The 72,089-nt window shown below is 43.6% G+C and overlaps 1 protein-coding gene across 1 annotated transcript; it reads left to right on the forward strand.

Moving 5' to 3' along the window:
• Positions 1-7,012: 7,012 nt before the first annotated feature.
• On the forward strand, positions 7,013-56,655 carry LOC147615552 (uncharacterized). The gene is made up of 4 exons (XM_086779668.1): positions 7,013-7,247; positions 7,351-7,770; positions 54,685-55,707; positions 55,836-56,655. Exons 2-4 carry the CDS (start codon positions 7,511-7,513, stop codon positions 56,377-56,379), a joined length of 1,827 nt encoding a protein of 608 aa, XP_086635794.1. The 5' UTR covers positions 7,013-7,247; positions 7,351-7,510; the 3' UTR covers positions 56,380-56,655.
• Positions 56,656-72,089: the final 15,434 nt, after the last annotated feature.

Consider the following 72,089-nt stretch of genomic DNA (forward strand, 5'->3'; position numbering starts at 1 on the left):
GTGGTCCTCCTTCGTCCACACTTTCTTGTCACAGAACTTAAACATGGTGTCTAGAGATTTCCACACCTTGGCTTTCCGTGTTCTTGCTTGACCATTGTCTGCATGGTCTACTACTGCATTGTGAACGCACTTCCATTTGTTGTATTTTACGATCTGCACTGATCGTCTCTTCTTCTCTACGACCTTCTGGTGTTGGTTCAAATATAAACCTTCTTGCTTTAACACCCCCAATGGAAGGTTTCTTAGGTACATTCTTCCCATCCTTAGACCTTTTTTCATCTTGTTCAATTTTTGAATGTCCACCATGCAAACCAATGTCTGATAGAACTTTCTCTCGTGCTTTGATGGATATAACCTTTGCTGTATTGGGCTGCAGAGTCCATGTAAAACATATGTATAAAAACAAGAGTTTTTCATCAATGATTCTGCAAAGAGCATGCATTGTACAAATATGGACACTTGACAATGGAATATCGAGAATTGGCTTGAAGTTTGGGTCTTTCAAGTGCCTATCCGGTGCCTTCTTCCAATACCTCTTATTAAACACCTTTGCAATGCACATGCAATATAAGTAGGGACTTTTTGAATTGGCACCCTTTGACACATTGTGCATACATTTCAGAGTTTTAAGATCACCCGCCATATGCCACTTCACCTTATATTGTCCCATGCCTTTCACATTCAAGATTTTGCCATTTCTCTACTGGCGTTGATGATCTCGGGTATCGATGTCTTATGAAAGACCCAATGCAGAACATCAAAATTCTCTGATTCTACCTGCAATACATAAGAAACATAGGAATGCAACACCCATTAGTGTTTTTTATATGTATTTCTTTTTTCACAAACATATCCAAGTCTAATAAAATTTACCTCAAACAATCCCAAAGACTTTTCAGATTGAACACTAAACCATCTAGGATCATCTTTTAAAATAGATGTATTAAGTGCCTTGTTCATCAGTGTGATGGTAACCCTTTCTAACTTTCTCTCCTTCACAATTTGACACTCATCAAGATTTCGCACAAATTTGGGACACCATCACATTCTTCAGGAGTAACTTCAAACAATTGAACAACATATGATTGTAAGGCCTCCAAGTCATAGAAAATATTATTGTATCTATTGTAGACATCTACAACCTGCACATCGAGCTTAAACATGAATATGAACCTCGAAGTAACAAAAATAAACCTAATACTTTATGTACTGCTTCTAAAGAAATGTTGAGGATAAAAGGGAAGAAAAACATAGATTTATGGATTGATGGGAGGTCATATCCAAAAGACCCTTTTACAAACTCCACACTCCCATTTAGGAATATGATATCTCTGCTTTAAAACTTTGTTGGAGATGGCTATAATGGGCTCCTAGGATATACACATCTTTTGGAAGCAACAAGAAATGTTCTTAAATTAGAAAGAGATTTATTTGAGAAGGAGAACATTCATTTGAAGAAAACCATGGAGCATTGTGTGCAGAAGTTATTAAGCAATAAGGAAACCATTTTAGGGCTTGAAAAACAAATGTTTGAATTAAGACATAAGCAGACCTCATTAGGTCTCCATAGATGAAAAAAAAAACTAAGGGATATTGAGCAAATGAAACTAGGAGGTGGTGGTATCAAGAAGACAATACATGCAATCAAGTAAGCTCCTTTCTGTTAACTAGTTTATTGTTTCTATTGTGATATTTTATGAATAGCAATCATTATTGCATATGTTCATGTATATCAATTTCTGCATTTCAATATGATATCAGATCATTATTGCACCCTGATAAATAATCAACGACAAAACATTTTGGCGCACATTTAAGTCTTCTTTTAGATTGCCAGTATGCTGAAGCACTGATGAACGAGAAGAAATATAAGAAGGTCTCAGAAAAGCAAATAGACGACTTTTTCAAAGAGAATCAACTCAATCCACAGGACATCCAGGCAATACTTGATGAGGCTGGTATATCACACAGAGGGTCAGCCATTTATAAGACTTTACAAAAAAAGATGAAGGATTCTAGTATGAAAGGATCATTATTGCCAAATCTTTCTTTGGTAAAAAAAAATGCGTAAACAAGTAAACGAAGAGATACTGCAAGAACTGGGAACCCCATTTCATATTGAAGGCACTTATGCTGCACCAATTCTCTGTATTCCTCCTTGCTCTTGATCCCTCTGCCATCCTCTTGATCCTCTCTGTGTTCCTCCTTGCTCTTGATCAATAGAAAAATATGAATGGAAAGAGAGAGGTGCCAAAATAGTAAAAAGAAGTAAAGAGTCGAACTAATTTGCGAGAAAAACCTTGATTTTGAAGGTACCAGTACAAACTTTGATATGTAAAACCTTCAAAATTTGAGGTGAAGTTTCTTGCATAGGGAGGGAACTTGAAAACCTTCGAAATTTGAGGTGAAGTTTCTTGCAAGGAGGGAACTCGAACTATTTTTGGATGATCCTTGATTCAAATTTCAAGAAATATTCTATTTCGGCTTGTACGTAGAGATTTTGAGATATAAGCCAATAAACTTGGAGAATTGATCAATTCATTGTTCACGTAGTACATATAGTACAAAACGGATTGAAGACTTCAAGAACTAGCAATATTCTATCATTTTTATGTACATTTAAGAATAGAAATATATCTTTTATATCTCATGAAAATGCTAAGAGAAAATACGCCAAAATTAATTTCACCTTATTTTTTAGGCTTTTTGGATTATCTCTCTCTAAGCTTAGTTGGCACTTCTTAGAGGGCCAAAAGTTGAGTCCAAAATTCCCCTAATGCTCCATTAGAATGCCTTTCTGTTTGTTGCAAGCTGATTCTCAAGGTTTTGAATCCTTATCTGATTCCTCATCTCATTGTGGTTCTTTAGAAGCTGAGGCAGTATGCTAAATCAGGGTCATCATCGAATCAATGACATTGGTGACAATGACACATAACGTATCTACATTCCTTTACCTCCATGCCAAAGTAAGAATAGGATCTAGGAGTATGGTTTGCAGTGGATCTCTTGAATCCGGATAGGACCTAGCTTTGCATTAACCCCAATTGTGGTTTCCCATAATCATATGAATCAAGAATGGACCTAATCTTGAACTTCCAAAGAGTGTAATTTATCCCTTCCACCAACTACCCATCACCAAAAGGTGGAGGGTGGGCACGAGCGGCCATCTCTCCAAATCTGCATTTTAAATAACAAACTACCAAAAACTAGCTTTGCATAGAGCCTATGCTTTAGCAGCAGCACAAGCTGGATCAACACAATAAAAAGCATTGAATTGCAGAAAGAAGTGAAGAGTGAACAATATTATTACTTGTTGCAAAAACTTGATTGCAAACTGATGGCGTCTACCCACCCGTATACTGGAGGATAAGGAGCTTTGATGGTAATCTAGACAGACTTTGGATGGAGGATATCTTGCTTACAAGAGTGCTTGAACACAATAAACACACACACACACACACACACACACACACACACACACACACACACACACACACACACACACGCATGTGTGTGCTCACATATGCAATCACACAAATAGAGAGAAATTTTGTTCACAAGTTAGATTGAGAAAAAAAGTATTATGCCATAGTTTGGTGAGAGAGAGAGAGAGAGTTATATTAATGTCTATAGAAGGCCAATATGACTTTTATGAGAGCAAAAAGCATACATAACTACTATGTAGGTCTTACACAAAATCTCTCATTTGTAAAAAAAAGAAAACATCAAACTAAACCAAAAAAGAGGCTGAGTCCTAGGATTCCTACAACATCAGACTAAACCAGAAAGGAGGCTAAGATTCCTAGGATTCTTACACTAAGCCATGTTGAATAATGCAGCACATCTACAACATAGGAGATGTGTTCCCTGTTGTTAAGAGTCCTAGGATTCCTACACTAAGCCAAGTTGAATGATGCAGCACATCTACAACATAGGAGATGTGTTCCCCACCATGACTAAAAATCGATAAATTAATGTTTGGGTCAAAAATCTTGGATGAGGGATTTTCCATCATTAAAAAGCGACCCATTTGGCTTCTTGATGTGCTACCTGAACTTTCAATGCCTCTTTGCTTTAGGTGTGATGGGGTTAGCTCATCTTCAATCACTTTAAGTTTTTGGAGAAGGATGTCCACTTTAATTGAATTTAGTGTCAAAGGTGAGGGTTATGTGATTATTGCCAGTTGGGGTGCCATTTTGTTTATTAAAATCTGTTATCGTGGAATGATTCCACTTGATTGTTAGAGTTGCATGAAACATGTTGTTAAGGGTATGTAAATCTGTATACTCCCAACTTTGGGAAACCCGCTGTTTGAGGAAAGAAAATATCCTCGTGAGTCTGAACTAAACCATGACTATTATGAGGAGCCATAAGATATTGTGCCCAACTTTTATGTTATACAGGAAGCTACGCCAACACTCAGGTTTTAAACCTCTCTCCAATGGAAGGGGAGAGAAATGAATGAAACAACTTGGAGGGCCTCGTTATAGTGTTATCATTGTTAAGGACCTCATTGAGGAGTAGAGTGCCCACTCAAAATGGTTGCTCCTGCTCACTAGTAACAAGCTCCTCAACAAGCATTAATGGCTCTAACGTTCATCACTTGTATAAAGTGTGCAATTGACCATATCATTGAGGACTACCCATACAGGTCAAGCGAGAAAGCAACAACTTCCACCATCCTGCGCATTTGCAGTCATGAAACAAAACATATGCTAGCATCATACAAAGCTGCTCACTTCTATCTTCAACTTTCTTACTTGAAGATGCATGTTTCCTTGATGTAGCTTCCCACTTTTAATGTCATTCTACTTTTTATAGCACTCCTTTGTTATATGACCCGGTTTGCTACAATAATAGTACTCCATGCTATTTTCACTCAGTATCTTTGCTATCCCTCGGCCTCTATGGCTCCCTTACCTTAAAAGACAGATCCTTATATGCCTTTCATTTTATTTTCTTTAACATTAATAGCACAATTTCTTTCTAATACATTGAAAAAGGGATGGGCATGACCATGTAGAGGGGAAATCCCCCTTTCATGAACTTTGGGTGGTCATGATTTTGCTTAAATATGGATAGCTAACTTGTGTGCAAATACTATAAGTGTGAATGATAAAAGACTTGAGTGTGTCGTTGTTTAAAGCTCTCTAAAACCTTTGTGTGTAACTCTACAATCATGTAGGCATGAAAACAAAATGTACACTTTGTGTATGAAAAATTTAGAATGTTATGGGACCACCCCAGGGTTATATCTTGTAAGAGAATAGAAAGAGATAATTTTTTTTTTGGGACCAATCAAGGGGATGTATCTATACCTAGTTAAACCCTAAAGTCCTCAACCACTTCACTTCATTTGTTTCTTCTTCCCCATTTTTATTTTTTTAGCAAGTCTTTGTTTAGTACATGTAAGGTCACATGTGGATACAAACCAAGGTTGACTAAGACTAGCACATTGTTTAAGAAAGGTTGGAGGTTCACAAGGAAAAATATACATTTTGACATGTCCTTGTAAACCATCTTCTTTATTAAGTAGTATATAAGATGTTTAATTTTAAGGAAAAGGATCCATTTTGGCATCTCCTTAAAAGCTAGCTTGTAAGATGTCTAGGTAAATCCATTTTAAGCATAACTTGTATTGAAATATTGCATTATAAAATGTAGTAATGCAATAAAATGAAATATCGCATAACTTATATTATAATGAAATATTGCATTATAAAATGTCGCAATGTAATATAATACATAGTCAAAACAAATCACATATAAACAAGGATTAAGAAGACACAAATCTAGCAAAGGGACTCCTTTAGAGCCTTTTCACATGTGCACTGATTTTATTTGAACCCTGGCTGTAGTTGATGACCTACCTTATCAAGGTAGCATAATACCATTATGGTACCCAATGGCATGGACATATGAATGATTTCAAGATAGAGTTAGTGTGAGAATAGCCCATTACAAGTATTAAGGGAAATACTAAGGTTAAAATGCCCACAAATAAGTAAAAGAATGACAAGATGTATAACTTTCAAGGTGAAATGACAAAAGACTTTAGCACATACTTGAAAGCTCTCTAAAACCCTCGTGTGTAACTCCATAATAATGTAAGCATGTAAACAACGAAGACGTTCTTAAAAGAAAGGAAACAAATGGGGAATGTTGTGGGACCATCCAAGTGGATATATCTTGCAAGAGAAGAAAAAAAGGTGGAAGCTTTTGGGACAAATCAAGGGGATGGATCTTTACTTGGTTAAATCCTAGGCCTCAAGAACTTTACTTCAGTTGTTTCTTCTTCTCGTTTTTTGTTTTTCTAGCAACATCTTTGTTTACTTCACATAAAGTCACATGTGGATACAAACCAAGGTTGACCAAGGCATCTAGCATATTGTTTATGGAAGTTTGGAGGAAAAATATCAATTTCTACATCTCCTTGTAAAGCTCCACCTTTCTGAATTTGTTTTGGCATCTCCTTTGGGCTTCACTTAAACAATGTTTAAGATGTTTAATTTCAAGGAATATAGAGTTAGCTTGTAAGATGTTTAATTTCAAGGAATATAGAGTTAGCTTGTAAGATGTTTAAGTAAGTTCTTTTCAAGCATAACTTCTAATGAGATATTTGACTCTAAAAACAAATCCCATATAGTCAACCGGTATTAGGACACAAATCTAGCCGAGAAACCCTTCCCCTTTAGACTCCCACACCCAACATTTTTAGTTTAGCCTTGTCCGTGGTGGTTGACAAACTACACAACCCACATTAATATAGTTCTTCCTTATCATCACTGTAGTATAGTTTTTTATCATCACTGTAGTATAGTTTTTAGGGGCATGGGCTTGTAGATGATTGCAAGGTAAAGCTAGCATGGAAATAGTGGCTTAGAAGAATCAAGGAAACCTCCCTTGGTATGTGTAAAAGGATGTGGATGGATAGCATATTAATATAAATATATATATTTCAAAAAAAAAGAAGAATCAAGGATTAAAACATCCAGTAGTAGACAACTTTCAAGGTGGCCCGCATGACATGTTAACCATCCGCATCATATCTTATCAAGCTTTGCCCACAGATGAAAATCATTTCAATCATGGAATCCCTTTCTTTCTCTTTCGTGCACTGCAGAAAACTATATGGCGCCCATTGATCGCCTATCCTAGCCGTGGGTTTTGCATAGCTTAGCGCTTTGAGGTGCATGCAAAATCTATTGGCATCCTCTCTCTGCTTTCCACAGCAGGCAGGCAGGCAGGTCGGACATAAAACGCGCATCTTGTTTTTTTTTTCCTTGCAAAAACGATGATGGAAGGACACACAGATGCTAACTATGTTATGGATTTCCTCTCATGATGCAGTTTCCGAGCTCACCGAAAGGGGAAAGACAACGCGAAACAATGATAGAGCAAAGAGGGATTTCACCACATTTAGCGAGACGTTATCTAGTATGCAGATTTCTCTGCTGCAAGTAGTAGTAGGGTTTTATGTGATGCTAGGGATCGCGGGAGGAAAATTCCCATGGCCGAGGCTCTGAGAGCGGCTCGACTGCTGCTGCCTGCCGCCAAATCTTCCGCCAGATTTAGCAGTGCTGCGGGCGTTAGGGCATCGCTGGTAGCGTTTCCGGACCAATCCCTTCGGCAGGACCAATCCGTACGGCAGGTCGTACAACGCAACAGCGGCCTCGCTCGCTTCGCAAAAGCCGTACTGACGTACGTGGGAGTCGGCCTCTCCGTGGTGACCGCCAATCAACTCACTGGACCCTCCTCTCTGCTTGCCAAGTATGTTTGCTCTTCCTCTCTAAGTCTGCATCAAACTTTCTAGCCTTCATAAATTTATTGCCTCATGGCATGGAGGGCAAGATGCCCAGCCCACACTGGCTTCCGCGAGGAGATCTGGTGTGCCCTTTGATAAGGCAAGATTCCGTGGTAAGTTCATGAGTGGCCCGATCCCTGAATACGGTCAGATTTTGTATACCCATCTGATGAATGGGATGAATAGCAGGGCCAGAGTAATTGCCTACGTTTTTGATGAGTGGCTGGGGCAGCGCCAGATTGTGTATGTTTGATGACTGAGAAGAACAGCTGGGCAGATTGTGCATTTGATGATTGGAATGAATCATCAAATGGAATTTATGCCTGGATTGATTAAATGGGATGAATTTCTGTGGACAGGCAACTCAACTGGTCCAAGTAAAGATGTGCACTTGAACTTTGGCGGGGAAATTTTCTTTGCCTTACTGAAAAGAATGAGAGGACAGGGGGTGTCAAGTAGCTTGGTGGAAGTGGTTTACTTACTCATTAAAATAATGCAAAGAATCACAAACAACGGAATAAAATAGAAACATTCATATGCACATGAGACACTGCTCTGGGTTCCAATGGCCATGGTGATGCCTCCCTCTTCGAATTTATATGAAAATGGACAGTACAATGGCTGAGCACTGTGATACTTCACACGCTCTCACTTACTACCAAACCGGGAACAACTTGAGGAATTTCCGTTTGCTTCAGTCTAGTTCCGTCTGGTTCCTTCCATTGGGCTAATCCTGAAATTGCAGAATTGTGCTCTCTGTATTTCTTTCATTGATGAATATGGGAAGCAAGAATGAGATGTGACGGAGGTGAGTCTAGCACAGTGCACTACTTTTTTTAAGAGAAAGTTCCCCCCTTTCTGCTGGTCAGCCTGCTGTGGGGCCAGTCATGGACACAAGAAGCAAAACCAACAATATCGAGAAAATGTAACTGCTAGGTGGCTGTCAGCAGATTTTTGGATGAGGTGGATGGAATTCAGTAGATTTTTGGAGTGGGTAAACAAAATTCAAGAGATATCCAAATTAGGTGGCCTCATGCATGTCTTCTATTGTCATGTGCATCTGTTAATCCTGATGCTCATGGACATGATTATCCTCATGTCACATGCGCGGAAGCTTTGTGTCTTCTTTCAGCCCTAAACACCTTTCCATAGGAACACCTTGATGCAAAACGCAAAGTAGAGATGGAGAGAAGAGAGAGAAATAGCTGTATTTTCAGCATATTCATAATGTACAAAAAGGTACAGTCTTTGACAGCCGTAGGCATGCCTTAAAAAGGTGATCTTCACTCCACGAAGTCCTAGTCTAAGACCCAATCCCTAAAGGACTGAATGAAACAACAAGTGCTTGGCTGAGCCTTATATAGGCCTTGTGACATCCCCTTATGCTGGCTGACTGCTGTCGGTCAGCAACAAAAATACAAAAAATATTATGCGTGCTGCCGATGAGGCACGTTGACCTCTTAGCAACCTGCTGACCTGTTCTTGCATCCAAACTTCAAAGGATACCTTTTTGGTGTCTTCGAGTGCCTTGCTCAAGCCCTAATTCCTTTGTTTATTTGCTGCACTTCAGGGATTAGCTGTAGGATGAGCATGTCCATGTGTATGCACATGACATCCTCTTCTCCTTAACTTGATGACGGGATTCCAACTTTTGACCTTGGATGACTGTCATCATCCCTTTGAACCGTTTTCCTCAAAGCCTTTCCTGGTATGCCTTAAGTGGCATCCGACTCACAGGGCTGCCGTTCTCCTTGGGTCTTGGACTAGGACTTCATGGAGTCAAGATCACCTTTTTAAGGCATGCCTAGGGTTGCCAAAGACTGTACCTTTTTGTACATTAGGGGATGCAGCGTCATTTGGATGCATTGCACACGTTTGCACAGGACAGTGGATTGTCTATTAACCTTGGTAAAACCAAGGTGATGGTTGTCAAATCCCCACCGGATATCCTCCTCGAACGCTCCTGGTACGAGACTCAAAACCTGCAAACAAACAAACAACAACAAGGGGGTGCGGGCCTGACTCACCTCCTAACCATGACAGCTGCGGGCAAGCCCACAGTCTTGGCTGTCCCCACCGAGCCACGAGCTGAGCTGACTAGGTTGACGTACTGACCAATCTCCTCCTCGCGACGTCCCATACCGCCACGAAGCTACCCTCGCGGGCCTCGAGATTGCTGCCGGCCTCGGCTGCGTAAAGCAGGTGCACGTCTGCACTAGATCCAGGCTCCAAGACCATAGAGTTCTCACAAATCACGCGAGACTCTATATGACTAATGACTAACCTTGGCCACCCTTTTATAGGCTCTTGGCCGGTCATCGGGCGTCCACACTTAAGCGCCCGCCCGTCCATACTTGGGTGCCCGCCCGTTAGTCAACCTAACTCAGCTCGCCAAACAGCCTGCCTAGCTCCAAGCTTCCCCAAACCTCGAAGCTAGTCTTGTGTGCGTGCAGCACACGGTAGATACACACTGTGCACATGACATACTCCCCTTCCTCTAAGAGCTCACTCCTGTGCTCACTAAAAAGCCAGGGTAATCTCTCTGAAGAGTAGTCAATGTCACCCATGTAGCGTCCTCCTCAACACGATCCTTCCACTTGATCTTGTATTCCGTGATAAGCGTATTACGCAATCTTCTTTCACGAAATCCAAGAATCTTTTCAGGTTCGTGCGGAATAAATGTCATGTCCTCGACATCTATGATTTCTTGAGGAGTAACTAACTGGTCTGTTCCACCCAGTACTTCCTTAAGTCTATTGACATGAAATACAGGATGAACTTTTACATGAGAAGGCAAATCCAATTCATATGCAACTGAACCAATCCTTCGTGTAATACGAAATGGTCCACAGTATCTAGGGGATAATTTCGGAGATCAACCTGTCCGTAAAGTCTCGGAATCGTTCGGAACTCGCAAATACACCATCGTTCCTTCAGAGAACTCTTTGGGTGAACGATGTCTATTAGAATAAAATCTGTCTCGGTCTTGAGCACTTCTAATAGATTCCTTCGCAACTTGTAACATTTCCTGCATATCTTGCAAAAAATTACGTGCTGCATCATGCTGAAGTCCTGAGAATCCTACTGTACCAGGTGATCTAGGTTGAAAACCATACATAAGCATGAAAGGACTAAAACTTGTACTCGTATGCTTAGTACTGTTATATGCAAATTCTAACATAGGAAGATAATCCTCCCATGAACTCTGTCTTTTGGATACATATGCTCGAAGCATATTCTCCAAAATTTGATTCACTCTTTCAGTCTGGCCATCAGATTGAGGATGATCTGAGGAACTCAAATTCAAAGTTGTTTCCAACTTCTCAAAAACAAGTTTCCAAAAATCACTCGTAAACGTCCCTATCACTGACTATGTCCTGTGGTAATCCGTACAGTCTAAACAATTGCTCGATAAACTGCCGTGCTAATTGCGTAGTTATAATAGTCTTCCGGGTCGGTAAAAATCTAGCCATTTTTGTCAAGCGATCTACCACAACCCAAATAGAATCGTGGCCTTGATGTGTTCTTGGCAATCTGGTAATAAAATCCATGGAAATACTTTCCCATTTATTACCTGGGATTTGCAAAGGATGCAACAACCCAGCCTGTCTAAAGCGTTCAGCTTTATTTGCCTGACAAATTTGACACTTGAGAACATAATCTTCTACATACCCTTTCATCTTTGGCCAATAAAAAGTGTGTTTCACTAACGATAATGTCCTGTGTATCCCAGGGTGTCCAGCAGAAGGGGCGTCGTGACACTCCTTAAGAATCTTGGACCTAATGTCCGGGATCTGTGGTACACAAATTTTGTCATTACGGAATAGTAAACCATTCTGAATCATCCACTGGCCTCCCGCAGCTTGAATGGTAGACTGCTCTGTCATTGAGTCTTGGTCAATCAATGAGCTCCCGTCCTGGATCTTCTGCCAAAATGGACCAAAATAACTATCAGTCTTGCAAAGCCCTCGCAATGACTGAAATAAATCAGTAGAAATCCCGGTGAACAACAAAGTATTCACCTCTCTAATTCGACTAAGTGCATCTGCAACACTATTCATGGACCCTTTCCGATAACGGATCTCAAAATCAAAATCTTGCATTAATTCAGCCCAGTGAGCTTTCCTTCCTCTCAAATCATCCGCATCATACACATACTTGATCGACTGATGATCAGTCAATACCACAAACTTGGAGTCATATAAGTAATGTCAGCATTGCATGCTATATGGTGAGTAGCTCCACTATCAACCTGGATCTCCAATTTGGGGCATTGCTACCACCTTGGTTGTTTAGGCTGGTGGAGGTAGTGGGGTTGGAGGTGTTGCCTCTATTTTCCTTTGCTTTAAAAACACACTCATCATCAAAATGTCCAGGCATTTGGCAATAAGTGCAAAATCTATTCTTTTTGGGAATTTTTTGCCAGTGGGGAATGGGTGTTGAGGCAGGGTTTTTGGAATCAGTATTGTTGCCGGGAGGTTTGCCTTGATTTCTTGAGTTGCTGTTCCCTTTCCCTTATTGTCCTTTTTGAGTAGAGGTGGTATTGGACACAAGGGCCCCCTCTTGAGTGTAGGCAGAGGATGACTTCTTGGGATGAAATTGGTCATGTAACCGAGCGAAGTGCAAGAGTTGGCACTCACACTCATATAGGTTAGGCATAGGTTCTAAACTAATGGTCTGTGTGACAAAAGTAAAGAAACTAGGCGGCAACTTGTTTAGTAAAGTGATAACCTGGTCTTCCTGTGACTTGGCAGAACCAGTGGTGGCATACTTGGCGTTAAGGCAGTGGCATTTCTAGCTTCCCAATGGCTGATGACTTTAGGAGGTGCTAGGGAAGGGTGGGGTTTTGGTTCAAATCCCTTTACTAGGTTCCAGGAACCTTGGGAAGTAAAAACTTGTTCCATAAGATTAGCCTAGGTTGTATAATTAGACCTGTTGAAACGAGTCTTTTTTGTGAAAGCATTTTTGGACATAGAAACATGAAAGGAAGATGGTGGGGGAGTCCAGGATGGCTGGTGCCCATATCCAGAGTGTAAGGTTTGAGGAGGGAAATCAGAAAATCCACTAGGACTAGGCATAGGTGTAGGACCTGTCGAGGGTGCTCCATAAGATGGAATATAGGTTTGGGCACTCAGCATAGGTGGAATACCTTGTTGAGGCACAAATCTTGGAGAGGGCACATAATTAGGAAAAACACCAGTGCCAGAGATGGGTTGGTAAACCTCCTGATACCCCGGAATGTTGGGTGGCACCGCAGTGCCAGAGGGCATAGTGCTAAAAGATACCTGGGATGGGTAGAACCCATACGCAGGACCCAAAGGAGGTGCAAACGGTGATGACTACACGCCAACACTAGTAGGAAAAGATATGGGGAGGGTTTTGTGCTTGAAATTGAGCAGTATTCCATAACATATTAGGAGTAGGGACATAAAGTGAACCAGAGGATAAAACAATGTTACCTCCTTGAACACCAGAAGTCGGAGAGTGAATTATACTCCTAGACCCTCCTCTGTTTGGGTTCACAAAATGCCAGGGATCGAGGGTAGTTGATGGTACTGTTTGTTGAACCTGTGCTACAGAAGAAGATACCCAGGTAGAGTTAGGAACATACGTACTAAAAGGCACATACAAACTCGACGCTTTCACCGGCAGGGTTGATGATGATGGATCTCTGAACGACCAAGGAGGTACGTGCCCTTCCTGAGAAAAAGTCCCATACTGAAGTCCAGTTTGTCGGCTAGAATGAGAAGCAGGGCTCTCCAGTTGAGGCTGAATACCTGGGTCCAATACTAGCACACTAGTTGTGGGCATGTATCCTCCTCTGGAAGTAACGGCTGATGAGCTCGGAGAAGAAAAACCATATGCCAAGGGTGTAGAGGGTGAGTGGGAAAAATAGGCTGGTCGTCTCCCAATGAAAGACCTCGAACAGGGCTCTCCAGTGAACGAGTCGTCTCGTCCTCCGTGTGATTTATATCTGAATAAGGAGAGTCAATATCTGGTATGAAAGGCTGATCCTCCAGAATCGAGGGTAGAGGATCCATGCTGTGTGCTCTCAAGGTCTTCAATCCTTTTGCTCACGATAGCTCTGATACCATGTGAGGGCAAAAGAGACCAAAGGACCAAATATATGAAAGATCAGAGCAAATCCCACAGCATGCAATGGTGAAGCCCAGTATAGGAGCTCTATGTGAGACTCCGAACGAGCAGAGAAGGCTGCTGTCCCAAAACGCAGATAACGGTCCCGAAGTAAGCCTGATGTAAGCGCCAATATATGCCTGATGTAAGGCTGATGTGAGCTGAGATGTAAGCGCTGATGTAAGCACAGATGTAAGCGCTTATGTCCAGATGGCCGCTGATGTAAAAAACGCAGAAGTATGCTGAGGTGAAACGCAGATATATGCGGCCTGTGCCAGCAGCAGCAACTCGAGAGGAAAACGCTGATGATCACCGCTGACGTAGGCGACCAGTTCAGCAGCAGCAGAGAAAGGTTCCACCTGTCGTAGGCGGCCTGTACCAACAGCAGCAGCCGGAGCAGAACGCAGAGGTGCAGTCCTGAAGTAGGCGACCAATCCAGCAGCAGAGAGGAGTAAAAACGCTGAGGTGCAGTCCTGAAGTAGGCGACCAGCAGGGAAGTACTCGTGTTGGTGGAGATCATAAGGAGGCGCCTCATATTTATATGGAAAGGCAGGGTGCTGGTCGGCCAGCAGATAAAAAGTAAAGTGTAAATGAGTAAATAGCGCTTTTTGGGCTGGGTAAAATACCCTTTTGGGTATATTTTCACACAGAGAAGAGAGAGAGAGAACTGAGTTTTCCGTATATTCATAATGTACAAAAAGGGTACAATCTTGGCAAGCCCTATGCTGCCCATAAAAAGGTAGTAACACCTATCTAAATGTCATGTGCATGATCAATGCCATGGAGAATCCTCAGGTGCTGATCTAGAGGAGGCAGCCAGATAAAGACTATGAACCAGATAGGAGCACAAGAGGACAAAGGTGGATTCAGAGCAAGGCCTGGAGGGGCTTCTTGACCATGCGTTAGAAGCCAGGACAGGGGGTCGGCTGAACCAGCACTGGTCGGCTGAACCAGAGGAAGGCAGGAGCCGGCGCATGATGAGCCAAGGTGATATATCAGGTCGGGCAGCGCTGAGGATAATTTAGGGAATGAGGACTGGCCGACTAGTATTCGGCGAGTTGGCCAAGCATTAGAGAGGTTCTATAAAAGGGACCATGTGCTCATTATTAAAAGCATTCAATCCTCTAGGGATTGGGTCCCTAGGAGTCCCATAGGGGGACAGTTTTGGGTGTTGTTCACCTTTTAGATGAAGGCAGCCAAGGGCTGTGTAAGAGTACCTTTTTGTACTATATGAAATATACTGAATTCCCAGCACATCTCTCTCTCTCTCTCTCTCCTCTCTATATTTGCGTTTTGCATCAGATGGTTTTCCAGGAGTGTTTAGGGCTGAAAGAAGACTCCCAGAGCTTCCGCTCGTGACATTGGTATCAGAGCATCAAGCTTAGCAAAGCTAAACACTGATTCAGTCCCATATGATGGTGTACAGGTCCAAGGTACTGGAAAGTACACGGATACGAAGCCCAAGGCAAGGAACACAGAATCGGGAAGAGCTCCCAGGAGGTTTGTTGGTGGTGTTTCCCAGAGCCAGAGGGGATGGCAGTCCTGTGAGCCAGATAGGTTCTCGGGCAATGGTCCCAAGGGAGGATTACCCTCCAAGGGGTGATGTGAGAGTGCCAGACTCATTTCTCAGGAATGAAGACCAAGCCAGTGTTCAGAGTCAGGGCAGGAATGGATTGTGGACTAGATGGAAACAGATGCATAGAGCTTAGTCTGTGACAGAGTGGTTTGGAGAACGGGCCGGGCTTTCAGAGAAAAGAATTTGCCAGGGATGGATGGATGACAGAGGGACTTCGGGAAAAGAAGGGGATGATGACAATCATCCAAGAACAGGTTGGAATCCCGTCATCAAGTTTAGCAGAGGGGGATGTCATGTGCATGATCAATGCCATGGACAATCCTCAGGTGCTGATCCATAGGAGGCAGCCAGATAAAGACTGAGAACGAGATAGGAGCACAAGAGGACAAAGGTGGATTCAGAGCAAGGCCTGGAGGGGCTTCTTAACCATGCGTTAGAAGCCAGGCCGGGGGGTCGGCTGAACCAGCACTGGTCGGCTGAAGCAGAGGAAGGCAGGAGCCGGCGCATGATGAGCCAAGGTGATATCTCAGGTCGGGCAGGGCTGAGGATAATTTTGGGAATGAGGCCTGGCTGACGAGCAGTCGGCCAGTTGGCCAAGCATTAGAGAGGTCCTATAAAAGGGACCATGTGCTCATTATTAGAAGCATTCAATCCTCTAGGGATTGGGTCTCTAGGAGTCCCATAGGGGGACAGTTTTGGGTGTTGTTCACCTTTTAGATGAAGGCAGCCAAGGGCTATGTAAGAGTACCTTTTTGTACTATATGAAATATACTGAATTCCCAGCACATCTCTCTCTCTCTCTCTCTCTCTCTCTCTCTATATATATATATATATATATATATATATATATATATATCTGCGTTTTGCATCAGATGGTTTTCCAAGAGTGTTTAGGGCTGAAAGAAGACTCCCAGAGCTTCCGCGCGTTACACTAAATCCTAGTCGATGACCTAACACCCCAAAAGGTGAGAGATCCCCAACAATGTGCTGTGTGCTGCCTTTTATAGGCCTTGGAAGGCCATGTGGACTAGACATAGAGCTTCCGCGCATGTGACATTGGTTTCAGAGCTTCAAGTTCAGCAGTAAGGAGTAACGCAAGACATGGAAAAAGTTCCTAGGAGGTTGGTTGGTGGTGTTCCACAAGACCCAAGAGGAATGGCAGTCCTATGAGTTGGGTGCCTGTGTGGCATGTGAACAGGTGGTAAGTATTACCCAATCTAGGCTCAAATAGTCCTTAGGACTTAGCCAATATTTATAACTGAGTGCGTTCCCACTTCATTAAAGTTTGGGCGCCCAAAAGTCACTTATAAATTATGACCGCTTCTAAGTTCACACTCACTGAAGTCCCGAGGCGGACAAGACTCAATGTCCAGGACCTGATCCTCCCTTTTTACTCATAAATGGGCATCTCCTCATGTCCTCTCACCTGATTGGACCCCATTTCACTTACTTATTAAGAGAAAATTCGTGTTTTCTCTTCATGAGGATTTTTGGAGGCTGAAAACTCTGTTTTTCCACCATTTCTCTTCATTTCCAAGCTCTCCATAGCTATACCCAACTTGCTAGGGTGTTTTCCAAGCTTCCAAGAGTGTTTCCAAGTGCTTATCACTCTCCTACTCACTCCCAATGACTGAAATTCAGCAAAACAGCTCTCATTTTTTGTAAACCGGCCTTCAGAAACCAAAGGGCGGTGGAACAAACACTCGCACATAAAACACTTCAACGCCATTGAGGACCTAGAAAAAGAAAACAAACAGGGGGAGCTAGAGTGCTCCTGCAAATAGTACACGGACACCGATTGGCCCCAAATCGCAGTGGCGCCCCTTGCGGTATTTCTTTAATTGATTATAAGAGCTTTGATTACAATATAAAGCTGGTAATTCAGCCGTCCCAGTAGAACTCCTGAAGCCTGCAACAAAGAACCTGCATCTGGCTTCTTGTCCACACGGCATCCACAAATAAATCCAGCCATTGTTCACATCGAAAGACTCTCTCATATTGAGTCTGCATACAGAAGCTTTCTCCCATGATCAAGGCTGCCACAACCATCCATAGCCTCTCATACTATGAACAGCATCACACCCTGACACATCCAGTGCTTCTGCATCACAACACAGACTCCCAAACTGTCTCTCAAAAGAGAACTCGTATCAGAGCACAGCATATCATACAGTCGACACATCTGTACCAACCCTCTCTACCTTCCAAGGGTACTATCCATCTCTGTCATGGATTCCCTGTCCCCTGTCCAATCAGTAGCAAGGCTGTACCAAGCATGTGTCCATTCTTGTACCTTCTGCCTGCATGTGACCTATCTCTTGGAGAAACCCAAGAACATGTTTCCTCGAGAAACATATGACCTGTTTCCACATGAAACCCTTAGGCCTGTTTCCTTTGAAACTTCTGTCATGTTTCCATACATCTAGTTGCTTGTTCCCTCATGAAACATCTGGCAACATAGAGATGCTCATAACTGTAGGTCCCAGTGTTCCTTTCTAGCAGGAAGAAAACAATCTGCTCCATGAGCACGCAGCCATGCGAGCTTGCATCACTCCCATGCCAAGAAACATAACCAAATAATCTTGTACTTGCAGCCAAAAACCCAAGCACATAGCTGAATTTGCGACCAAACAAAAACAGCCCATAAACTGTCCCAAAACAGTCCCGATTCCAAAGCAAAGAGAAGCCGAAAGTTCCATCAGTTGAACGCCATCGACCTGATGTCTATGTTCATGGAAAACCAGCCCTTGATTTTTGCAAAAACACGCCCCCTCCAAAAAGCACCAGTGCTATTGGGCGTTTCATAGCAAGCAAGGGAGGGAAAGAGAAAGATAAGGCTCATGTGCAGTCCCACTGCTTTCACCCAAAAAGCAAGCACAAGAAGACACTCAGCTGCGCCTATAGTCCGTGTAGCGCTGCCCGCCAGCAGTTCCTTCCTGCTGTCCGTACAGGCCTGCAGCTACCACCTGTACCAGCCGCCAGCCAATCTGCAGCAGTCGCTGCCAGTACCATCAGCATCCGTACGCTGTACCTGCACAGTAGGCGCCTGCAACCACAACCGCCACCTGCTCTGTACGGCCTGCAGTCTTCAGGTCTATACGGCCAGTTCAGTACCAGTTCAGTACGCAGCAAAAACCCAGATCTTCAGCGTTGGCCGCCTGTATATCCAGATGAGCAGCCCTCCTGACTGGAAAAGCACACCCACACCAAAAGATAGGCGCCTCCTCCTTTTTCTGCCCGACAGCCCCTCTTTTTCCAAAAAAACTCACACGTGGTCCCAAAATAGCATAAGGGCCACGTTTTTCTTTAATGAAGGGCTTTAAAAATGATTTTAAAGGTTTTTAAAACCTTTTAAGCTAAAATCTCTTTGCCCCCTTTCACACATGGGGTTGTCCACACATGGGCTTCCATCTTCACTCCCACCTGATGCCATTCACACTGTCCCCCATGTCCCCGTGCACACTTGCATCTTGTCCAGAGAAAAACACAGGGTCGTGACATACCCCCCTTTTGAAAAATGGCAAGCGTCCTCGATTGTACTCAATGGCACAGTAAAGCATCTCATGAGCAAAGATACCCCATATGGCAAAAACAATGGCCTTCCAATGCATCTGGGTGATAAAATAATCATCCTACACAATAAGCCACACTGTCCTCTTGCTTGTTCCTTCAGAACCTATAGCAAAAGTCTAAAATCAAATGGAAACACGTTAACTGTGTTAGCCAAAAACAAAACCATGCATCATTCTACATATGACACACATATGCATGACACACATATATGCATTCGCAAACAATATGCTCCTCAAAATGCTCTACCTACTCCCATAACAGTCTAAGGGCTGCTCGCAAGCCTTACGCCCATGGGCATCCCGCAGGACCCACGACTGATGGTAAAACATGAGCATATGAAAGCATTCAATGCATCCAAACACTACATCTACCAAGTACTTTCCCACATATGTCTCATGGCCATCCCGTAGGAGTCACACCCAGTGGTGCATCCATGAACATAATAAAGCACTTGATGTATCATACCAACATACATGCAGCACATGACACAATGCAGAGTATTTCCCAATGTATTCTCAATGGTACCAGGATCCAATGGCACCAGAATACAAAAATACCTCTACCTCAAAAAGTGAATGCATACATGCACAAACAGAGTTCGATCCATATTTCCATGAACCAAACCAACTCTAGGACTGCTCGCAAGACTTATGTCCTCCATAGAGTTATCCGTAGTTGCAGTTTGAGTTCCAGGTGCGCGCGACTGCCAACTTTACCATCTCATGTGACTAGTACACAATATCATAGAAGTCCCATAAGCAGATGTACTGTCAGCCTCAGTACCTTCGGGTGAATACAAAGATGTCACCAAGCGACTCCTAGATAACAAATGAGCCTGTCTATAACAAGGGAGCGGAGGTGCTACCCCCCTCTTGAGCATCAGGCAATGCTCCAGACCTATGCTCTGCTGAACCTGAATGAGCCGTAACAAGAGTCGACTCCAACTCAAAGGCATCAAGATAAAGCTGCAACTCCTGAGGTGAATCTGCTAAGTCACCCTCCTCCATCCACTTCGCATCCATCAGTGAACCTCCTTCATCCACTTCATATCCATCAGTGAACAGCTCTTGAACTTCACAGGATAGCGACGGGAAACCTTACCCTGTACCTTTCTTTCCTTATGTGCCAGTATATGCTCAGGAATAAGAACCTCGTCAAGTTCCTCCACTTCCATCTGAGCCTCATGTGATACATCCTCAGGCACCCAAAACCTGCTTGCACTCCACCCAAGTGATAAGCACAAGTCCTCGATCAAGCATAGTAGATCACCACTAACATAGAAAGAAACTGTCTTCTGAACCCATGAAGCCTCCGTGAAGATACCACCGGTGACAAACTTTCGAAAGCCATAGCCTTCAATGCATCTCATGCACCATAACACTTCAACTGCTTCTAGTTCCTGGCCGACTACTTCTTGTCCTTGGTGTCTTTTCTCCTGAGCTTCATCTTCAGCTCTTGTTCTTCACCTCATATAGGCAAAGACACAAAATCCTGTACAGTGTCCTGCACTTCCTTTTCACTTTCCTCATGTTGAAGCTTTTTATGTGACTCTCATGAGACAACCACGAGCTCGCCCCCTTAGGAAAGTTGGCGATTGTCCCGACCAAAGCAACCACGGACTCGCCTCCTTGAGAAAGTCGACGATGTGTCCCGGCAACGGAACCTTGTAAACCGGCCTTCAGAAACCAAAGGGCGGTGGAACAAACACTCGCACATAAAACACTTCAACGCCATTGAGGACCTAAAAAAAGAAAACAAACAGGGGGAGCTAGAGTGCTCCTGCAAATAGTACACGGACACCGATTGGCCCCAAATCGCAGTGGCGCCCCTTGCGGTATTTCTTTAATTGATTATAAGAGCTTTGATTACAATATAAAGCTGGTAATTCAGCCGTCCCAGTAGAACTCCTGAAGCCTGCAAAGAACCTGCATCTGGCTTCTTGTCCACACGGCATCCACAAATAAATCCAGCCATTGTTCACATCGAAAGACTCTCTCACATTGAGTCTGCATACAGAAGCTTTCTCCCATGATCAAGGCTGCCACAACCATCCATAGCCCCTCACACTATGAACAGCATCACACCCTGACACATCCAGTGCTTCTGCATCACAACACAGACTCCCAAACTGTCTCTCAAAAGAGAACTCGTATCACAGCACAACATATCATACAGTCGACACATCTGTACCAACCCTCTCTACCTTCCAAGGGTACTATCCATCTCTGTCATGGATTCCCTGTCCCCTGTCCAATCAGTAGCAAGGCTGTACCAAGCATGTGTCCATTCTTGTACCTTCTGCCTGCATGTGACCTATCTCTTGGAGAAACCCAAGAACATGTTTCCTCGAGAAACATACGACCTGTTTCCACATGAAACCCTTAGGCCTGTTTCCCTTTGAAACTTCTGTCATGTTTCCATACATCTAGTTGCCTGTTCCCTCATGAAACATCTGGCAACATAGAGATGCTCATAACTGTAGGTCCCACTGTTCCTTTCTAGCGGGAAGAAAACAATCTGCTCCATGAGCACGCAGCCATGCGAGCTTGCATCACTCCCATGCCAAGAAACATAACCAAATAATCTTGTACTTGCAGCCAAAAACCCAAGCACATAGCTGAATTTGCGACCAAACAAAAACAGCCCATAAACTGTCCCAAAACAGTCCCGATTCCAAAGCAAAGAGAAGCTGAAAGTTCCATCAGTTGAACGCCATCGACCTGATGTCTATGTTCATGGAAAACCAGCCCTTGATTTCTGCAAAAACACGCCCCCTCCAAAAAGCACCAATGCTATTGGGCGTTTCATAGCAAGCAAGGGAGGGAAAGAGAAAGATAAGGCTCATGTGCAGTCCCACTGCTTTCACCCAAAAAGCAAGCACAAGAAGACACTCAGCTGCGCCTATAGTCCGTGTAGCGCTGCCCGCCAGCAGTTCCTTCTTGCTGTCCGTACAGGCCTGCAGCTACCACCTGTACCAGCCGCCAGCCAATCTGCAGCAGCCCGCCGCCGCCAGTACCATCAGCATTCGTACGCTGTACCTGCACAGTAGGCGCTTGCAACCACAACCGCCACCTGCTCTGTACGGCCTGCAGTCTTCAGGTCTGTACGGCCAGTTCAGTACCAGTTCAGTACGCAGCAAGTTTTCTAAATGTTGAATTTCATATGCATTGGCATGGAGGATTTGGCAATGGATGCCCGTGAAGCTATGTATTGAATTTCTCCAATAGTAATACAATTTACTCAAGGGAGGGGTCGGCCGTTCTGGCTCATTGTGTGTCTCTTGTCAATTCAGCAATTTACTTCTTGTATATGAGGAGTGTCCTTCAAATCTTAGTGTATTTAAGTGTATTGATTAGCATTGTGTTCAACCAAGTTACATTGGTATCAGAGCATACGGTTCTCTTTCACTTCTATCGTGAGAGACGATCACCGTGAACACTAGCTATCTCTACGCTTCGAACATTATGGATAGCCATACAATGAATGTTGGAGATGCTAATACAAGAGGCAGGGACAATGAAATGCACGCCTCCAATGCTTTACAGGATGAGCAAACTCATGTGGTGCACAATAGGAAACATGAATATGTGGGACAGCCGTTCCGTGGCAAAGAGAAGATGGAAGAAGAAGAGTCCATAGTCTTGAGGGTTGAACTTACTCGTATGCAGGCTCTTCTCCATGCACAACAAGAAGAATTGAATCTCTATCGCCGCGAGGATCCATTGGTGCATGATTGTTTGAAGGCCAAGAAAGCTGAATCTTATATGGATCATGCAATGGCAATGATTGCTCAAGAGTTGCACATGCAACCGAGGGATGCAGCACGTGCATACTTGGCTCGTACCATCCCACATGTCTTGGAATCCCCACTGGTGCCCGAACAAGAACTTATGTCTAAGAGGATAAATCTCCATGCTATGGGAGAGGAACAATCAGTGACTTCACGCCATGCAGGAATACCTCATGTAGCTTGTGAAGGATACAATGTTTATGGCAGTGGTCAAAATGTATGTCAAATGTCATTGCCGGTTGAAAATGTGCATGCACAACACATGCAACATGGGCTGCAATTTTCTGTTGGTGGAGGTATTCCGCGTATCTCTCATGCCACTCATGCCTTCGAGTGTGCTCGTGGGGAGAAGTTATGGCTGAAAATGTATCAATGCATGTTGAGGGGCCAGCCGTGCCTCATGCTTACAGGGCACAGCCTTATGGATCACCTTTTGGTCCTAAAATGATGCTAGTCACAGGGGCTGTCCCAATGGATAAACATGGGGGAAAACATGTTGAGATGCACACACATGCACCAAAGTCTCGTGACTTCAAAGACGGAGACAAATCTGTGAAGTTTGACACATATCATGGGGAATATGATGCATCAAAGGCACTTGCTTTTATTGCCCAGTTTGATATTGCTTTCAGTGATGAGGATTTCACTCAGAAATCCATGATCTGGCATGTAAGCATGTTCATGAAAGGCACTGCTGCCCATTGGTGGCTCACGGGGAAGCTCTCATCGAATCCTGTTAGATCATGGGAAGAGTTCAAGGAGAGGTTCTATGCTCAATTCTTGCCTCCCAATGCATTGAATGAGATAACAATGAAGTGGGATTGGGTAAAGCAAAATGATGGGGAATCGGTAAATGCATATGTACAAAAGTTTTGCAAAGTGCTCTTGGAGGTGTCTCCATTTGTGCATGTCACCGAGGCGGAAAGGAAGAGAAGGTTTCAATCGAGATTGCAACCCGTGTACAAAGCGGGATTACAAATGTATCCTGGTCATACCTTACACCAATTAATCGCGTAGCCGCCATCGCCACCGCCACCTAGCAATTGGAACTCAAATTGAGTCGATCCAATAAGGCTAAACCCTCATTTCAAGGCAAAGAGAGGGCTGTCCAAAACCTGCAAAATGATGGACAGCCACCTAAAAGGGACCAAAACCAAGCCAAATCAGGTCCAAAAGCTGAAAATAAGTTTGCTAAAAAGCGCCCTTATAAGCCGGCAAACTTTGGTCTTAGTGCTGAGAAGAAGGAGCAATATATGCGTGAAGGCAAATGCTTTACTTGTGGCAGCACTGAGCACATGGCAAGAGCATGCCCAAATAAGAAGAACAAAGCTGAAAATGCTAATGTACGGAAGCCTAATGTGCATATGGTTCCGGATGTGCAGGGCAACACTTCACATGATAGCAAAGATAGGGTTGTATGTAAAGCTTGGGGATAGCTCAAAGATCAGCCCGCTTTGTTCATGTTTGATGATTGTGCATCTGAAAATTTCATATCCACTCAGATGGCAGCTGCTTTGAGTATTGAAGTGGAGGACATGGGTCCTCAAATTGAAGCAGGGGCTGCCTTTGTTGGTAGAGAAGTGCAGGTCATGCCTATTTTTGACAAGTTGCGCATACACATTCAAGGCTATGTGGATCATGAGGATTTTCTTGTGGCGTCTTTGAATGGCTGTGATGTATTGCTTGGAAAGCCTTGGCATACACGTATTGATCCGTGCGAGGCTAACAGGATCACCTTCATGCATAAAGGCCGAGAACATGTAATTGATGCTGGTGAAGAGGGTGATACCATTCCCCTTGTATCTCATGTACAAATTAAGAAAGTAATGAAAAAGAGTGTCTTTGCGTACTTGATTTTTGTACGAGATCATGTTGAGGAAAATAATGTACATGTACACACTTAGTACTGATAAGCTGAAATTTTTGCAAGAGCACAATGATTGTTTTGGTGATGAGTTACCACCTGTACGACCGGAAGATCATCGCATTGATCTTGGGTCGGGTAGCTCACCACCTAATAGGCCAGCCTATCGTGTAAGTGCATCCCAAAAAGAGGAGATCATGAAGCAAGTAAATGAGCTTCTTGAGAAGGGTTTGGTTCAGCCAAGCTCTTCCCCATATTGTTCACCCGTCCTCTTAGTTCAAAAGAAGGATGGATCCTTTCGTATGTGTGTGGATTATAGAGCTTTGAATAAGCTTACCATCAAGAATCGGTTTCCGATTCCACGCATAGACGACATCCTTGACAAGTTGGATGGATCGGCATGCTTTAGCCGAATTGATCTCAAGAGTGGATATCATCAAGTGCGTGTAGTGCCTCAGGATGTACACAAAACTGCTTTCAGGACAGCATTTGGGCTTTATGAGTATCTTGTTATGCCTTTTGGTCTTACAAATGCCTCGGCTACATTCAATAGAATGATGGATCGCATATTCCGTGGGTATAGGAAATTTGATGACATCCTAGTCTTCTCGAAGACCGAAGAAGAGCATAAAGCTCATTTGGCTATTGTTTTTGAAGAGCTCCATAAGCATAAACTCTTCATAAATGCAAAGAAGAGTGAGTTCTTCTTGTCAGAGATACATTATCTTGGGCATATTGTGTCCAAAGATGGAGTGCGGATGGATCCTGCAAAGATTGATGCAATTCGGAATTGGCCCGAATTGAGTTCGGTGCATGAGATCCGTAGTTTTCTTGGATTATGCTACCGCAGGTTTATTCGGCACTTTGCATGGATTGCTTCTCCTTTGCATGATTTGACAAAGAAGGCGGTGTTCAAATGGACTAATGTAGAGAGAGATGCATTCCTCAAATTGAAAGATGCAACTACTCATGGTCCAGTGTTGATCGTTCCGGATTTGCAAAAGCCTTTTTGTGTGGAATGTGATGCATCTGGAAATTGCATAGGAGCTGTCCTTAATCAAGAGGGACACGCCGTGGCTTATGACAGCCGTAGGTTGCATGATGTGGAGCTATCTCTTGGCATATATGAGAGAGCTCTTAGTTGTAATTCATGCACTTACTATATGGAAACACTATCTTCTTGGGGCTGATTTCACTAAGAAGACAGATCACCAGAGTTTGAGGTATTTTCTTACTCAAACTAAGTTATCAGAGAAGCATATGAGGATGGCCAATTTCCTCTCTATGTTTCATTTTCAGATCTTGCACACCCCGAGAAAGAAGAATGTAGTGTCCGATGCATTGTCACGAAAGCCGTATGTAGCAGCTATCTCGGTTGTCTCTCATGGGGACTTGTCTACCATGCGTGATTTGTATCATACGGATGCTGATTTTGCCACTATTTGGGCGGATTTGATGGCTGGTCATGCACATGCCTCATATGTGATCAAAGAGGGTTATCTCATGAAAGATAATTGCCTATGTGTGGTGTCTGACATGAGGCAAAAGGTTTTGGATGAGTGCCATGCTCTTCCATATGCTGGTCATAGAGGCATAATGCCTACTACGCACATGATTGAGCGGTATTTCTTTTGGCCAGGTATGTGGAAGGACATAGAGGCACATGTACGTGCATGTATCACCTGTCAAAAGGTCAAATTTGATAGGCAAAAGGCACCAGGTTTGCTTCAACCATTGCCTATTCCCACGCAGCCATGGGAAAGTATTACAATGGATTTCATTATGGACTTGCCACGTACCCAACAGGGTAATGATGCAATTTGGACAATTGTGGACAGGTTTAGCAAGCAAGCTCATTTCTTGCCGGTCAAAAAGACCATCAAAGCTGAGCATATGGTTAAAATATATCTTGCACAAGTGTTCAAACATCATGGAATGCCGAAGTCCATTGTGGGGGATAGAGATCCCAGGACTACAAGTCTCTTTTGGCGGGCCTTATTTGATAATATGGGCACCGAATTGGACTTCTCATCAGCTTATCACCCTCGAATGGATGGGCAAAGTGAGGCTGCAAATTCAGCCGTGTTGGATCTCTTGAAATGTTATGTGGCGGATCAGAAGTCTTCTTGGGAGAAGTACTTACCGCTTGTCGAATTTGCATACAACACAGTGCATGCATCTACGGGAAAGGCCCCGTTTGAGATTGTTTATGGTAAGGTGGTTTTGCCACCCATCCTTCGCACAAAGGATGAGATATTTGCAGCTGATGAGTATGTAAGAGACTTGGATATTGCTTTTGCTCAGGTGCGGACAGTAAGGTCACAAGACAAGCATAAAAAGGCTGCCGACAAGCATAGAAGGCAATTGGATGTTAAAGAGAATGATTGGGTATTGCTGAAATTTGAGAAAGCAAGACTTGCAAAGAGGCCTGGCAAAGAGGGTGCATATCCTAAGCTTGCAACTAGGTACTATGGCCTTTTCGAGTGATCGAGAAGATCAATGAAGTGGCTTTCAGATTGGCATTACCTAGTCATTGGCACATACACAATGCTTTTCATGTGAGTCTCCTTCGCAAGTATGTAGGGCCGGAGCCCAGTGAAATGGTCATTGAGGATCCACCAGAAGTAAATGAGCTTGAGGAGTTCTTGCAACCAGAGCAGATTGTGTATCACAAGGAACGCAAGCTTGCTGCAGGCAAAGTTGTGAGGCGTTACTTTGTGAAGTTTAAGAACTATCTTCCCATTGATGCTAAATGGGTAGATGAAGAGTTCTTCAAAGATTGCCCGCATGTGCTTCAGACATATTTGGATGCATTTCAGTTGCGGACAACTGTTTAGAAGCGGGGGGGGGGGGGGGGGGGGGGGGGGGAGGGATGTCACCATTTGGTCACCCGAATGGTTCACTCTTGCTTTCACACTATGTACATATTGGATTGGTGTCCGTGGCTTATGGAATGTGCTTAAGCATGTGATTGACATGTGTCATGCTGTATAGTTGGATATGATATTCCGCTGGGACTTGATGTTATCATGCCCGGAATATCTGGAGGACTTGGCTTTCCATTGGGACTTGTGCCTTTGTGTACATGCCCGAAAACGCCTGGAGGATTGGCTTTCCACTGGGTCTGGTATCGCATATACTTGCCTGGAAACGCCTGATCTTATATGGTTTCATGAACGGAAATTGCTCATGCCAATGTTGCATTGCATAGCATCTTTATGTGCTTGCCTGCAAATGAAATTGCATGCTGTTTTCATGCCTGCATGACCTATGTGTAGTTTCGGGCTAGGGGACGCCTGCCTGTGAACCGTGCGTGTGAAACTGTTTGCTGACATGGTTGTGTGGCATGTGAACAGCTGGTAAGTATTACCCAATCTAGGCTCAAATAGCCCTTAGGACTTAGCCAATATTTATAAGTGAGTGCGTTCTCACTTCATTAAAGTTTGGGCGCCCAAAAGTCACTTATAAATTATGACCGCTTCCAAGTTCACACTCACTGAAGTCCCAAGGTGGACAAGACTCAATGTCCAGGACCTGATCCTCCCTTTTTACTCATAAATGGGCATCTCCCCATGTCCTCTCACCTAATTGGACCCCAATTCACTTATTAAGAGAAAATTCGTGTTTTCTCTTCATGAGGATTTTTGGAGGCTGAAAACTCTGTTTTTCCACCATTTCTCTTCATTTCCAAGCTCTCCATAGCCATACCCAACTTGCTAGGGTGTTTTCCAAGCTTCCAAGAGTGTTTCCAAGTGCTAATCACTCTCCTACTCACTCCCAATGACTGAAATTCAGCAAAACAGTTCTCATTTTTGCTGTAATTTCTGGTCTTTTTGCTGAAAACCCTAATTTCAGCCTTCCTTTCTTAAGTTGAACCATAGGGGAAGCTTTCCCAGGGTTCCCTTCATCCTCTTGAAGACTTTTGTCGCGAAGGATTGCGGCAAATCGAAGATATCAACACTTCTAAAGCTTCCAACACGAAGGCTTCCGCTTGCAACAACTTCTATGAAGACTGGTAAGCTAATTGGACAATGTGTTGTCATTACTTATTCAGTAGAAGGGCAGGACTCCTTGTTTAGCCGCCCTGTGTAGTATTTCTCGTCCTATGTGCTCTTGAAGATGTTGCTACCTTGCTTGGTAGAACATCGAGCCAATGGTAGAGAATATGGGCACTGAAGTCGGGCCAGGCATCAAGGCAGCTACTTGGTGATCTACATCGACATACCATTGTTTTCTAAATGCTGAATTTCATATGCATTGGCATGGAGGATTTGGCAATGGATGCCCGTGAAGCTATGTATTGAATTTCTCCAATAGTAATACAATTTACTCAAGGGAGGAGGGGTCGGCCGTTCCAGCTCATTGTGTGTCTCTTGTCAATTCAGCAATTTACTTCTTGTATATGAGCGAGTGTCCTTCAAATCTTAGTGTATTTAAGTGTATTGATTAGCATTGTGTTCAACCAAGTTACACCCTCTGTCATCCATCCATCCCTGGCAACCCTTTTCTTTGAAAGCCCGGCCCGGTCTTCAAAACCACTCTGTCTCAGAATAAGATCTATGCATGTGTTCTATCTAGTCCACAATCCATTCTTGCCCTGACTCTGAACACTGTCTTGGTCTTCATTCCTGAGAAATGAGTCTGGGACTCACATCACCCCTTGGAGGGTAATCCTCCCTTGGGACCGTTGCTCGAGAACCTATCTGGCTCACAGGACTGTCATCCCCTCTGGCTCTGTGGAACACCACCAACAAACCTCCTGGGAGCTCTTCCCGATTCTGTGTTCTTTGCCTTGGGCTTCGTATCCGTGTACTTTCCTGTACCTTGGACCTGTACACCATCGTATGGGACTAAATTAGTGTTTAGCTTTGCTGAGCCTGATACTCTGATACCAATGTAACACGCGGAAGCTCTAGGGGTCTTCTTTCAGCCCTAAACACATCTGATGCAAAACGCAGACATGAAGAGAGAGTAGAGAGAGAGAGATATGTTGGAAATTTAGTATATTAATATAGTACAAAAAGGTACTCCTAATCTACAGCCCTTGGCTGCCCTCTTGGAAAAGGTGAACATCACCAAAATTTGTCCCTAACTGGGATCCTAAGGACCCACTCCATAAAGGGGTGAATGAATCTACACAATGAGCACCTTGGCCTTTTATACTCTCTTGGACTTCTTGGAGTGCTGGCCGACCAGCAGTCGGCCAGCCCACTGGACAAAATAAATCATAAAATCTATAAACGCATATGCACATGCAGCCGACAGCTCTGCCATGTAGCCGACAGCTCTTGGAGTCTTATCAGGTTCAGCCGACAGCTCTGCCATGTAGCCGACAGTGCATCCTTGTCCTTCTCCCAGTCCATACTAGCTAATCTGCACTCTGTGCTCCATAAATCCTGGTTCTATCTGGTTCTCATACTCTTTATCTGGCTGCCTCTTCTGTGGTTGAACACATTTGGCACTCCACAGCAGAATGGTGTGATTTAACGCAAAAACAGGATTGTTGAGGAGATGGCCCGTACCATGCTTTCTTCTTCCGATCTTCCTCCCTCTTTCTTCATCATCAGCTTGATGACTCCTCACCAACACCTTTGCCACGTGTTGGGTTTTATGCTGTGTATGCACCCAGAGGAGTGCTAGTGATCATCAGTAGATTACTAGGGCACTTTTTACTTCAGTTAGTGGAGGTTTTTTCCCCCAGTTTAGCTTAGTTTCACTTATAAGCATTTTATAAGTGTTTTGGTCCACCCGGCACATTTTATGGCCGGACATGTGAACACATCTCTTTAGGTCACTTATTATGTGGCTATTGTACTTTACATTTCAATCATCTGAATACACAGAAGTCGTATTCTCTCTCTGTTGCTCTCCACGCGTGCTTACAGCATCTCTAAACCCTAACCCTAACAGTGCATAGGCCTTCATTTGGTATCAGAGCAAAGTAGGCCTGCCTTTGCCCAGCCTGTACACAGCCGACTACAGGTTCTGTCCGTACTGCACTAACCGTACAGCCACGCCAGCAACAGCTTCGCTTGAAGCTTCCGTACCCGTCAGCAGGTGTACTGCAGCTTTCCGTACCAGGTACCTGTTCGCCGACAGTACGTGCTGCTCCGTACATCTGTGCCTGCTCCGTACCTGTCAGCGCCGACTGTACCTGTCAGCGCCGACTGCAACTGTCAGTGCACGTCAACTGGCCTCGTACTGTACTTGCCTTCCTGCATACAGTCAACTGCACCAGCTGTACTTGGTCGACCTGCTCCGTACTGTGCTCAGTACAGTAAACGTACGTGCACAGTATCTGCTACGAATATTTGTCTGCAGTCGCATTCTGTTCCGTACAGTACCTGCTTCAGCACCACTTCCGTACAGCATCAGTCGATTGTACCTGCACTTGTTCATTTGGTGGACTGTACCTGCACAGTACAGTCAACTGTACTTTGCACTACAACTACCTACAACTACCACAACCTACTCAGAACATTACAACTGTGGTAAGCATTACAAGTTTTGAATACTGGGTATTTTTATTTTCTCTGTGAAAATCTACAGGCACTCTACAGGTAGACTTTCTTGCAAAGAAGTCTACAGGCTTTTTGCACAGTTTGGGGTGCAGTAATTTTGGGCATTTTTGGGGCATTTTGGCATTGTGTACGCCATTTTTGCTGCTCTACTCAGTCATTGGTGCATTGAGCTGCACATTCAGAGGATTGAGAGTGCAGGCATATCTGGGTGCACTGTATTCAGTGGAGTACAGTTGTTTTCAGGGTTCTTGCTATTGGGTTTTTTGATACACAGGTACAACATTGTGCATAGGCATAATGGCAAATCAATAGCAGAGTGATGTATTCACATATTTGTCCAAGGAAGACAAATTGGACGGCACGAACTACTCCTTGTGGAGTTTTATGCTGAAAAATGTGCTTGTGGCAAAAGGTCCTTGGGATTTTGTTAGTGGTGATGAACCACGTCCAGGTCCATTGGCTCCAGAGACTCCTCCCCAAGGGGGTGCTCGTGGACGAAGACAACAGGTACAGGCTCCAGGGCAGCCATTGCCTGTTCAAAGAACAAATGCTCAGAAGACATGGGATGCCAGGGATGCACAAGCTTTGTCACTCATTGCATTGTCAGTACAGAGGTCTATTATACCTCATATTCGTTCAGCTGGCTCTTCACAGAATGCATGGGTGACTTTGGAGCAGATGTATGCTGCTCGTAATGAGGCTAGGATCTCATTTTTGAAAAGAGCTGGAAAATCAGAAAATGAATGAAGGAGATGATATGTCTAGCCACTTAAACAAGCTGCAGGATTTGAGAGAGCAACTCATCAATGTGGATGAGATTATTCCTGAGACACAGCTTGTGTCCACTATCTTGCACTCTTTGCCAAGATCTTACTTGGCTTTTCATACCTCTTTGTTGAACCTCAGCATGAGGAATGCTGTTGAACCCCTTAAGTATCAGGAACTTGTTGCTCTCTTGCTACAAGAAGAGCAAATGAGGAAGAATATGAATATGAACACAAGTGCTGAACAAGCATTTACTACAGGTCAAAAGGGGAAAGGAAAAACTCAGCCAAAGAGTTCAAATCAGAATTCAGGTGATGGTGGTTCATCTCAGGATACCAAGAAAGGTGATGGACAGCCCAAGAAGAAGGGCAAATGTCATTACTGTAAGAAGCCAGGTCACTACATCACTGAATGTAGAAAGAGGATTGCCAAAGAGAAGGCAAAGGAAGCTGGGATGTCTGTTAATGATGCTTCTAAAGCTCCTCCAGAGACTGCTTCTTTTGTTGAGGACAGGGATTACTGTTTTTATACATGCAGCTATGATGCCTCTTGGTCTTCACAGGCACTTAGTATGACAGAGCATGCATGTACTTGGTATTTTGATAGTGGTGCCTCAAAGCATATCACATCTCGCAGGGATTTGTTTTGTCATGTTGGCCCTGCCCCTGTTGGCAAAACTGTTCAGTGTGCCAACAATGCTTCATATCCAGTTCGTGGCATTGGGGAGATTCAGCTCATAGCCATTGATGGCTCCATTCTCCGCCTTACAGATGCCTTATATGTACCAGGGATAAAGAAGAATTTGTTGTCCATTTCTTCTTTAGCACATTGTGGTATGCAAGTCCACTTTGATGATGATAAATGCATGGTCAGAGACAAAGCTAATGCTTTGACCTTGATGCTTACTGCTACATTATGTCATGGACTTTATTAGTTGGATGCATTTCAGCCAGTGGATCAGTCTGCTTATAATGCATTCACTCTTACTCCTGCTATGGTTGATGCGGAGTTATGGCATGCTCGCATGGGGCATGTAAATTTTGGTAGTCTTATGCTTATGCAGTGACATAACATGTTTACAGATCTACCTCTCATGGAGAAGCCTCCAGATCACATTTGTGAAGGATGTATTTTGGGAAAAATGCATAGGTTTTCCTTCCCACGTGATCAGGCTCTAAGAGCAACTGCAAAGTTGCAGCTTATACACAGTGATCTTTGTGGTCCCATGCAAACGAAGTCATTAGGTGGTTGCTTCTATTTTGCGACATTTATTGATGACTTCTCTCGTATATGTTGGGTCTATCCTTTGACACAGAAATCACAGGTATATGATGCATTTTTGGCCTTTGTAGCACTTGCTGAGACAGAGTCAGGATGCAAGGTTAAGACTCTCCGTTCTGACCGAGGGGGGGGATATATGTCACACGTTGAATTCCTTTCTTGGGAGTAAAGGTATAAAACATCAGTATACTACTCCTTATACTCCACAGCAGAATGGGGTTGCAGAAAGGAAGAATCGGTCACTCATGGAGATGGCCAGATGTATGCTAAAGGCAAAGAGGCCACCACATATCTTTTGGGTGGAAGTTGTCATGTGTGCTTGTCATATTTTGAATCGATGTCCCACAAAGGCATTGGTTTCCATTACTCCTTTTGAGGCTTGGCATGGCCGCAAGCCTTCCGTATCACATTTTCGTATCTTTGGGTGTCTTGCTTATGCACACATACCCAAAGAGTTGAGGAGGAAGTTGGATGATAAAGCCACAAAATGCATTTTTGTTGGGTATAGCCGTGAGAGCAAGGGCTACCGGTTATATGACCCACTATCCAGGAAGATATTCACTAGTCGGGATGTGATTTTTGATGAAAAATCAGAAATATCCATGGCTGGTTATGATGCAAATCAGGCTGAAAATGATGTGTTTGAAGGTCTACTTCCTATGGAGTTTCATTCCACAGTTGGTGATCCAACTCATGAGGGTACAGGACAGCCAGCAAATGATGAAGGTGGTGCAGAAATTCAGCAGCAAATTGAGCCAGAAGCTGAACCAAATATGGGGCAGCAGGCACCACAGGTCAGACACATACCTAGATGGTATTTGAGGACATTACAGGACAGCCATTTAGAGGGTCCTCTTGCTGGTCGTACTCGTAGGGAGACACGGACCAATGAGCATGCACACATCATGGATTTGAATCTGGTTATGGCAGCCAGTTTACAGGATGATGATGAGCCTGATTCATTTGTGGATGCACGAGATAATGTGCATTGGAATAAAGCCATGCAGGATGAGCTTGATTCTATTAAAAGGAATCAAACATGGGATTTGGTTGATCTGCCCAAAGGCAAGAAAGCAATTGGTACTAAGTGGGTCTATAAGTTGAAAAGACATGCAGATGGATCCATTGACAGGTACGAAGCCCGTCTAGTTGCAAAGGGCTATGCACAGAAAAAGGGCATTGATTATGAGGAGACATTTGCTCCTACATCCCGTATGTCGACACTTAGGTGTGTCATTGCATTGGCTGCACATCGTGGTTGGGTTGTTCACCAGTTGGACATAAAGACTGCATTCCTACATGGGGACCTCGAGGAGGAAGTTTATGTATATCAGCCCATGGGTTTTGCAGAACATGGTCATGAGGGGAAAGTATGCAGGCTGAAAAAGGCCTTGTATGGTTTGAAACAAGCTCCACGAGCTTGGTATGCAAAAATAGATGCTTTCCTACTCACTCAGGGATTTGTGAACAGTCCATCAGAAGCCACTCTGTATATAAAGAAAGAAGAGACAGATCTGCTGGTCATCAGTCTTTATGTAGATGATCTCTTGCTCATGGCATCAAATGATGACAAAATTGCAGCTTTTAAAGAGATACTGCAACGTCCCAACTGAGTTAGTGTAGTGGTCAAGCTTGTGACTTGTAACCTCTAGGTTATGAGTTCAAGTCCCACTAGGCTCTCTCATGTTATAAAGGGACACCTATGCTCGCTTGATGTGTTTGGTTGCTCAGGCTCTTGCCCCTTGAACACTTGAGTGACTCCTCCTCCTCGGGTGGGGATCACCCGAGATAGGAGGATCCATACGAGACCCCTCCGCTGTTCCAGCGCTCGACTCATCGTGGTGGTCATGGGGGATGCCTAATTCGTGGCTCTTGCCCGATGGTACGTGGCCCTTGCCCGACCATGATAATTGGCTAATTGTTGGAAGGGGAAATCGGCTCCACCCACTTGAGTGGGCCCCGGGTGTGTACGAAAAAAAAGAGATACTGCAACAGACATTTGACATGTCTGACTTGGGGCTTGTACACTACTATTTGGGCATACAGTTTGTGCAGGATAACAGAGGCATTGGGTTGTTGCAATCACGGTATGTTGCTAAACTTCTGGAGAAGTTTAAATTTCAGGATTGCAAGCCTATTAGTACTCCTATGGAGCCTGGGATGAAACTGTCACTACAAGATGACAGTATTTCCTTCGATGCCACTACATATGCTCAGGCTGTTGGGTGCCTTATTTACTTGTGTAATACAAGGCCAGATATTCAGTATGCAGTCTCTCAGTTGAGCAGATTCATGCACAGCCCGCGGTTGTCACATTGGCAAGCTGTGAAGCGTGTATTCCGTTATTTGCAGGGTACCTTATCTCTTGGATTGCTTTATCCTGAGGGAGGTGACATGCAGTTATACGCTTACAGTGATTCAGATTGGGCTGGTGATTATGATACCAGACATTCCACTAGTGGAAATTGTTTCTTCCTTGGCTCTTCATGCATTTCTTGGCTAAGCAAGAAACAGACCACAGTGGCCACTTCGTCTTGTGAGGCAGAGTACAGAGCAGCCTACACTACTACTGTTGAGTGTGTTTGGCTGCGTCGTCTCATGACTGATATGGATATTTCAGTGGAGGAGCCTACACCTATCTATACTGATAGTCAGAGTGCCATTGCTGTGGCCAGGAATCCTGTGTTTCATGCTCGCATGAAACACATTGAGATTCACTATCACTTTGTTCGGGAGAGACTCCAGGCAGGAGATATCAGTCTGATCTACTGTCCTACAGATCAGAATGTGGCAGACATCTTCACCCAAGGCATTACCATGTCCGAAATTCGAAGCATTCCGCACTGCTTTGAATTTGTTTCCTTTTGGTGGATGATGTACAGTGATCACATATCACTCCAGGGGGGTTTGTTGGGTTTTATGCTGTGTATGCACCCAGAGGAGTGCTAGTGATCATTAGTAGATTACTGGGGCACTTTTTACTTCAGTTAGTGGAGGTTTTTTCCCCAGTTTAGCTTAGTTTCACTTATAAGCATTTTATAAGTGTTTTGGTCCACCCGGCACATTTTATGGCCGGACATGTGAACACATCTCTTTAGGTCACTTATTATGTGGCTATTGTACTTTACATTTCAATCATCTGAATACACAGAAGTCGTGTTCTCTCTCTGTTGCTCTCCACGCCTGTTTGCAGCATCTCTAAACCCTAACCCTAACAGTGCATAGGCCTTCACCACGGGCACAAGATTACAGCAGCTTTGTCATTCCTGTAACCTCGCCTTGATGAGTAAAGTGGTGCAGTCATATGAGCCTACTATTGCTAAAGAGGCTCTTGCTCTTCATGAGTGGCGGGCAGCCATGGACATGGGCTGATTTCAGCACATAAGATGCAACGCATCTTCCATACATTCACTCGCTGAAAGAAAGTGCCAGACGAGAACAAGAGTTATACCAGCTCCTTTTGAGCGAGGACAACTCAGAATCTTGGTGCATTCTTGAAGAAAAAAGAGCACCTACACCTATCACAGATCCTAGCCTTTGGGAAGCGTATGCACGACAGCTGTATTGAAACCGGCCTCTGATAGAAAACCAGAGTGCGGTAGGAGCAATCACCCGTCCACTTGTAGTCTAGATGAGAAACAAAACACAGATTGGAGCTAGAGTGCCCAAATCTGAAAACACAGCGACACCTGTTGGCCCCAAAGCTTGGCGCCCCTTGCGGTATTTCTTTATTCAATTAAAATAATATGGATGGCTGAGTACAACACAAAGACCAGCCAAGAGTTTACACCTGTAAGTCCAATCTGACGGCCCACAAATCCTTCTCAGCACAGAGGATCTATGCACACAGATCTGTGTCTTCAAACAACACACTGTGCCTCCCTCTGATCAGCCAAGATCACTAAGCAGGCCAGCCATGGGCATACATCTGGCATAACTCAAGTGCATGATACATCTTCTCAGCTCAAACATACATGTGCTGTCCAATCTCTGTCTTAATCCCTTGTCAATCTGCCATACCCCTCCTCTCACAAGGGGCCAGATAACACATATCTGCAACAGACATCAAGCAGTAGAAAGAGAGATAGATGAACAGAAACATAGCTTACCAAGTTCAGCTCGTGAAACAACACTGGAGGAAGCAACAGCACCAATCTGTACTTGCAGGCACTTGTATCCACAACCCTGCTTCACACGTGTGCTTGTTCTTGCCTGTATCCTTCTCCTGATGTTCACTCTTATGCTGTCCTTGAAAAATACAGATCTGAAAATCAGCACAGTACCCGTCTGTACCGCCTCGGGATACGTGCCAGGAGTTGTACTTGCACAAACAGCCGGCTGTCCACTCTTGTACCTGCCTGAATCTGAGTAAACAGTCTGTCCAGCACCTGTTTGCACCTCCTGCAGCAACTGTACTTGCTGTACCTGGCTGCCCGTACACTGTACGGCAGCCGTACAGTGTTGTACTGGCTGTTGTACCTGCTGGTACAGTCTGTCCAGACCCTGTGCGCAGAGAATCCAGCAGAGAGAAGAAGACCCGCCGCCTGTACCAGAGAGAGAAAGAGAGTGCTTACACAGATCTGGCCGTACAGTGCTGTACGGCTGATCTACACTCAGAAAATCTGCAGCAGCACACAGCAAAACAGCAGCCGCCTTCCTTCTCTTGAGCTTTTCCACGCTAGAATACATGCGCATGAAGGAACTCCCACTTTTGCTACACGATTCCCCAAAAAGGGAAGAGAGAGAGAGAAGAGAGAGAAAACTCCTCCCCAATTTAATCCCTAGGGCCCCAAACTTTAATAAGTTCCTAGGGCCACTAAGGCCTAGGGGCAAACTCCAATAAACATTAAAACTTAATGTTTCTAGTTCCCCCCCTTCACACCTAGGGATGTCCACACATCTTAAACACTGTCCGGGCACCCCCCATGTGAATCATAAAATATTCTGACTCTGCAACCACCATGCCCACACTTGTCCTACTCCATTTTCACAGGGCCATGACATACCCCCCTCTTGAAAAATGGCAAGCGTCCTCGATTGCATTCTGGTGATGCATCAAAATATCCAAAGTGAAATATACAATATGGCAAGATCAGTGTCCCAATCTCTCTGAGCCATACTCATGTATCAATATTCACTGCAAACCAATGGCATAGTAAAAGTCCAAGTTGTATACCACTGTGAACCATACATATCCGCAAAAATCTCATGTGACTAGTACACATATATCATAGAAGTCCCATAAACAGATGTACTGTCAGCCTCAATACCTTCGGATGAGATAAAATATGCACCAAGCGACCTCTAGATGTCATCTGAGCCTGTCTGTATCAAGGGAGTGGAGGTGCTACCCCCCTCTTGAGCATCAGGTAATGCTCCAGACCCATGCTCTGCTGAACCTGAATGAGCCACAATAAGAGTCGGCTCTAACTCAAAGGCATCGAGATAAAGCTGCAAAACCTGAGGTGAATCTGTTAAGTCACCTTCCTCCATCCACTTCGCATCCATCGGTGAATAGTTCTTGAACTTCACAAGATAGCGACGGGAAACTTTACCTCGTACCTTCCTTTCTTTATGTGCCAGTATCTGCTCTGGAATCAGAACCTCATCAAGTTCCTCAACTTCCGGCTGAGCCTCATCTGATACATCGTCAGGCACATCCCCACGGAAAGGTCTAAGAAGACTCACGTGAAAAGCATTGTGAATCCTCCAGTGATCTGGTAACTTCAAACGATAGGTTACCTCACCAATCTTTTCCAAAACCTGAAAAGGCCCATAATATCGCATGCTCAACTTAGGGAGGAATAAGCGCTCTTTACCCTTCATCTTCTTGAGTCTAGCCTTTTCAAAGCGCAAAAGAACCCAATCACCCAATGCAAACTGTAAATCACGTCTGTGACGGTCTGCAGCTTTCTTTTGCTTCTGTTGAGTTTTCTGGAGAGCCAACTTAACTCTCCGATAAGCTTCATCCAAGCTCTCCACATACTGATCAGCCTCAAAGATCTCATCTTTTGTATGCAAAATGGGCGGTACCTTCTTCCCTCCTTCTACAATCTCAAAAGGCGCCTTGCCTGTCGAGCTATGTACAGTGTTGTTATATGCAAACTCCACCAAAGGAAGATACTTTTCCCATTGTTGCTTGTGCTCTGACACATAACACTTGAGAAGATCCAACACTGTAGAGTTAGCCTCTTCTGACTGACCATCTGTCTGTGGATGAAATGACGATGAAAACTTGAGAGTTGTACCCATGTTGTCAAACAACCCTCTCCAAAACAAACTCGTCATCCGTGGATCACGGTCACTAATGATAGACGTAGGCAAGCCATGATACTTGAAGATGTTCGCCATGAACAACTTCACCATATGATCCACTTTAATTGTCTTCCTCACGGGAATGAAATGAGCCTGCTTACTGAACCTGCATATGATAGTCCAGATGCCATCATTTCCCGTTTGTGTCCGTGGAAGATCAAATACAAAATCCATGGCAATGCTCTCCCAAGGTCTATCCGGAATAGGTAAAGACTGTAATAACCCTGGTGTCTTCTGACGGTCAAACTTTAACTTTTGACATACGATGCATTGCCTCACAAAGGCATCAACATCTCTTCTCAAGGTTGGCCAATAAAAGAAAGTCTCCACTGCTTTGACCGTGGCGTCAATACCTCTATGACCTGCATACGGTGGAGCATGACTTTCAATCATAACCTTGAGTCGCAATGGCCTGGTAACACACAGTCTACCATGCATCAATAAAAACCCATCTCTGAGAGTGTAATGCTCATGCCGCTGACCCTCAGACATCTGATCATACAACCTTTCAAAATCCTCATCATGGGCATACTGCTCTTTCATTTCATCAAGCTCATGATGATAAGCAAGTGAAACTGCAGAGACTTGTGGCTTGCGTGACAAAGCATCTGCCACTACATTCTTTTTGCCTTCCACATGCACAATCTGGAAGTGAAACATTGACAAAAAGTTTGCCCAACGCATATGCTTCTCTGAAAGCTTAGTCTGCGTAAGGAAATAACGCAAGGTCTGATGATCTGTCTGCACAGTAAAATCAGCCCCAAGCAAGTAGTGTTTCCATGTAGAAAGAGCGTGAATTAAAGCCAACATCTCTTTCTCATACACCTGCAAATGCTTCTCGGCATCTTGCAAAACTCTACTCTCATAGGCTATCACATGTCCCTCTTGCATGAGAACTGCACCAATGCTACTTCCACATGCATCACACTGGACAACAAAAGCCTTTCGGAGGTCCGGTAACACCAATACTGGGTCCGAAGTAAGCTTTTCTTTGAGCTTTTTGAATGCTGTAATTTCCCGATCAGTCCATTTAAACGGAGTTGCTTTCTTCGTCAAAGCATGAAGAGGCGAAGCAATTTCAGCAAAGTGCCGTATGTAACGCCTGTAATAGGAACACAATCCTAGAAAGCTGCGTACATCATGCACGGTCCTCAAAGCTGGCCAATTAAGTATTGCTTCCACCTTTGCTGGATCCATACGGACTCCATGACCAGACACAATATGCCCCAAGAAATGTATCTCCTGCAAAAAGAACTCACTCTTCTTGCCATTAACCACCAATCTATGGTTTCTGAGTTCTGCAAACACAATGGCCAAATGCCTTCTATGCTCTTCCTCAGTTCGTGAATGCACAATCATATCATCAAAGAATGTGCCCACAAACTCTCTATGAGGCCTGAAAATCCTGTCCATCATTCTGTTAAATGTGGCAGGCGCATTTGTCAAACCAAAGGGCATAACCAAGAACTCATACAACCCAAACGTGGTTCGGAATGCTGTCTTATGCACATCCTCGGGTCTAATGCGTATCTGATGATACCCGCTTTTCAAGTCAATACGACTAAAAACTGTGGAGCCCTGTAAGCGGTCCAAGATGTCATCGATCCTCGGTATGGGGAATCGATTCTTGATGGTATTCTTATTCAGCGCCCTGTAATCTATACACATGCGCCAAGAACCATCCTTCTTCTGCACTAAGAGCACAGGTGAGCAAAAGGGTGATGAACTAGGCTGAATCAACCCCTTATTCAATAGCTCCTGCACCTGACTCATAATCTCTTCCTGTTGGGCTGCACTAACACGGTATGGCGGTCTATTCGGTGGAGTACTACCAGGAATCGGATCTATGGCATGATCTTCTGGCCTCTCAGGAGGTAATTCTCCTGGCAATGACTCGGAAAAACAGTCTTGAAACCCACTTAAGAAATCAGCCCTGTCCTTATCTAACATTGACAAATTAGACTTAGATTCATCATCCTGTGCATCCTTTACATAAATCAAGTACGCGGAAAGATGCTTTTTCATTACTGATGAAATCGCCGAAGCGGATACAATAGGAACAGATTCCCCTTTGAGTTTTACATCCAATACATGCTCTTTCTCTCTATGAGTCAGAGTAATTTTCCTATTGAAAGTATCCACCACCGCATGTACCCTGTGGCACCATGGCATCCCCAACAAAACATCACAGCCATCCAAAGGCATGATGAAGAACTCCTCGCTGTCCACATAACCCTGCAAATGAAGCCGAAGCTTTCCAATGATAGGAGTAACGGGTTCTGCATACCCTGGACAAGCCATATTTGCCTCATGTAACGGCCCCATCTCCTCTGCGCGAATCCCCAATCGGCCAGCCAAGTCTGGTGAAATGAAGTTAGCTCTAGCACCTGTGTCAAAGAAGATCAAAGCATTCTGATCTCTCACTTTGCCCCATGCCCTGCACAACTCTGTAGCTTCACCACCTAGCTGCTCCCCCACAAGATCAGGAACTAAGCCTGCAGAAGGCTTTGGTTTCTTTGGCTTGGGCTCTCCTTTATTGTCAGGGTCCTTTTTGGACGTTCTTTTGAGACAATTGAATGACATATGCCCCTCTTCAGTACAGTAAAAACACTTTTGAGCATCTCTCAAAGCCTGTCTTTCCTCAGAAGTCCTTTTGGGCATTGGCAACTTCTTATACTTTGTCTCTGTAGACCCTTTAGCATCACGAGAAGCATGCCCAAATTTTTCAGCTTTCTTGCCCAATTTCTTACTGCCTTTAAACCCAGATGAACCACCTGTGAGTAACGCATTTTCAATCATCTGTGACATGTTCGTTACTCGTCTTTATACAGTAATCTCGTACCTCCTTGGGCAGCCCACAACAATATTTCTCAACCTGCTTAGATAATGGCACGGCACGATAAGAAGTCACTGGGAGTAGAGCTTCCCAAAACTTCTTGTTATAATCCTCCAAACTATCACACTTTGAAGCATCCAGCTTGTGCCATGCGGTCATAACATCCACCTCAAATGTAGATGTGAGCCATACGGAAGAGAAAACCTGTTTAAATTGGACCCATGTGGTGGGTGCTATGCCCTGCAAAAGAAGAGTAGACCACCACTGCAAAGCATTGCCCTTGAGAAAAGTGGCAGCTTTCCTCACCTTAGAGGACTCTGTGTAATTCCCACCAGAAAAAGCAGCATCAAACTGCTGTAAAAAGGTAAGTGCCTTCAATTTATCCTTGGCCCCACTAAAAGTGTCAAACTTCACTGCAGCTCCCCCTTCCTTGTAATCCTTCGCCTTTCCCATAGGCGTTAGATTATCATATGGAAGTGGTTTCGTGAGATTGCTGCCCCCAACATTCATACCCATCATTGGGTCAACATTTCCCATTCCCATGCCAGGCATACCATACATTCCAGCCATGTTTCCATACATTCCATTATGCATACCTGGCTGCATGCCACCAAACATATTGCCTTGCATCCCCGGTTGCATGCCTGCAAACATATTTCCAGCCATACCGGACTGCATACCACCATACATATTCCCTTGCATGCCAGGCTGAAAATTGGCTCCAAAAGGCCCATACATACCCATGCCTCCCTGAGGATAACCCCCAGTCATGGATTGGAACACCGAGCCACCACCAAAATAACCTGGATGCATATTCTGCTGAGGAATAGGTGGCTGTCCATAGAAGGAACTCTGAGAGTTTGCACCATAAGCATGCTGCATATTCGGAAACTGGCCAAAAGATGGTTCCTGTGGGATGGCACCACTATGACCCTGAGGAAGATTCTTCGAACGAACCTTCTTCTTCTTTTTCTGGGGCTCTGTGCGGGGTTCTGTGCGAGATCTCAAAAATTCAGCAAATCTCTCACTCTGAGTGAGCTGCATAAAAGTATCCATAACACTAGCCAAGCGATCTTTGAACCGAGCATCATCATCCTCTTTACCATGCACATCTTCTGGCTGTGTTACATCCTCATAAGGCTCATCATCTGCAGCCTGTTCTCCTGCAAAAATATCCTCAGATACATCTCTTTCAGGAGAAGTCTCTTGCTCTTCTTCTTCATGATAGAAGTACTCTTCCTCTGTATCAGACATGATTGCTGAATTTTCAGCGATGGCTTTCTTCAAAGCAACCACGAGCTCACCCCCTTCAGAAAGTTGATGATTGGTCCCGGGGACGGAACCTTGAAACCGGCCTCTGATAGAAAACCAGAGTGCGGTAGGAGCAATCACCCGTCCACTTGTAGTCTAGATGAGATACAAAACACAGATTGGAGCTAGAGTGCCCAAATCTGAAAACACAGCGACACCTGTTGGCCCCAAAGCTTGGAGCCCCTTGCGGTATTTCTTTATTCAATTAAAATAATATGGATGGCTGAGTACAACACAAAGACCAGCCAAGAGTTTACACCTGTAAGTCCAATTTGACGGCCCACAAATCCTTCTCAGCACAGAGGATCTATGCACACAGATCTGTGTCTTCAAACAACACACTGTGCCTCCCTCTGATCAGCCAAGATCACTAAGTAGGCCAGCCATGGGCATACATCTGGCATAACTGAAGTGCATGATACATCTTCTTAGCTCAAACATACATGTGCTGTCCAATCTCTGTCTTAATCCCTTGTCAATCTGCCATACCCCTCCTCTCACAAGGGGCCAGATAACACATATCTGCAACAGACATCAAGCAGTAGAAAGAGAGATAGATGAACAGAAACAGAGCTTACCAAGTTCAGCTCGTGAAACAACACTGGAGGAAGCAACAGCACCAATCTGTACTTGCAGGCACTTGTATCCACAACCCTGCTTCACACGTGTGCTTGTTCTTGCCTGTATCCTTCTCCTGATGTTCACTCTTATGCTGTCCTTGAAAAATACAGATCTGAAAATCAGCACAGTACCCGTCTGTACCGCCTCGGGATACGTGCCAGGAGTTGTACTTGCACAAACAGCCGGCTGTCCACTCTTGTACCTGCCTGAATCTGAGTAAACAGTCTGTCCAGCACCTGTTTGCACCTCCTGCAGCAACTGTACTTGCTGTACCTGGCTGCCCGTACACTGTACGGCAGCCGTACAGTGTTGTACTGGCTGTTGTACCTGCTGGTACAGTCTGTCCAGACCCTGTGCGCAGAGAATCCAGCAGAGAGAAGAAGACCCGCCGCCTGTACCAGAGAGAGAAAGAGAGTGCTTACACAGATCTGGCCGTACAGTGCTGTACGGCTGATCTACACTCAGAAAATCTGCAGCAGCACACAGCAAAACAGCAGCCGCCTTCCTTCTCTTGAGCTTTTCCACGCTAGAATACATGCGCATGAAGGAACTCCCACTTTTGCTACACGATTCCCCAAAAAGGGAAGAGAGAGAGAGAAGAGAGAGAAAACTCCTCCCCAATTTAATCCCTAGGGCCCCAAACTTTAATAAGTTCCTAGGGCCACTAAGGCCTAGGGGCAAACTCCAATAAACATTAAAACTTAATGTTTCTAGTTCCCCCCCTTCACACCTAGGGATGTCCACACATCTTAAACACTGTCCGGGCACCCCCCATGTGAATCATAAAATATTCTGACTCTGCAACCACCATGCCCACACTTGTCCTGCTCCATTTTCACAAGGCCATGACATGTATGATGTGCCAGACCAACCTATACCACAAATGTCACACATCCCTCGGCCTACAGTATCTTATCTCTTTGATTCCCCCAATGTCACTAGGGCTCTTAAAAAGTTGCATAATGGGAGAGCAAAAGATAATGAGGATCTACGTGCGGAACATTTTTCCCACGGGCACCCACCACGTATTGGCTCCCATTCTTGCCGATCTTTTTAACAAAGCACTCTGTGAAGGCTCCCCACCCTCCTGGACTACCAACACCACGGACCCAGGTAACTACAGGACTATCATGATTGGTCACACAATGGCCAAAATCTATGGGGCAGTACTAGAGGACATGATGAACTCTGTGGCAGAGGATGGGAAACAGAGCATCAGGCCAGGCAGGCTTCAGGAGACTTATCCACGTTGGACCATATCTTTACTTTACGGGCTATCATAGAGGAAGTAGAGGTCCTCAAAGAGACATGTGTATTGCTGCTTTGTGGATTTCTGCAAAGCCTTTGACTCCGTCCCTTGATCTTGTCTGATAGGACGCTTGCAGGAGCTCGAGTTCTCACATGAGATGATATGGGGTGTGATGGCACTATATGAGGCAGTACTCGGCCGAGTACGTTCACCTGGTGAGACCTCGGGAGATATATGTAGCACTATTGGGGTTAGGTAGGGCTGCTCACTCTCACCTACACTCTTTGGCCTATACATTGATGAGATCGCAGTACCTGTGGATAGTGGAGATTGTGCATAAGTATGTGTACTAGGAGTCACTTTTATGGGCCCTTTGTTCTGCATGACCACAACTGCCACTGATCGACTTGCGAGGGGGCATGCCTCCCTAGCCCGTATGGAGAGACAGTGTTTCCAGGCACATCTCCAAGAACCTCGCACTAAGTGCTGGCTCTTTGATACTCTAGTACGACCAGTGGCTATGTATGGTGCAACCTTTTGGGGGCCAAGCCTAGGGAAGGAGCACTGGAGGAGCATAGAGAGTTGTCACGCATGATCATAAGTAAGCCATCTGTACCACATGACATTCTTCATGTAGAGTTTGGGGTGGCCCCACTGGTTATAGATGCCCTTTTTTAGACTATCATTCATATTCAGCATGTATACACGCTTGACAGAGATCGCCTCCCACGACTAGCACTAGAGTTCTCTATGCAATTATATTGTGAGAGGGAGAGGGAGTCATTGAGACGAGCTGGACTGCCCTCCTCCGCGACACGGCCACCACCATTATCGACACATGCATGGTACTATCAAGTAGTCGAGTGGTTTCATGCACATGGATTGTCTCCCCCTGTTTCAGTATAGCCTGGATTTCCCCTACCTTGATCTCTCACAACAAGAGATCAACCAAATCATCCGGTTAGATCTACTTGGGCTACGCTTACACTAGACATGGGTATCTCGGTCAGATTGCTGTAATTTTTTGTCTTTTGCTGAAAACCCTAATTTCAGCCCTCCTTTCTCAAGTTGAACCATAGGGGAAGCTTTCCCAAGGTTCCCTTCATCCTCTTGAAGACTTTTGTTGTGAAGAAATGTGACAAATCGAAGATCTCTTCACTCCAAGGACTTCCATCGCGAAGACTTCCGCTGTCATCGACTCTACTTGCAATTGGTAAGCTTTAATGCTTAAATATGGAAGCAAGTAGCAGGAGGGAGGAATCGGATTACAAGATCACATACCCTGTGTAGTGTTCTCTTGTCCTACGTGCTCTCTTGCAGATTGTTGCTACCATGTGTTGGTGGAACAATAGAGAGCAGATGGTAGGGAACATGGGCACTTGAAAGGGTAGTGTGGATTGCAAGTCTACATCGACAACCACTTGTTTGCAATACTGTATTCATATGCATTGGTATGGAAATCTGGTCAGAAATGCCCATGACACTATGTACTTGATTCTCCCAAGATGAGGGAGGGGTCAGCCGTTCCGGCTCATTGTGTGTCTCTTGTCAATTTAATTATTTACTTCTTGTATTTGAGCAAGTGTCCATAAAATCTCAGTGTATTTAAGTGTATTGATTAGCATTGTGTTCAACCAAGTTACAAAAAGGGTCTACTTTTGTACAAATGCTGGACTGAAGATCATGCTAGTGTGTCACTGTGAACCCCAGTGCAGGGCGCACGTGACGTTCCCTCCTGCTTAACTTGGCGGCAGGTTCAGAGCTTTCAAGTAGTCTGCCAACAATTGGGGGTGTACTCCTGAAAGAACTCTTCATCGAGCAAATTGTTTCATGGGTTCCGCGGTCTCTTAAACTTCGTGTAGAATTGTCATATTCTTCGACCGGATCCATGCTTCCATCTCTGGAGGAGAATTTGTTCTGGTGCTATAACTTCAGCTTCGTCAATCATATCTGGTTGTTGCTCTTCTGAGATATCCTGCAATGCTGGACCTACATATGGCTTCAGCCAAGAAACATGAAAGGCATTGTGCATAGTCCAACTTTCCGGCAACTTTAACTTTAAAGAGACATCACTTAACTTCTGAATGACTCGAAATGGGCTGAAACTTTGGAATGAGAGTTTAGGACAACGCTTGCCCACTTGCTTTAGCCGTTGTTTCATGATGCGGAGATATACTCAATTCCCTTCCTTAAAGCGGACATCTCGTCTGGATTTGTTGGCTTGCCGGATATATGCTTCCTGAGCCTTGGCAAGGCACTCCTTAACTGACTCCATGATTTCCGAGAATGTCTCGGTGGTTTTATTGGCCTCAAGAGATGGTGACACCTGTCTTGTCAAAAGAGAGGAGAACCGGCGATCAAATGTTGCCTCATACGGCGTCCGGCCAATACTCGATGAGTGAGTATCATTTAGGATTGCTTGAACCAAAGAAAGATATTGTTTCCATTTTGACTGCTGGTCGTGGAAATATGATTTGAGAACGTCAAAGGCCAATTGATTTTAAATTTTTGTTTGGCCATCTGTTTGAGGATGGAATGCGCTGGACAACTGCAACTTAGTCCCAAAATTGTCAAACAATGCTCTCCAAAAGTGGGACACAAATTTTGGAACTCTATCTGATGTGATAGTCTGTGGCAAACCACCAGTGGGGTACCAAAACCGAATGCACAAGCGAGCTATGTCCTCGGCTGTGGCTGTCTGCTTGCATGGAATGAGCATGCAAAACTTACTGAATCTATCAATAATGGTCATACACTGTGTGTTTCTGGATCCAGCTGAGGCATGAAGAGGGCTTATGAAGTCCATACTGATGTCATGAAAGGGTCCCTTAGGAATAAGCAAAGGCTGTAGCAACCCTACTTGTTTGGAATGAGAAACTTTCACCTTTTGACATATCTGGCATGATTGGACATGTTGGTAGACATCCCGGTGCATCTTAGGCCAATAGAATGACCTCTCTACTTTCTCCAAGGTACTGTTGATACCCCTATGACTCCCAACCAGAGAATCGAAGGACTTGACGCTTGTCTTTGAGGACACAAAGGCGGTTCTTGAAAAACAACCAACCATCCTATATAATGTAATGGCCTGGTTCGGAGCTGAGGGCCAACTGATATTGAGTCCCGAACTCTTCCGAACCCGGATACTGTACCTTCATACTGTCTAAGTCTTTGCCTTGCATTTCAAGCACAGTGGACTCCTGCAATGTCTGAATAGTGTCCTTGTGACTAAGAGCATCGACAAAGGGGTTATTCTTACTTGGAACGTATTCAATCATTCCCCCAAAAACTGTTGGAAGAATTGACTCCATCTGGATTTCGTGTCACTCCATTGGGCACTAGGCATGGTCTGCAACCATTTAAGTGCCTGGTGATTTATCTAAACTGTGAAGTTCCTCCCGTAAAGGAAGTGCTTCCAATGTTTAAGAGAGGTCATCACCCCCAAGAGCTCTTTGTCATACACCGAATAATTTTTCTCGGCGTTATTCAACTTGCGGCTATAATAAGCCATTGGCCTACCATCTTGCTGTAAAACAGCTCCAATGGCATCGGTAATCACCTCGAAAGGATCATCCCATGATGCCAACTTCAAAACTGGAGACTCCAAGGTAATTTTCTTCATGGCCACGGACACTTTCTGATGATGAGTCTTCACGCCCTTGAGCAAGACAATAAGAGGTGCTGCCAGGTCAGAAAACTTGTCCATATGGGTGCTGTAGGCCTGACAAAGGCCCACAAATGAAGTCCATGCATTTTTGTGTGGACTTGCCTTTCGTTTGCACAAGTAAAATAGGTGTAGCAAATGGCGAGGATGAGCGTTGGATAAATCTAGCTCAGAGTAACTGGGAAAGCTACTGCTCCAGTTCGCCGTCCAATGCCTTAGAAAGGCGATAGGCGAACTTATTGGGTGGTTTTGTCTTAGAGACCAACTCAATGCGATGATCCTCGGGTGGGAGCTGGGGCAGGAGATCATCCTTTAACATAATATCTTGATATTGTCCGAGGAGACCTTCCATCGTTTGCTTCAATGGGTTTGCTAGTTGAACAACAGACCATTGGTTGCAAACATATATCAAAGCACATTCGACTCGTTTTTTGATGGCTCTTTGGGCCTAGATATGGAAGCTGAGTGGAATGCCATGAACGTTCCTATCCCCGTGAATCAGGACACCATCAACAATCGTGAAAGTGTCTTGCCTCCAAGAAGGAATGGGTGCATACCTCCTAAACCACTGAATATCCAGAATCATTTCACATCCCAAAAGAGGTGAGACAATGAAGTCATAGTGAAATGTGGCCTTTTGAACCTTGAATTCAAATTGTTGAGCTTCATGGGAAATATGAGTGTGAAGACCGCGTGTGAACCCGTCTCGGTCCAGATGATGGGGTACAAGTGTACAACTCATCTTTTTAGCCAATTGAGGAGAAATGGCATTCTCAAAGCTGCCCATATCGACGAGGATAATAAACTGTTGTCCCTTCGCTGTGCCATAAGCATGGATAAGGGTTTTTTTTGAGGTCGGACATGAAGGTGCCCCATACATACTGAGGAGCCTTGTGGTCAGGTATACATGTAGATTGAACCAATGTTGCACGAGGTAACTGCTTCGCTTGAGAGGTGAGGTGTTGCTAGGTGGATTGTGTCTTGAGGATTTGAAAGCTTATCCAAAGGAAAATACGCCACAAATTGGTTAATAAATTGCATGACTGCGGCATGATCACACTTACCATCATACTTACTAAAATTTGGTTGAGCTCAAATGATGGTGATGGTTGGGGTAGTGGAGGAACTTGGGCCTTGTTCCATTGTCGGGAGAATCGACAACATATATGCCTGCATAGATGCTATCAACTGTTGGTGTTGGAGCTGCATAGCGTGTCGTTCAAGTCTTTGTTGGTGTTGTCGAGCTACTTGGCCTGCCTGTCTCATCGGTCTTTATTAGCCCTGCGTTTGGTGTTCTCGGCCCTTCGTTCATCATCGCGACGGGCTTCTTTGGCCCTTCGCTCTTCACCCATTTGGCAACTTCGTTTTGTCTTTGTTGCTCCATGATGAGGAGAAATCTTTCAACCTCTGAAAGTTCTTCAGGCTTTTCATCTTCTTTGACTACTTCCTCGGCTTTTTCAGCTTCCTCTTTGGCTTGTGGCGCTTTTTTTGTTGCTTCTTTAGCCTCAATTTGGAGCTCGAGCAATCTGTTTTACTCCAAAATTGCTTGGACGAAGTCGTCACTAAAGTGCGGAAGCGTTTCTTTGGTGGTATCTTCTTTGTTGATCTCTCCTTCCATGTCTTCTTTGAAGCTTTTTGACAGCAGTTTTACCATCCACGGGATGCTCTCACTTTTGGGTAGCTAAGTAGGGTCACAACCTGCAGCTCTGATACCAATGAAGCATGCAATAGGTTGACCTTTGTGACAAGCAACAAAGCCTTCTTTAAACCTGTGAGTTTATGTCACAATGCAGGGAGAATACGCGGAACAATAATATAGACCAACACTTCAAGCACACCAGAGACAGAGCATGATAACACAGCAGAAGAACCATAAATAATACAATAACACCGCACTGAGCCGGAATGGCCGGCCCCCGTAGGAACTTCTTTATTCACATAGAAGCTTTTACAAGATACCAAGGTGCGGGTGCAATCTGCACCGGATTTCCCACAAAGCATCAGCACAACTCTTGCCCAAATAAACTATCTGGTGCCAAGATACAAACATCTCTAGGAGCTGTCCAAAACTGTCCCAAAACAGTCCCCAAAATTCAGCTCATAAACCATCCATAAATCAGCCCGGCCAGTGCAGGAGAGAGAGAGAGAGAGAGAGAGAGAGAGAGAGAGAGAGAGAGAGAGAGAGAGAGAGAGAACTCTAGTGGGATGCGCCTCCTCAAAAACAGCCCCAATCCCTTCTTTAATAGAGTCGACTAACTATATTTGAAGTGCTTTTTCTTTTTTGCGTAGAATAGGTGAACTTGCCTAAAAATATCAACTTTAGGCTTTCCTTGGCTTGTACTCCAAGTTATATCAACTTTATGCTTTCCTTGGCTTGTACTCCAAGTTTTAGTCCAAAAATATCAACTTTTATGCTTTTCCTTGGCTTGTACTCCAAGTTTTAGTCCAAAAATATCAACTTTTATGCTTTTTCTTGGCTTGAGGCCCAAGTTTCATCTAGGCGCCTCCTTTTGTCCATCTTTCCATGCCCAAAATAATAATATGTCCAGCCCGTCTTTAATGATATGTGAACACACCGACTTATAAATATTATAAGTCATTTTGATGAATAAAATCCCATGTTCTCAACCTCAATACCCAATGCAGCTGCCGTTTGCATAGAGATGAAGTTATCGGTTGCACAGTCATCAAACATGAATAAGGCGGGCTGATCCTTGATTTGACCCCAAGCCTTGCATACCATTCGCTCTTTTGCATCATGATTTGTGTTTCCCTGCACATCGGGAACTGCATGTACATTAGCCTTGGTCTGCTTGTCCTCGTGCTTTGGTTTGCGGTCAGGGCACTGTCTAAACATGTGCTCTTTGCTACCACAAGAAAAACATTTTCCCTCCTTGGCATATTGCTCTCTTTGCTCCGGGGTCAAGCCAAATTTGTTCTTCTTTGGGCCCTGATCTTCAGATGAGGTATTTTCAGCTCTACCTCCCTTGTGGGTCTCCCGGAAGTTCTTTTTAGGTGGCTGTCCACCTTTTTGCAGATTTGGGACAGCCTTGTCTTTCCCCTTTGAACCGCCTTGATCCTGCTTAATTTTGAGTACCAATTGCTCCGTAGCAAGAGCAGAAGCTGTGAGCTGTTGCAAAGTATGTTTCGGGTGCAATTCAATGCCCGAACGATATGCTGGTTGCAGTCCAAAGCGAAACTTCCTCTTTCTTTCATCCTCAGTGATTTGCATAAAAGGAGTTACTTCCAGCAACACTTTCCAGAAATTGTTGACATACTGTTGCACGCTTTCATTATCTCTTTGCTCAAGTCTGTCCCACTTTTGGGTGAGAGTTTGCTCCGCATTTGGTGGCAAAAACTGAGCATAGAATCTATCCTTAAATTCCTTCCAGGTGCAAATGGGGTCCTTGGTGATCTTTTCAGTGACCACCAATGAGCAGCGGTTCTTTTCAAAAACATGCTAGCATGGCGTACTTGACTTCTCAGTGAAGTCCTCATCGCTAAAGGCAACGTCAAATTGTGCCACAAATGCTAACACTTTGGAAGCATCATGCTCTCCATGAAAAACATCAAACTTAACAGATTTGTCACTTGCTTTAAATTCCTTGAGCTTTCTGGCATGAGGCTCATGGTCTTCTCTTTTTCTTTTTCCCTTATCCAACGGGGCAGCCCTATCTGCATGGGCTCCAGGGGCCATCATAGAAGTTTCATGAAGCACGATGGCATGTGCTCCACGAACTTGAGAATCACTTTCCTGCATAAGGCAATGTCTCTCCATGAGACAACTCAGAAGGCAAAACTCTTCTAGTTGCAGACCTGTCACCCCTACCATGGGATACATGTCTTGAATGCATGTGACTTTCATGCCCTCCATGAGCACTAGCATACATATACCTGTCAGGCTTTGTGCCTTGTGGAGAAGATGCATGACGAGAGGTGAAAGTTTATGCAATCCACCTTACTTAAGAGAGAAGAGTTGAGAGAGAAGATGAGAGTTGACACCATATTGGGTCCCAATTACTCATTGAAGCACACCCCTCCTCCGCCACCCCCCCTCCCTCTCTTCCTCTGGGCGTAAGCAGGAGTATTTGCTTGTATTACTTTAAAGAACTTGTACAATGATGTGAATGATGACTGTGGACTGCCAAACGCAAGGATGCAAAAGACTGGATGCTGGCTGAACCATCTGCTGACCCAAAGGCATTGTAGAAGGCTCTACGAAACCACTTATGCAAGTCTAGTTCTGCTGAGATATGCACATATGCTGGCTGAAGATGAGAGAATCTTCTATGTTGCCTAGGGGATGAAGCACGGGGTGCTTGAAGGCTGATTTGTATGCTCTAGAAAAACCCGATGGCTTTTAGGCACACATGCTCACTGTCTGCTTGATGAACTTCTGTGAAATGAGATGATCTATGCAAGGGAATGTGGAGCTGCTTATATAGTGACATGAAGCTTCTGGTTGGGGAACATATGCTGCGGTTGGCCTGTTTTTAATGCTCACGACTGATGAAAATAAGAATTTAATGCTGCGCCTAGTTCACATGTGTGATATGCTTCTTCTATTGCTGGCCGACTGCTGTTTATGGGTTGCTTATGCTGGCCGACTGCTGTTGTAGGGCCTGAAATGCTGCCGACTGGGCATTATGGGCTGCCCCAGGCACCTAGGCTGACATGCTTTAATGTGCTTTGTTTTATGCAACTAACGGACTGACTTATATGTCCCATCCTTAGGTGACTTATATGTTTGTTCTCCAAGTGGGTTAAGGGATTGACCTGACACCTAAGACTGAGAGACTGACCTATGTAGCTCGTGCCTGACATGTCCCGCGGATTGGGGCTCATAATGGGGCCACGGCATATGACAAATGTTCCTAAAAGGTTACTAGTGATGTACAATGTTACAATGAATGCTGAACCAGTGTGTCACATAGCACCGCAGTGCAGGGTGCATGTCACACATTCGAGGGAGCTTTCATCCAAGTGCCCACATAGCTTTGTAATTCTCTTTTGGCAATATAAAACTGCGTAAGGGGGAGGCTGGCCCATCTTCAGCCCCCATCGTGGTGTCTTGCACACGAACTTACAACACCCATGCATGTGATTATTTTTTCATTTATTTCATCTTGCATTGTGTAGTAAAATTAAGTGGTATATGAAGACCATTCTGGCCACGCTTCCGTTCCAGTTTCATAAACTCTTATCTAAAGATTGGTTCTTCCTCTAAGATATTTGACATATGTGAATTTTCTTGAATCTACCTTTTTCTACATGCGCTCTCATTCTTTTCTAGGGCCTTGAAGGGGATACATCTTTTGTAGAAATTTGTGTTCTGATTGTGTGGAAGGTGTTTTGGTATTCATTGACATGCTTTTACAGGGAAGCGAAGAGAGAGAGTTGCATAATGGCAGAAAAAAGGTCTGGGTCCAGCTTGCATGGGGTAGCGCCCAACAGGTGCTTGACTGACCAAGAATCTGAAAGAGACACTGTTGGTCTCTACAGACACTATGAGATGCTGTCTGCAGGGAAGGACGTTCCGATGCCGAAGGGCATTGATAAAGTTGAAGGGTTACCATTTTTGCCTAATGAACATTGGGGTGGTGTTGGAGATAAGACTGATTTGCCTTGGCAATTTGGTCCTGGTAGTCCTCTTGATTATGGTTCCCAGTACATAACTGTGGAGCAGCCCTCCATGTCAGAGTTTCAGGACTTTTCAACAGTGGCAAAGGATTGTGGGAAGTCTGCTGAAATTGAGCTTGAATGGCAGTGGATAACGGATCAACAACGGGCTCCGAAATGTGAATCATTTCCTTCAACTGAATCAAAAGGCTGTAGTGAGGAGAATTTGGATGGTGCTTCAGACAAAGATGCCAAGGAAGGTTTTGTGAAGGCTGAAACAGAGTCATCCACAACAAGCTCTTTGCTTGGTGGATCAAAGACCGAACGGTCTTCTGATGCTGGGACTAGTAAGTCTTCAAGAGTATCTGGAAACCTCTCTGTAGAATTAAATGCAGCAAAATCATCACATAAAGATGGGGCCTTATGGCGTATTGCTGACAGCAAGGAGTTAGCAGCCTTGGTCTCTCAAAAAGGTTATGGGTGTCTGGAGAATTGTGATTTACCACCCTCACAAAGCTCCCTTACATGGAAGGGACCTCTGGCAAGTTGTGACTTTACGCCCTCTAAAATTGTGGAGTCTGGCTCCTCTCCATTCATGGACAAGCTTCTTCTAGCTTCACTACTTCGTGGACATGAGCCAGCTCAACTGGAGAACAAGTCTTTGCCTTCATCACCTCTAATTATGGGTATGTCAGATCCAACACCGTTTCGTGAGCATCCACCAAGCGTTTCTCAACCTCTTGCCATCCCGTCAGCTCTACCACAACCTTCCACCCGAAACAGGTAAGATTAACTTCTCATTTGCATCTGATATTGACTTGTTGATGGTTGTTTTACCAGGTGTGATGTTTGAGAGGCTTTACTGCATTCACCCAGTGATACATTCCTTGGGCTAACATGTTTTTTAACAGCTTCGATGATCGAAACACGAGCTGGAAAGCAGGTGGTGGAAAACGTTTTGGTGTTACTAAGCGAGGGTATGAGACACTTGGTGAGGCTCTTTGTCACTCACAAACACGAGCAAGACAAGCAGAAAAGCTTGCAGCACAGGCCTTGCAAGAGAGAGAGAAGCTTGCACAGCTGCTATTTAGAGAGGCATGGACTGCTCGTACTTACAAGCAGTGGGTGCAGACTTTGGAGTTGGAGAACATGTGGCTTAAGATGTGTTCGGGAAGTAATTCGGAGACCTGGGAAAAGTTTTTGAACCCTTCTAGCGCGTCTGAACAGATAGCAAATAATCCTTGGAAGCATGTCCGAAAGCGCCTGTCTCGGAAAAAAATGCATCAGCGTTTTCCCACTCTGTGGCAAAGCAGATATCATGGGCGTGGTTGGGTACCTGAGAGCAATGTTTTGGTACGTTGCACAATCGGGCTTGCTTTTGCTCTTGGTTTGAGTTTTGCAGGTGCTGGCCTTATGATCGGATGGAGCATGGGTTGGATCTTGCTTGCTTATTGAACCCAGCTCTTCTTCTTTTGTCAATGCAAGTGTCATCTACGGAGGTACGCCACACGAGTGATGTGCCTATCATATAGATACATTAATCTTTATATACTTGAATTACTTTAACGGCACACGTAGGATTTTTTAAAGAATGCCTTGTGTAAGAAGCAAAAAATGCAGGTGTCCCCCCTAATGTTCAGTCTTGTACATCTACTCAGAACATGTATATTCATCGTTCTTGCGCTTTGTATTATTTTTGTGTGTGTTAAAAAATACTATTCTAAGTAGAAAGCCATGATTGCCAGGTGGTTATTGTCATGATGAATGGCCTTAGTGGTTGGTAGTGTGTCCACAATGAATGATCTTTGTAGTGTTGATCTTTTTTGGGTAGAGTTTTATTTGAGCTGCATGTGTGAGAAGATTTAGGAAGAGATGAAGGGTCAATGTAGATGCATGGCAGGGACATACGGGGGTTGCCTTTACTGGCTTGCCTCAAGTTCAAGTTCATGCATTTCGTCATGTCCTAAAGAGCAAGAGATAGAAGAGATTTACTTGCTTCTATATTTATAAAGGCAATGAAGCTTAGTTATAGAGGTAAGATATTTGTTTATGTTGACACATGATTGTGTTGTGACCTAGAATCTGAGCTTAGATATACTTGGCAGAAATATTGACCAAAAATCAGAGTACGTGTTGTCTCTTTAGTGTAGTGGGCATAGATATGTAAGCAATGATTTACGAAGTCATGTGTCTCTAGTCTAGGGTCAAGGGTTGCCCATCCCAGTAATTAACAAGTGGTGGAGCACTTCCACCCAGCACTTTCAACGAGTGGTTGCCATCGTGCCGTTGTCCATGTCAAAAGCAAGTCTTAGCAGGTGTTGCTATAGATTAGCCCAGCTGCATCTTCTTTGAAGGAACCCACCTAGACATTTGTTGACAAGCCAACACAAAAACATGGCACAATGATCATCATGAAACATCGCTCCTGAAGAGGCGTTGGTGATGTCAAGTGGTGCAGCAGCTTACTGTCCACAACAGTTCCATTACTGCTTCTGCGATTTGTCGACAGTATCAATGTCAGCAAGCAGTGGTAGAGAGACTTCTTCACGCAGCTGTCTCAACATGTGCGTAATAGAGGGTGTTTCAATGCAGTAAGATCAAGAGAATTTTAAGATTTCGTTCACACAAGCATTCAGACTTGAGGGTGTTTCTTGGCATTTAAATCAAGAGGGTGTGAATAAGTATCAATCATGCATTAAGGATAGGTATCACACAACTTTTCAGTTTGGCATCTGAAATTTCTTTCATTGAGAAGCTTGAGCGCGAAAATTATGGCACGATTGCAATAACTAACTAGTTAATGGGTTGGTGAGGATGCTAAAGCCTTAGCATACATCTCTATTTTAGTCAAAACCACTTCTTGTGCCTCATTTAGTGAATGCCACCACCTTGAATGAAGCACAAACAATGTTGAAAAATGTGCTTGAGCTATCTCATGTTTAACATGCAGCCGTTATGATTTGTGTAACAGGTAGAAATACCTTCTTTATAACTTTTCTTTTAGTGAGTTTAAGCAATCCACTTTAATCTTTATACACATGAGAAAGACCTGTAGAGATAACATGGTCGATACCACCCAACTACCCACTTAAGGGCCCTCGGAGTCTTTGCTTTATTGCTTTGGAGAACAACTTTACAAATGCAAAAACGCTTGATGATGGTTGATTGTGGAATGCCAAACGCAAGGACGATGTAGACCAAACGTCGATTGAACCATCAAGCGGTCTGTAGACAACTTTGAGAAGCCACTATGCACACCCCGATCTGCTCAAGGGGGACTCGGGCACACATGATAGAGGTTGTGTTTCACTTTTGAGATATGAGAGAATGAAATGATTTATGCAAGGGACTGAAGGCACCTTATACGTGAGCACCTAGATGATGTTGGTCGGTTTGCACATCATGTTGTCGGCCTATTTTATAATGCTCATGACTTGCTGAAAGCGTTTATTCTTTTGTCTGCTAGTTGACATGGCTTCTCAAAGTTGGCTGATTGGGCACTCCATGATAGGCCCCCTTTGGTGGCCCATGGGTTGCCCTAGTGCAAGGCCCTTAGGCTGGCCATAAGGCTAGCCTATGCCTATGCACTTCATGCTTGCTAAATGCATCTATATACTTGCTATTGACTCCTATGTTAGGTTGACCTACAGGAGTGGGTTAAGGGACATACACTTAACACCTAAGGCTTGGAAAGACCTATGTAGCTCGTGCTTGACATGTCGTTGGACTAGGGCTCACAATGGGGTCCTTTTGTTTGTCAGCCGATAGGGCTTCTCAAAGCTAGTTGACTGGGCACTCCATGGTAGGCTCCCTTTGGTGGCCCATGGGTTGCCCTAGTGCAAGGCCCTTAGGTTGACCTACAGGAGAGGGTTAAGGGACATACACTAACACCTCAGGCTTGGAAAGACCTATGTAGCTCGTGCTTGACATGTCCTTGGACTAGGGCTCACAATGGGGTCCTTTTGTCTGTCAGCCCATAGGGCTTCTCAAAGCTAGTTGACTGGGCACTCCATGGTAGGCTCCCTTTGGTGGCCCATGGGTTGCCCTAGTGCAAGGCCCTTAGGTTAAGGCTAGCCTATGCCTATGCACTTCATGCTTGCTAAATGCATTATGCTTGCTATTGACTCCTATGTTAGGATGACCTACATGAGATTGTTCTCCGAGTGGGTTAAGGGCCATACACTAACACCTAAGGCTTGGAAAGACCTATGTAGCTCGTGCTTAACATGTCCTTGGACTAGGGCTCACAATGGGTTCACAGCGTATGACAAATAAATCCCGAAAAAGGTTTTAATGATGTAGCTCATGCCTGGCTTAGACTAGGGCTCACAATGGTGATGGAATGGTGTCATATAGCACCTTAGTGCATGGGTGCATGTGACATAAATTACATATTATAGAGTATCAACATGATCAATCATATCATTCTCATTAAATCTATTTGAAAATGTGCTTGAGATGTATCACATGTCTAGCAAGGTACCCATCGGAGCTCAAATTTATGTTTTTAACATGCCAAAGGAATATCAACACGTTTAGTCATACCACTTTCATTAAGTCTCTTGGAAAATGTACTTGAGATATCTCACATGTCTAGCAAAATATCTATTGGAGCTAAGCTTTTTGATCTTGACATATGATAAGAGTATCAAAATGGCAAGTCATATCACCTTCACTTTTGTTAAGAGGGAATTGTGGTCATGGGTCAAAGCAGTTCACACATAGAGAATATTGGCTCGGAATGGTAAACCTAGGCTCTTGATAGATCTTGGGAGTTGTGTGATCAAGAGGGGGACTGTTGCGTTGTTGATTAGTGGATTGTTCGGGATTGTTCGAGAAGAGGAGAAGCAAGAGGACGGCGGGTTGATTTGCTGGACAGCCACTTGCAGGTGTAAGTTTTTTTTCCCACCCACCCACCCTTTTCAGTTACATCCCTGCAATGGCAAATTTATTAGAGATGGCTGAGAAGCATGGGAAGATCCCAACACTCCCCACGTTCTCGGTGTGATGGGATGGGAATGCAATGAATGTGATGGATGTGAATAGATGCGATAAGAAGTGAATGGATGTGAATGTGACGTGATGTAAATAGATGTGAATGGATGTGATATGATGTGATGTGAAATGGATGTGATGTGAATGGATGGGTGTGATGTGAATCAGGATAGATGTGAATGGATGAGATGTGATGTGAATGGATGTGATGTGATGTGATGTGAGTCAGGATATATGTAAATGGATGAGATGTGATGTGAGTCAGGATAGATGTAAATGGATGAGATGTGATGTGAATGGATATGATGTGATTTGAATCAGGGATAGATGTGAATGAATGAGATGTGATCAGTTGGACAGGAACAACTACGGCATATGGAAGGTTATGATGGAATCTGTTCTGGAGTTATATGACCATGATGATCTCATCGTTGTTGGGGTTCCACGGTCGGAAGTAGAGGAAGGGGAGTTACGGTCAACCAGAAAGGACCGTGAGGCACATGCATAATTGTGGGATCGTGTCAACGTCAGGGTCCGTTCATTTATCTTCCTAAACTGCACACCACAGGTAATTAATCATGTAAAGCATATGACGCTGTCCAGAGGCATATGGCAACACTTGGCTTCTCTTTATAACAAAGTATCACCCATAAAGAGAATTTCCTTAGAAGTACAGATGCGGGTTATGAACCCTCCAAAGTCGTTGACGATGCGAGAGTATATTAACAAGCTGTAGGTCCTTCAGCAGGAAGTCCTTCAGGCTGGGAAGGAGATATCATTAGAAGATATGGCCATCACTTTGCTGTCCCACTTGCCTTCTAAATAAAGCCTAACACGAACCGAGAGAATGGTATCTACAAGCACTCCGCAATATTCTCATTGACAGGTTCTCAGGTCGGAGATTTGTGGCACTTTCGGTTTGGTCACTTAAATGTGGATGCTTTACGGCGAGCTTTTCGTGACCAGATGGTGGTTGGCTTCAGTACCTAATATGACTTCTTTTGAGGCATACTTTGGCAGGAAACTTAGTGTCTCCTACTTCCGTGTGTTTGGGAGCGATGCGTATGTACATATTCCAAAGAAGCAGAGGGGGAAGCTTGACTCCAAGTCCCGTAAGATTATCTCTGTGGGGTATAGGAGGTTGAGCCCGCAGCTGGAGTTGAGCCCCTGTAGAGCAGCAGGAGGCTCCGTGTTCTGTTCGAGTACCCAAGTGGTTGATAGACAGACACCCTTCGGGAGTCAGGTGTCATGGAGCTTCCCTCCAAGTGGACCATAGAGGACGGCCCTCGAAGATCGCATAGAGTCTGAAACAAAAGTCATTCAGCGGAGCTCCTTCAGGTAAACTATGCTTTGATGTCTCGTATCATGCGGAACAAGGAGTCCACTTCCGTGAAGGAAGCCCTTTCACAGGATACTTGGAGGAAGGCCATGCAAGTGGAACTTGATGCGATTGAGGAGAACACCACATGGGAGTTGGTATCGAGGCCGTCAAAATGGTCAGTCATTGGTGTCAAATGGGTCTTTAAGACCAAATATGCGTTAGATGGGTCGGTGGACAAACACAAAGCCGGGCATCGACTATGAGGATACCTCTGCACCGACAGCGAGGATGACCACGATTTGGACCGTTCTTGTCCTTGCTTCTTCTCAGAGGTGGCCTGTGTATCAAATGGATGTAAAATCTGCGTTCCTTAATGGTGACCTACAGGAGGAGGTGTATGTTGAGTAGCCTCCAGGCTTTGTTGTTCTAGGATCAGAAGGGATGGTTTACAGGTTACATAAGGCCTTGTATGGTCTTCAACAGGCTCCGAGGGCTTGGAATCAGAAGATTGATTCCTTCTTTGTTTGGACTGGTTTTTAGAGATCGGTTGCAGATCCCAACATGTATCTCTTTCGGGAACGCGACATGGTTATGATTATCATCTTTTATGGATGATGTCATTCTCACCGGTGGTCATGTGGAGCACATTGGCGTGACGAAGGCTGCCTTGTCAAAGGAGTTTGAGATGACCGACCTAGGCTTACTCCACTTCTTTTTGGGATTGGAGATCTGGCAGACCCAGAGGGGGTTTTTCGTCTCTCAGCAGCGGTATGTTCTTGAGTTGTTTGAGGCCTTTGGGATGGAGAACTGCAAGCCTATTACTTCGCCGATGAACCCGAATACAAAGTTAACTGTTAATGATTCTTGTGAGCCAGTTGATGCCTCGCAGTATCGGAAGCTGGTTGGTTCATTGATCTGGTTGATTGGACTTGAGATTTTTCGTGGGGTTGTTGAGCTCATTTATGCAGACGCCACTGAAGTCTCATTGGGACGCAGGATTGCGGATCTTGCGGTATTTGCAGAGTACGAAGGATCTAGGACTCTTCTACACAGGAGGGGGATTGATGGATGGAGTCCGACTCCAAGGTTGGAGTGACTCAGATTGGGGAGGAGACTCAGACACGAGGAGATCTACTTCAGGAGGTTACAGTTTCACCCTCGGCTTAGGAGCAGTAAAAGAGGCAGCCAACCATTGCCTTATCTTCGATAGAGGCAGAGTACCGGACTCCTTGTGGTGCTTCTTGCGAGGTTGTGTGGCTGCGGAGGCTGCTAGGCGAGATTGGGTTTCCACAGAAGGAGCCCACATTCATCCAGTGCGATAACCAGAGTTGTATAGCTATTGCTTAGAACCCGGTCTTCCATGCCCGGACCAAGCACATAGAGATACAGTATCACTTTGTACGCGAGAAGATCTTGGCTGGTGACATCTTGCTACTTTATTGTTCGACGGAGGACAATGCAGCGGACCTCTTCACGAAGTCTCTACCTCAGGCTATGCTCAGGCGGCACTCCAGCTCCCTGGGGTTGGTTTCACAGCCACCAAGAGCTGAGAGGGGGTGTTAGAAGTCATCTCTTGTCTTTTCCTAGACACCAGGGTCTCTGTTTTGTGGGTGTGCCTGCCCCTTGTAGGTGTTTTCTCATTTTTCCTCACTCCCCGTATTTTCCTCCCATTTTTTTCATTTTTTTGTGGCTTGGGGGGCAATCCTGAGCTGGCAGGCGCAACCATCTTCTGGTCGACTGTACCCGACTATAGTTCAGATTTGGCCGACTTATGATAGCTGGCCGATTGGTCTATATGGTTGGTCGTGGAGGTTTTGTGCCTATCGGCGGCTGCCTTTGGAGCAGGTCGACTGCTGCTTGCGGTCCATATAAAATGGCCCCACAGCCCTTGCCATTTTCTCATCTTGTATATTCTGGGATCTTGTGTATATAGAGCAGAGTTACATGCCTCTCTCTCTCCTCTTGTGCTGTCTATTTTTTGCACTCTACTTGCTCTTGTGTTCTCAGATTTGGTTATCATCTCCGCTGCATATTCTGACATAGAGCAAAACTCTCTCACACACAATGCTTAAAGAAAAGAACATGAGGGTGTAGAGTGTGAGGGAGAATGACTAGCTCAAAGGAGAAAGATGAAGGTCTCTGCAAGTACCAAGGAGAAAGTACGAATGAGCATCAATCCTAAACAATGGATATGGTTGCTTATATATTAGCTAAACCTAAGGTGTCCGTTCACACTTGGATGGCTATGGGAAAAAACTCGGTGTGATAAAAGTGCCCATGGCATCGGTACATGGCCTCACTGTAGTACTACCCCCTTGTAGTACAAATGTGAGGTTTACAGAGATTGCAGATTAGTCTCTTAAAGGGATGAGACACAAGGTTTTGTGTAAGGCCTCAAAGTTTTCACATGATGAGACTTTATCATGTGTACTACAATAGATCAGATTGATCTCACCTACATGGAGTCTCTCTGTGGCATAGTGGTAGTGCACTTTAATGTGCTTGATCTTGGTATGAAAGACATGATTCTTGGCTATTGCTATTACACTTTGCTTGTCAGTGAGAATTGTAGTAGGGGTGTCAGTTGAGAGACCAAGATCCTCTATCAATCTTCTCAACCATACACATTCAGCTATCACAGTGAATGTTGCTCTGTATTCATCTTCATAGGATGGCGTTGCCACAGTTGGTTGCTTCTTAGCCACCAGGAGATGCATGAGTGTCCAAGGAAGAATAAATTTCTAGATGTGGACTATCATGTATCATAGTCACCTGCCAAGTCGGAATCAGAGAAGGCTTACAGTTTTAATTTACCCCCCTTGGCATAGAACAAGGTCTTGAGTGCCTTGTAAGTATTCAAAGATACTTTTAACTGCCTACCAATGCTTAGTGCCTGGGTAATGCATAAACTTTGAAAGCTGTGACACACCAATTTGAATGTCTAGCCATGAGTTGCACAAATATATAAGGCATCCAATAGCTTGATCATAAGTGGTTATGTTGAATGGTTCTTTGGGATCTTGAAGATTGAGTTTTACACTAGGGTCCATTGGTGTAGAGATCGGTTTGCAACTTTCCATATCAAACCTCTTGAGCGTTGCCTTGATGTACTTGGACTACTTAATGACTGTACCATCATATTGGTGTATAAACTGCATATTCAAGTAGCAGTGCAAAAGACCAAGATTTGATATCTCAAAATGGTTATGTTGAATGGTTCTCCGGGATCCTAAATATTGAGCTTTACACCAGGTTCCATTGGTGTAGAGATTGGTTTGCAACTTTCCATATCAAACCTTTTGAGCACTACCTTGATGTACTTGGACTGCTTAATGATTATACCATCATCTTGCTATATAACCTGCATACCCAAGTAGTAGTGCATAAGGCAAGATCTGACATCTCAAAATTTGAGGCAAGGTCAGCCTTGAAAGCTGTAATTAAATTCCCATTGTTTCTTGTTCAACAACATGTCATCAACATAGAGAATGACAAAGCAAAAAATCTTGATTGTTCTTTTTGACATATAAAGTTCTTTTTGGAGGACTATTTTGAAATCCTTGTTGAGTCAAACATGCATGAAACCAAGCCCTTGAGGCTTACTTTAAACTATATAAAGATTTCTTAAGCTTGCATACCATCTGTTCTTGACTAGATTGGGAAAATCCAACTAGTTGACTCACATAAACATTGTCTTGCAAGTCACCATTCAGTAATGTTGTTTTGATGTCCAATTGGTGCACTTTCCATTCAGGGTGGGCTATCAAAGTAGTAATAAATATGATGGTGGTCATATGAGAAGTGGGGGAAAAAGTTTCATCATAATCAATCCCTTTCAACTGGGCATAACCTTATGCACAACAAGTTTGGCCTTGAACTTATTCATAGATCCATCAACCTTTCTCTTGACTTTGTAAACCCACTTAGTACCAATTGCTTTCTTACCACCAACGAGGTAGATCCACTCAATTTTAAGTACCATTTTGAATTTCATATTACATTGCTTCAACCCAATTTGGATCTTCTTAAACCTCTTCAAAAGACTTAGGTTTATCTACATTATGTAGAGAACTAAGAAATAAAAACTTAGCAATATCTATTGAAGAAGAGATGGTTTTAGCATTGGATATGATTCTACTCTACAAAAAGGAGAAAACAATTTGCGCTCCTGCAAGGTTCTTCTAACCCATTTAGGTATAAGTCTAGACTTATCGATTGTTAATCTTTCAAAATTTAGGTATAAGTCTAGACTTATCGATTGTTAATCTTTCAAAATTTACTGCATCTTTGTCACACGAGACCTCATGTACTTCTTGAAGAATTAATCAAACTCATGTACATATAAAGGAACAAAGCATAGACTTGAATCAAAATGACAAGATTAAAGCATAGCATAAAACATGAGATAGAGTAGACATCACCATCAACACACTATTGGGTGCAATCTCCCCCTCATGCGTGCAGCTCTACTTTCATGACATGAGTATTTTGAGAATTGTATTTAAAATGTAGTCCAAGGAGCTAATAATAGTTGTGCGTACAAAATATGGCTTTGTTTTTATACTTTTACAAAAATAATTCAAGCACTAAAGCTTATCATACTAAGTGTAAAATAACCAAAATTCCTCTAACACATGTGCTAGTAAAATAACCAAAATTCCTCTAACACATGTGCTAGTAAAATAGTAACGCCACACACAAGTGCACATAAATAATATGTACAATCATTTGGCACATGGCCAATAAAATAACTCATATGAGATAATAATAACCCGAGATGATATAAACAAGATCCTCCATATACGACACACGCATTGCTCATCGCTTATCTCACAAACGTAAACATATTAGTTGTTCCAATTAATTGCTATCACAACAATTAATCCCAATATGAAACATTGATATGCACAAACAAATAAATACACTTACCACTTACACTTGCATTCGAGTATCATTACACACATCATCTAGCATGGTGTGTCTTACCACTTGTTATACTTCAATGAGCGTATCACTATACACATCATCTAGCATGGCATGTCATTTGCATAAACCACTTGTTACATTTCGATCGTGTGTAGTTGTCTAGTGTAGTCCACTTGTTCACTTCGACTGTGTGTAGTTGTCTAGTGTAGTCCACTTGTTTCACTTTGACAACACACAGTTGTCAAGCATGACACTACCTGTTCCACTTCAACAACATACACTCATCCTCAAGCATGGTTTCAAGCTATACCAATAACACTATTTAATGCGGGATCACCTACAATACAAATTTCCTAGTATGACACACTAACGGGCATCCTCGTTTAGTGAAAGGGTGAAGATTATGTAGCATCCCTCCTATACTATTTAATGTCCACTCTTTGGCTAAATGGAGACGCATGTGATGCTAATTTTTCATGTTAGTGAATTGGTATTGTGGGTCACCCCCACATTAAATACTAGTTACCTAGTGTTATTGGTATAACTTGAGACCATGCTCGACGGGTGTATTTTATTGAAGTTTAACTGGTAGTGCCATGCTTGATGACTATGTGTTGTTAAAGTAAAACAAGTGGACTCCGCTAGACAACTGCACACGGTCGGAGTGTAACAAGTGGTTTATGCAAATGATATGCCATGCTAGATGATGTGTATAATGGTACTCTCATAGAAGTGTAAGTGGTGAGTATATGTTTTGTTTGTACATATCAACGTTTCATATTGGGATTAATTATTGTGATAGTAATTAATTGGAATAACTAATGTGTTTATGTTTGTGAGATAGGTGATGAGTAGTGCGTGCGTCGCACTTGGATGATCTTGTTTATATAATCTCGAATTATTATTATTTTGTCTGAGTTATTTTGTTGGCCATGTGTCAAATGATTGTACATATTATTTATACGTGCTTGTACATGTCCGTGCTATTTTACTAGCACGTGTGTTAGAGGAATTATAGTTCTTTTACACTTAGTGTGTGAACAAGCTTTAGTGCTTGAGTTATTTTTGTAAAAGTGAAAAAGCAAAGCCCTATTTTGTATGCACAACTATTATTGATCTTTGGTCTATATTTTGAACAATTCTCAAAGTACTCATATCGTGAAAGTGGAGCTGCACGCATGAGGGGGGGAGATTGCACCCAATAGTGTGTTGTTGATGATGATGTTTGCTCTATCTCCTGTTTTATGTTATAGGCTTTAATCTTGTCAATTTGATTCAAGTATATGCTTTGTTCCTTGATGTGTATGTGAGTTTGATTAATTCTTCAAGTCCATGAGGTCTCGTGACATTGGTATCAGAGCTATAGGTACTTGCACTTGAAGAAAGAGAGACGCTCACAAAAATCCAGAGGATAAAGAAGACAAAAGCTTAAGAACCCTTGGACAAAGGTTGGATGATTTATGGAAATTTTCTGAGCTATTGGATCAAGGGCTAGAGTTCAATATCACCTTTTGCTGGCATTGTACAATATTGGTTACATTGGTTGGTTAAGTGTGCTCATTGAATGTGACGGTCCCAAATCTAAGCATATCTTAATCGTACAACTTAATCTAAGAAAACATTAAAACTCACTTAATCGTATTATTTCTAAATAGAAATACAATCAAATCAAACCTCTCAATTAGTAAAACAAGAATGCATGCCATATCCAAGATTCTTATCACATAAGCAAAGAATCATAGAATCTCAAACAAACATTCACATAATATAAATCTCTATTAATTAAAGCATATAATCTCAATCAATCTCCATATATGTGTCCATCTCAAAGATTTTGTCATCATCACCATACTCGACAACATGGTTAGTCTAATGACTAAAAGATCTAGGGCATTGCCCTATTCCTTTGTACATCGCCATTATCCCGGGTTCACCTTCATCTCATTCTCGTCCTCTCTTGGTTCTACCACAAGGCTCCCAAAGGGCTTCAATCTCATTCACAATCTGGTGTTCCCTCATTCTCATGTCGAGTCTCATCACAGATATGTATATCAATCATTCATTCCAAAACAAGGCAATCACAAGTCATATATAAACCACCTCTGTTCAAACCAAAACCACCCCTCTTCTTACAAAACCACCTTCCTCAATTCTCCACCCCTCAAAGATCAAGCCATATGTATGCAATCAGCATGGCAAAAGCTTCAATCCCCTAATCTATGAATTGCTAAACCCATCAAATAGAGGAAATCCATATTCAAGGGCTCTAATTATACAAGAAATTTTGAAAAAAAAAGAGAAACATATATATTTTCTCTCTGTGCTATCGTTGAATTCGTTGTTTCCTTCTATCTTTTCTCTCTCTCTCTCTCTCTCTTTGTTATTCGGTTGCTGTCAAATTCTCTCTCCTCTTTTCTTACCCTGCTAGTGATCAGTCTTTTTTTTTTTCGTTTTTTTTTTCTAGTGATGTGTTGCCTGATTAAGCGCTGCTCTATTCACTTTCTCTTGCGTTGCTATCATCTCTTGTCGCGCTCTCTTTATTACCGCCTGTCTCCTTATTCCTGTGTGCGCTTGTCGACGCCATAAAGCTTTATTATTAAAGCCAAGCCATATAAAGCTTTATTATTAAAGCCTTACAACTTCATGTTGTAAAGCTTATTAAGCCTTTTCTTTTACAAGCATTAAAACCTTATAAGTTTCAAGGCTCTACACTTCAAGTAATAAATGCTTTCAAACCTTTTCAAGCAAATTTTTTTTAAAAATATCTTGATTCTCTTGAAAAGCTTCTACAAGCTAGTGGCTAGCTTATAAAGAAGGGGCCCTCTAAAGTTTAAACATAAGTTCCGAATAAGATTTTAGATTTGGGGACTCTTAGCAGAAATTTCATCAAAAATTTCTTCTTGTTATTCAAAGAATTCAAAAGAAAAGTCTCTCGAGCACTCTATGGCACGCTCTCATACCACTGTCCACCACGGGACCTCATGTACTTCTCAAAGATTTAATCGAACTCACATACACATCAAGGAACAAAGCATAGACTTAGAATCAAATTGACAAGATTAAAACATAGCACAAAACATGAGATAGAGTAAACATCACCATCAACACACTATTGGGTGTAATCCCCCCCATCATGCATGCAACTCCACTTTCACAACATGAGTATTTTAAGAATTGTATTTAAAATATAGCCCAGAGATAATAATAGTTCTGCGTACAAAAAAAGGCTTTGCTTTTTCACTTTTACAAAAATAAGTCAAGCACTAAAGCTTGTTCACACACTAAGTGTAAAATAACCAAAATTCCTCTAACACACACACGTGCTAGTAAAATAGCAACGCCATGCATAAGCATGTATAAATAATATGTACAATCATTTGGAACATGTCCAACAAAATAACTCATACGAAATAATAATAATCTGAGATGATATAGAAAAGATCCTCCATATGCGACACACGCACTACTCATCACCTATGTTACAAACGTAAACACATTAGTAATTGTTATATAATTAATTGCTATCAGAATAATTAATCCCAATATAAAACACTGATATGCACAAACAAATATACACTCACCATTTACTCTTCGATGCGAGTATCATTATACACATCATCTAGCATGGCGTGTCTTACTACTTGTTACACTTCAATGAGCGTCGTATATCACTATACACATCATCTAGCATGGCATGTCATTTGAATAAACCACTTGTTACATTTCCATTGTGTGCAGTTGTCTACTGTAGTCCACTTGGTTCACTTTGACAAAACACAGCGGTCAAGCATGGCACCATGTGTTACACTTCAAGCGTGGTCTCAAGCTATATCAATAACACTAGGTAACTAGTATTTAATGCGGGGTCACCCACAATACCAATTCGCTAGCATGGCACACTAGCATCACGGGCACCCCTCGTTTAGCCAAAGGGTGGATATTATGTAACAATCTTCGAGCTCATAGGAAGTTGGTGCATCCATTTCTTGAGCATTCCCCCCCTTGCAACAAACGAGGATCAGTAGGAAGAATTCATTGAGTGTATCAATAAACAATGGCACTAGCAACAAACCATCAAACACATCTAGGGTGTTAGCATATGTATGTTTATTGAATTCCATCATTGGATAGACAAAATCCTGAGCAGAAAGAACATCCTTACTGACTATGATTTTCTTAGGTGTAAGAGGGTGGGAAGAGGATTGTATAGAGATGACAACCTTTGGTTTCTGAACTATAGGCAATAAAAATGTATTTCACTGCCTTATCATCAAACTTAGTCCTACTTTGTGCTGGCACATGGGTATCAACCAAAAAAATGCATGTGTTCAATCTTAGGTTTTTTGTTGAACCAAGCATCATAACGTAAGGAGTGATGATTTTCAAAGCTACTTAAGTGTTTAACACACATAGGTAGCACAACCTTCCATCCGAAACTTGTGTGGACATTGCTGACCTTTAACCATGCATCTAACCATTTCCATGAGAGTCTTGTTTCTCTAAGCAATGCCATTTTGCTAGATTTGTGCATTGATGCCTTTTTATGCTAGTAAAAAGTATTTGAAAGCATTAGACAAGTATTTCCTCCCTCTATCTGTATAGAGGGTTTGGAATTTTAAACCACTTTCATTCTCAACCAAAGCAAGAAAGTGTTAAAAATGGGAAAATAGCTTTGATTTTTCTTTCATGGAGTAAGACCAGCTGACTTTGCTATAATTATCAATTAAGGTCACAAAATAAAGATTTCCTCCCAAAGAGAAAGTATGCAATTGGACCACACACATCACTATGGATGAGCTGCAATTTGTGGTCAGCTCTATTTGTTGCTCTATTTGTGGTCAGCTCTATTTGTTGCATTCTTTGGGAAAGGTTGGCAGGAGAGAGATTGCCAAAGATACATCCTTCACAAACATATGTGGGTGGGGGATCAAGTTGAGGTAGGTTCTTTAGCATCCCATATTTTTGCAAGAGCATTAATCCGCCAATTGATGTATGGCCAAACTCAGCATGCCACAACTTGGCATCTTTCATGGCATTTGAAGTGTCTGCCAGACAAGCATCATCACACTTGTCATACATGTCCGATTTGTACAAACCATGGCTGAGGTTTCCAGTAAGCATAATTTGTCTGTAAAAGGTTCTCTATCACGAAGAATGCTCAACATTAAGAACCATGCTTGCTAGATTGGGCATTGAAAGTATATTCTTCTTTATACCCAGTTCAAAAAGTACACTTTGAAGATAAAGATCCTTACCACTAGCAGTAATATGGAAAATCTCACCAATACCTTTGATTGGATATGAGGCATTGTTGGCACACATAATAGTGTGACTATCTTAAACAGATTCCATATTATTGATCAAACTTCTTTGAGAAGTAATGTGCTTGGAAGCACCACTGTCAAGATAATACCAACTTTCTGAAGGAGTTACACTTAGACATGAATCCTGGTTAGGATTAAAGCTACAAATAGCCATAAGTGAGAAGTCTTCAAGGACAACATTTGCACAATCCTCTTTCTTGGCACTCTGGTTGTCTGAGGAAAAACTGGTAGAACCTTTGTGAGATTCCTTTTTCTTCTTTTCTTTGGCTTGCAATTTATAGCAATGTTCAAGTGCATGGCCAAGCTTCTTGTAATACCTGCAAGTAAGCTTGTTTGGCTTCTTGGAATACCGTCAAGTAACCTTCTTTGGATTCTTGGAATCATCCTTAGCCTCAGAAGATTTATTTGAATTGTTCTTCCCAGAACTTATGGTCTTTGTCCTTGGTAAGAATAGCATGATCACTACTAGAATTGCATTAGGAACTCAATGGAGTCTTTTTGGGCCCTTTAATTTGCCATGATGTTATGGAAACGCTTAACTTTTTGACAAATAGGAGCCCGCCATGTAAGCAAAAACCAATGGTTTGTAAGAGAGGTGT

The sequence above is a fragment of the Cibotium barometz genome, chromosome 40, assembly GCF_041138505.1.
Source record: "Cibotium barometz isolate CiBa-2024 chromosome 40, ASM4113850v1, whole genome shotgun sequence".
In the NCBI taxonomy this organism is placed as follows: domain Eukaryota; kingdom Viridiplantae; phylum Streptophyta; class Polypodiopsida; order Cyatheales; family Cibotiaceae; genus Cibotium; species Cibotium barometz.

What these genes read in the sequence shown, in the direction of transcription:
- LOC147615552 (XM_086779668.1), top strand. Translation starts at nt 7,511, where the DNA reads ATGGCCGAGGCTCTGAGAGCGGCTCGACTGCTGCTGCCTGCCGCCAAA. An exon ending in CCCTCCTCTCTGCTTGCCAA is followed by an intron (nt 7,771 to 54,684) that starts GTATGTTTGCTC and finishes ATGCTTTTACAG; the next exon opens with GGAAGCGAAGAGAGAGAGTT. An exon ending in CAACCTTCCACCCGAAACAG is followed by an intron (nt 55,708 to 55,835) that starts GTAAGATTAACT and finishes GTTTTTTAACAG; the next exon opens with CTTCGATGATCGAAACACGA.